The sequence below is a fragment of the Psittacula echo genome (assembly GCF_963264785.1).
Source record: "Psittacula echo genome assembly, chromosome: 7".
NCBI lineage: Eukaryota > Metazoa > Chordata > Aves > Psittaciformes > Psittacidae > Psittacula > Psittacula echo.
Genome location: NC_137740.1, coordinates 40,164,684 through 40,236,772, shown reverse-complemented (window position 1 = coordinate 40,236,772; position 72,089 = coordinate 40,164,684). Strand labels below are relative to the sequence as shown.

Here is a 72,089-nt window from a genome sequence, read left to right as displayed (position 1 = left end):
ATGTAAAGTTTCTTTAATTTTGTTTGATGTTCTTTGTCTAGTTTTGTATGAAAGTTGGGATTATTTAACCATTTTGTGGCTGTAACACTTGTCAGTTCATTTAAATAAGTGTCTTAGTTTCTTATTTATTATCACAAAGTTTATTAGTTTGATAGTTGTGATACTCAAATTTACAATGCCTGAAAGAAAAAGCTGCAGTGTGGAATCACCTATAACCCTTAACATCAGAGAAATCACACAGAAGGGAGAACCACAGGTGTCCAGGTTCGCAAGCACTCCTGTTTGCCTGTCTGTGTGTCTGTCTGTGTGTCAGAGATCATTGTTTTTCATATCATGACACAAATGAAAAGTAAGCCTTTTTTTGAGAAATCTCAGAAGTGACTTAGAATTGTAAGAATCTACTAAGAAGTGTGTTTGAAAATCTCAGCAGTTCTCAGGGCAATGGTGAGCAATACAAATTTTGCACAAGCAGGTGACTTGTGAAAATGGGTGTCTTGGAAAGAAAATGTAGAAGGAAATCATGCAAGGATATGGGACAGGCAGGTTCATGGGGCCATTGAGTTAGAGACTTTTACAAAGCCACCTTATTCTTTTCCTGGGCTTTCATTTAACAGACAAAGTAGCTGGAAAAATTGCTCAGAAATATTTGACCTTCTAAAAGGCCTCTAAGACACAATTACCTGATGTTCACTGAGCTGGTTCATGTGGTTCCCACTCTGAATTATTTTCTAGGTTCACCCATGTGCAAAAAGGGGTCTGATTATATGGAAGAGGGCAAATGAGAAAAGAAACTTCAGGAAGGAGAGAAATATGCCAGGGAATTCTACTGATAGTGTTTACTTCGTGGGAAGGAAAGGGCAGGTAAGTGTAGCCAACTCAAAGTAGCTTTTTGGCTTTGAGCTTCCAAAGGTAGTAACATAGGAGAGATCTGAGGTATCAACAGCCCTAGATGTAAGCTGTTTTGTGGAGCTGGGTAGGAATTGTAGAATACATCATACTCTGCTTTCTTACCCAGGTGGGAAATTCTTTTTTTCCCCACAAGTACAAAAAAATACAACAAAACCTCACCTTATTTTCCCCCAGTGCCTTTCTTTCCTTCTGCCCTTGGTTGTCCTTACACGAGGTCACTTGGCTGCCAGTGTTCACCCAGGGTCCAGCCATGCCCTCTCTGCAGAGTTTCAGCTCTTTCCACTGCATGCTTCTGACACTGGAAAAAAAGCGAGTGAGTTATCTAGGGCTGCAATCTCTATTAGGCTTTAGGGAAAATACTTTTTTTTTTTTAAGGAAATAAATTCTATGTTTGGCACAAAAGTGCCTCTGCCATGCACTCTTTTCAGTGGAAGATATAACCAGGTGCACATAAAAGTATGACTTCAATAGTTTAGTATTGGCAGAGGCACAAAGCAGCATTTTAAATGCTGCCCCTCTGCTATGAACTGCCAGCAGAATTGCATGGCTGTGCAGGGAGACAGGCCTTTGTGCAATGTGAAAACAGCAACTCCTGAAAATGGGAAGACTTCATGAACCTGGGGAACTGGATTTCCATCTTTGATGAGAGATTATAGTGTGCAATAAGTGCATTTGTATGGAAGAAAATTATTTTAAATAATCGGGACCTATAGACTTTCATGAATAAAAGCAAGCAGTCAGTACCCCTCCTGTCTGCATTACCTAACAAAAGGAACAAATTCTCTGAGGCAGGGTAGAAAGACAAGAGCACCAACATGATGATAATTGTGCCACTGAAGCAGTCTTTCATTATTTGATCAAATATCTTTATGTAAATAGAATATTCAGATTTCACATTTGGAATAGTGGCTTGAAAATTGAAACTCTACATGCAGACAGGTAGCAAAAAAAGGTTTTGAACACTGCAGTCTTTCAACCTTGTGTTACAAAAGAGCAGTAACCTCCAGTATCCATGGGGCATCGTAGCCTGTTCTGCCTGAGAAGTCCTTTGAAGACAGGTTTTGACTGTGTCCCACTATGTGCCGCAGTGTGTATCTGATGGTTGAATTTTTCTCTTGGGGATTTTAACCATGGTTCACTAAGGGCAAGTGGGCTCATACTCCAAGGCATGGCACTGGCACTTGGAACTGCAGATAGGCGTGAAGTTGCCCTGTGAGCATAGCACCTGCCAGCATGGCTCCTGCAGCAGCCAGCACAGGCCGTGATGTGCCCTGAGTTGCCCAGCCCTGTTCCTATTGGGACTCATGCTCCTGGCTCTTATCTGTGTCTCTCTGCTGGGGTGAGACAGCCTGGTGCTGCAGACCTGCAGCAGTAGGGTGATGCTGTGGTTTGTTAACCTGGTACTTGCAGTGCTCAGCTGGAACACAGGAAAACCTGGGATCTCATTTCTCCTGTGGCTTGGAGAGCCAAGGACTTCTGGGCACGGCTGGTTTACACTCCCCAGAGAAGGAATCAGTCACCACAGCAGACACTGTTTGCTTTGCACAGCTACTGAAGCTGTCCACAGGGCTTGGAGGCAGCAGCAAGACCCTTGGTGCTGCCTCAGGGCTACTGGTGGCTTTGCCTGGAACTTCCACACCCGGTGGCAGTGGTGCTCCCAGCGATGCTGTGGTGCGAGGTGGAGCACCCACAGCCAGAAGGCTGTGTGCTGCACAGCTTCTTGCCTTAGTACTGAGGCATGACTGGAGTGAGCAAGGTGTGGGACACAAGGCCCTCCAGGCACAGTCTTAATTAGATCCCTAATCTAATCTGATTAGATAGATGAGCTCTATCTAACCTGTGGTCACTGGGCAAGAGGATGTTGTTTGTAGGCTGAGGCACCCACGTCCAGGAGGCAGTTCATGGCTGTGAGTGATGCCTCTATGGGAAGCAGAAGTCGGTGGTGGCAGGTGAGCAGAGACACAGTGAACTGTGGAGCGGCCGTCTGAGCACAACTATTGAAAAACGCTGGAACTATCACACCTTTCTTGTTGACATGAGATGATTCCACTTGGCACTATGTGGGGTCGACATGCTAAGTTTAATTTTGGATTCCAACCATTAGAGTAGTGTTTCCACAGAATTTTGAGACTTTGGGAATGTTCTGTTGTTTTACAGCACAAGCTTATGGAATAAAATCGTTCTTCAGGGACAAAACAAAACAGATGAAATATAAGTGCTCATGTGAGGTCTGCAGGTTGAGGTGGTCTCAAAGTGATGGTCTTTCTGCTTGTTTTCCATCAAGTTCAGGAGCAACTCTGAGGAGGATTTGCCTCAGTTTAGGGAGGCAGAAAAAATTTGTGTGCTTTAAATAAAAGAAGAATTGCTGAATAAGAAGATTTTACAAAAAGCCATTTATTTTCCTAGGCAAGACATCCAGATCAAAATGAGTGGTGATTCAGGAAAGTGCTCAAGCACATGGTTACAACAACAGCTTCCAGACTCCCTCTGACAGCAGCTCCACTGGAAGGCCAGTTTAGTTTCAGCTCATCGTAGCATAAATACGGGCTCATGCTTCCTTCACTTGGAGGCTGAACAATGCGTGTGTGTCCATGCTCCTTAATTCATGCCTGTTCTGACAATTTGTTTGCCTGATCCTTGTGTTCAGCTTGGTCTACACCAAGTGCCCCAAGCTCTGACAAGCCTGTGGCAATTAGCAGTGCCTCAACTTACCAGAGAGACAGAGTGGAATTTTTCAGCCTTCCTGCAGTGCCCGCTCCTTGTTAACAGCTGATCCCTAAAAGCAGCTGACATAAGGGCACTGAGGAGTGTATGGCTTTACAGAAATACCCTGCGTTTCTGACTAAGGATATGTGCTGAGTAGTTAAACTATGGCAGAAACACTGAAATATTTGAGAGGTTTCTACTGGAGCTTGCTTTTAACTCTGTTTGGAAAAAGGCTGTAGGTAGTACATGCTTTTAGCTTGAATTTGCTCATCTTAGGTCGTGGAGGAAAAACGGAAGAAATGTTCTGAGAGCAAATTCCACGTACGTCTTCTGCCATCTGCTAATAGCATGTGTGAGCAGCTCTACTGCCAGAAACCGAGGAACAAAGATAACATCATTGTGGAGAAAATTGCACTGCTCAGAAAATGAGATTCTTATTCCAGATGATTTGATAGCTCAGCACGCTCTGGGGCCGAATCTGGGGCCACGTTCTGGTGACCAACACTTGTATAGGCCCAGGATAATGTTGCTCAAACTGGAGCAAGCTCTTACAGGGGCAACATTGTTCCTGCTGAGCCTAAAGAGCAAGTAAGTTATATAATCCATTTAGTATGATAGCCTTGCTGGAATCCCAGAAATGAGATTACTTAGGGCAGGAGGAAGGTTGAAAGCTGAAGAGCTTCTCCACTGAAACCACATGCAGGCAACTTGCAGAAAAAATGTGAGGAGTCCAGGCAGCAGTGAAACACTGAAAAAACTGTCAGCATTAACCTTCCATGTCTCTCTCTGTGTCAAGTCTTATTTGTGCAATGCATGTGCCAGTGCACCCTTTAAAGCTGCAGCAATGGCAATGGGGTCAGAGCCACCCCAGTCCCACCCAGGGCCACCCCGTGAACGGTAGGAGCCACACAATTGCAGCATGCCAGGCTGCCTCCCTCCTGCTGTACAGCTGGTACTGCAGGGTAGGAGATGATCTGCTACTGCAGGGTAGGGGATGATCATGATTTACAGGTTTGAATTATGGCAGAGTATAATGGCAGAGTATGGTAGGTGTGCAGCTCTTCAAAAGTAAACATCTATTTACAGCAGGATCATAAAAATCTTTGAGGCACTCAAAAGCAAGTTGCCTGTGGCTTTTCACCTATGTATCTTCAGGAGTTATTGCTCAATGAGGGAGTATGTGGTGTTTTGTGTGAATCAGGAGGTAATTGTGAACAGCTTCTTAAATAGCCCTAAATATGTTTAGAGAAGGTTGTTCCCTGAAAGCAACTAGAATCTGTGAATAAACATATTGCCACAGGTGACCACCTGATCTATGCATATGGACCTAAAAAAAGCTAGTTAGCGAAGTTTAAATACCTCAAAGTAAAGCTGAGCAGACACCAGACGCCAGTAGCAGTTCGTGGTCTGTATGCTACCAAAAGCAGCATTGTACAGGGGCTTTGTAGTGGAGGATAGTGCAGTTCAGGTCCTTGTGGCATTGCAGACAACCACATAATGTCTAGCCAGCCCATAATGCTCTCCTGAGGGGACTAGTGGGCTTAAAATATAGGCCTTTAAATACCACATGGACAAAGAAAGATGAAGAAGTAACTAGGCCCCATGAATGTGGGGATGGAGAAACCCGATGGCTTATTTTGCTTAATCCTTTCGCAAACACACTCAATGCCTGCTAAAGTCCAAGAGAGCTCTCTGGACACGGTGGGCACCCACTCCCTGCCCAGAGCTGATGGAGCTGGGTGGGCGCAGCCTTGGCCCTGAAGCTACCCCCTCCTGAGTAATGCTCAGACGCTGTAAGGCCTTGTAGGGCACCCTACCCACCCTCCTGGTGCGGCTTGGTGGTTCAAGCAGAGTTGAACCCATCCTGCTTTAGATCACCCTTGTATATACCACCAGCCTGTAGTCTGGCCATTTGAGAGAGCTGAGACCTGCTCGGCTCTGCCAAGCCCACTGCCTGGCTGGAGAGGCCAGCATTTCCTAGCATTAGTTTGCAGCACTTGGGTAGTGAGCTGGTGAGCTGGGCTCAGGCGAATGAGGCTCAGCCACAGGACCCAGCTTCCAGCTTGGCAGCAGCCCTGCACTGCCAGAATTTTTGGGAGTCTGTGACAGAGGGGGCAAACATGAAGCTGGTTAATGTCTGTGAGGGTTGAAGAGTTCATGGTGACAGCTGAGATAACTCCAGGCCTGGCTCCATGCCCCAAGCCCTCCCTGCACTGCCAACCTTCTCCTCCTCCAGAAGCAAGCGCCCAGCTGCTTCACCCCACCATTAACCATGTGTGGCTTCAGCACAACTTAAAATTAACAGCTATGCGTAAAATCGGTACATAATTATTATATATTATGACATGGAAGTACACCAGGTCTAGAAATAAACTCTGTGCCTTTTTGAATTAACCTGGTGGCCCTCTGAACAGCTGGAAAAATATTCTTAGTATCGATGGTAGTCAGTCACGTTTTGTTCTGATTAGATCAATGATTGCTTTCAGCACTCCTCATGAACAGCCACGGGAGGAGGCATGCTCAGAGCCTGTCTCCCTTTCCCAGGTCACTTGTTCCTGCTGACAGTGCAGGAGATGCCAAGGAGACGCCACCTCCACCACAGCTCCTCAGGACAGGTGATGGCAATGCCAATTGCCTCACAAGAAACTCCTAGCATTGCCTCATACAAGACAGGTTCACCTTGTGCACAGCACCTACCCATTTTGGCACCAGCCTCCTCACCATCACCTCAAGCTTACAGGAGCCCCTGCCCTGTGCCCCTGCCCAGGCAATGCCAGCTCCTGCTGCTGTTTTCTTCACTCTGGTGCTAGTGGAAGGCCTCCGTGACAAAGGTACTCCTGCCCCACCCAGCTTTTCCCCTTCTCCTTCAGCTCCCATCTCTGAACATTTGTCTGCATTGCTCCCCTCTGGTATCAAGGATGCTGGGAGGGACTGTTCATCAGGGACTGTAGTGACAGGACAAGGGGTAACGGGTTCAAACTGAAACAGGGGAAGTTTAGATTGGATCTAAGGAAGAAATTCTTTACTGTAAGGGTGGTGAGGCACTGGAATGGGTTGCCCAGGGAGGTTGTGAGTGCTCCATCCCTGGTGGTGTTCAAGGCCAGGTTGGATGAGGCCTTGGGTGGCATGGTTTAGTGTGGGGTGTCCCTGCCCATGGCAGGGGGGTTGGAACTAGATGATCTTAAGGTCCTTTCCAACCCTAACTATTCTATGATTCTATGATCATCCTAGTGGTGTTTCTGGATTTTGGCTTACCCTACATGGGAACATACCTGGGTGGCACCTCTGAAGCTTGCACAGTGTGGTAAGTTTAAAGGCATTTTCTGAGGATATCAGGGACAGCCAGTCCTGAGTAAAAGGCTCAGTAGAGGATTGCTATCAACACTTGCACTACCACAAGGATCAGCTCCCAGCAGAGGAACATCTGGATGAGGATGCTGCCTGTGGAGGGTAAAAGCTTCACTGAGCCCTTTTGGCAGATTCCTCTGATGTCTCAGGACTTCAACTAGAAACTGGCTGAGAATGGAAACCTGTAGGAAACAAGACAGGACTGCCCATTCACCCATCATTCCTGGAGCAACTGTGCCGCATCTCCCCACTGTCCCCCAGCCCCACTTCCTCCTCGCAGCACAGACAAGATGCGAGAGGCTTGGATCCTACCAAAATGAGGATGAGCTACTCTACTTGGAGAGAGAGCTGAGCTTGCCCAGCATTTAGCCTATGCCAGTCTATATTGCCTTGCACATATGAAGTGCAGAATTCAGTCAGCTTTTAGATTTTTTTAACATTTATAAAAGAAATTCTTAGGAATGCAACTTAAAATACCCCATAGACAAAACCTTTTGGTAGCAAAGAGATTTTACAGAATTGTTTTAGAGCAATTATGGAGTTACAGTTGAGGTACCTTAGGAAAGAAATATAGTTGGAAGGGGGAAAACAGTATATCTATTCAAGTAAGAATAATAAGGTGATAATGAGAATAAAGGCAAGTTTTAGAGAGATGAGTAATATGTACCAGAGAGTTGAAAGATTGTCACAAGTCCTCTGGATGATTGGTTTGTCACGGTCTTCAGTGAGGCAGCCCCTGCACCTGGAAAAGCCATAGGCTATTGCAGCAGTTTGGGGCAGTTTCGGGGAGTGCGGAGCTGTGCTGCTCTATGTTACACAGGTTACACTTCAGGCTCGAAGGCTTTCATAGCCCTGCTATCTGCTGCTTATGCTTGAAGTGACACCACTATCACTTCAGGCTACAGGGGGAAACGTCCATTGAACCACACTGCCTCTTTGCTAGACAAAACCCAGAAAGGTGACTCACACCTGAAATATGAGGGGTTTCCTGACATCTTCCAAACAATCACTTAATTTCATGCCTGAATTTCCAAGATAATATGTAAACAGAGACAATTATGAATCAAAATAGCTGGTGTTTCTTCACACACCATAGAACCTTTCAGCAGAACTTTGTGTGCATTGCACCAGGCAGGAGAACGGTCACTGTGTGACTCTTGTCATCAGCTAAAATCTGTGCCATTAGGGGACAGCTGAATCTCTAGTTATAACCTTGTGAAACTATAATGAAAACCACACAGAATTCCAGAACACAGTAACATCCAGTGAAGGTACAGACGTGAACCTGATGTGCTAAGGCAGTCACTGCTTAAATAAAGATGCTCTTCAGTGGGATGTCTTTTCTGATGCTATTCCTGAGACCAGGGACCCACAACATTAGTCAGCATATGAAAGCAGATCTGTCTCCCTGCTTGTTTACACAGACTCTCAGTACAGTGGCTTTAAATATCCACAACCAGCACCACATCCCTTTTTCAGAGAAGTGTTTTGAAACATTCTCTCAGACTTTTCAGCAAGTGACAACAATTATCAGAGGGGGAATAGCAACCCATAATTAGAAAAAAGCAAGCCACAGTGGAAGGGGTAGACTGCCTGAATCTTCAGTGCATGTCAGACATTTATCATGCTCTTAACAGAGTCTTAGCTACATTTCTGCAGGTGGAAGGCCTAGAGACTGGGTATGTTTCAATGTCTGTGTACTTAGAGGTTTAGTCCTGGGGTAGCAACTGTAGCTATCAGCAACTGCAAGGCCACGTGATGAAGAGCTGAGTGGCTCTAACATGCTTCTTCCTTCTTCATGCTACTTTGAACCCAACCCAGAGACATTTTTTTCTGCCTGAGCCTCACTGGGTCCCTGCTAGAGGTTAGTCTTGTTTTTCTTTCCTGATTTTTCTATAATTATAGAGCATGAAGCTGGTAAATGGAATACAGGATTGCTGCTGGCCAGTTCCCTGGGCTGAAGACGTGCAGGCGGAGGGAGGGCTGTTCATACTGAACTGTGAAGGACGCTATTCGGTTCCTTAGTAAATCTATCATGGTGTGGTCAGATGATGATTCATGTGCAGTGGTGGACTGAACTGCATGCCCAAAGCTCTTATGACCACAGGCTGCCTTCCGCATCACTATCTTAGAGGCTGCTGTCCCTAAAGCAAGAACAGACTAGTAGGACACACAGAAGCCTCAGAAAAAACACACTTTATAGTCTGTTGGACCAGGGCCCCTGTTAGTCCAGTGTCCTCTCCCCCAACTCAGCTGCAAGCAGACACCTACAAAACTGTAAGAAAATGGCAAACATATCTATTGTTTCTCCCTTGCTAACTTCCCAGCCTTTAATATTTTCAGTTCAAGGGATTTTATGAGCTGGTTGTGGCCTCTTTTGTCATTTCCACTGGCTCTGTTCCATGTACTTGTCCATTTTCCCCTTGAGTCCCTGACAAATTTTTGTATGTTTTTTGCACATACTCTTTGCAAAGCATTCTGCAAGGCTAGCGCTGCTGTTTGAGGAATGACCTCCTCTGATTTGCTTTAAACCTGGCTCTTATGATCCTCTGCTCTTTGTAAGCACCCTTATCCACCCTGCTTGATGGCTTCTAGAATGTCACCTTTCCCTGAATCTTTTCACACTACCTAGCACAAGGTCAAGGCCTCACTCCTGCCTGCTAATGGTCAGCTCAGTTTTTGTAGGTGAAGCTATAACTTTGTCTAGTTATGTAACTTTACAGTTATATTAGCATGAAATATAATTTGCTGTTTTATTTCCCTGTACTCATTTTTGCTAGGGTTTCACACATTTCTTAGTAGGCAACTCTTAGTATTGCAATAGATTGAAATATGTGCTAGTAATCTTTAATGCACTGAGTCAGGAGCTGCTAGAAGCCTTGTTCAGCATTTTCCCTCCAGGGTTAGCAATATCCAAGAGAGTCAAGGCAGGAAACGGGAGATGGTTACAGCATCAATCATCTCAATGTAATTTACTGTCAGATGTGAATCAATGCCTTAATCCCACTGTGATGAAAATCTTTATGAACTCTGCAGTGGATAAAGCTGTTTGGTCAGGCAAAGCAGCTAATTTTAAACCAGTCACTACAATCCCCTTTTTCACCAAAGAAGGTGATTTTGTAATCATTGTAAATACTAGATCCCACCAGGAAACCATTATTCTATAGTGTTAACTGCAACATTAAATTTACTTTGGACTTTGTTAGCATACATGGTGGAGTTGTTAGTTTGCTTCATTCTAATATCACAGACTGCACTGACATGTAACATACAAAGCTAAGTTTATGTGCACTGCTACCAAACAAAAAAGACTAGAGTAGCATCTTTTTAAAGAATGATGAGTAAGCATCTTTAGTTAGAGGAAGAAGGGAAGTATTGTGGTTAGACACCCACTTAGGACCCACAGAACTTGGCTTGTTTCCAGTACTGAACAGATTTTTTGTATTATCTTTGAGCCCCAGCTTCCCTATCCAGGAATTCTGTGAAGTTCAAGTGATTCATATTTCCTAAATTGATTTCTGTCTTCCTCCTGTAACCATTTTGGCTGACTAGGTTTGTTCTTCTCTTGCAACAATCAGATTTAAATATGAGACAACCCGGAAGAAATCAGCAGCGCAGGATGTACTGGCTTTTACCAAGAGAATAGTCCTAAGTGCCTACATTTAAAGAATTAGAGTTTAATTGTGGAGTTATGGCACTGTCCACATGAAAAGTCAACTTCAGTCTTCTCAGCTGACATAAGTCTGTTCAGCTCAGAAAAGCCAGGGGTGCAGCAGACAACGGCTGTGATGATATCCGTTTCCCTCTTGGGTAGAAATATGCAGAGCTTCTATAAAGGAATGATTAACATGCTTTTCTCCTGATGTGTTACAATAGCTTTCCAAAGATTAAACCATGCAAACAAAAGAATTCATAAGACAAATACCATGAACCTCTAGACCCCTCATTTATTCCCGGGAAACTTTATCACTGACATACATAGTCATGAGACTCTCTTTTGCATTCCTCCTGGCACATCCGCTGAAGGATATGATTCAGAGATGGCCTCTTATTGTGGACAGGATGGCATTTCTTAGCTTTCACAATAACCAGATGTTAAATCATAGATGACTATGTCAAAGCAACCCTTTTTTTTTTGAATGGCAATGATAACATTTGGCACATACCTCACGTTTCCAACAAAAAGCCCTCATTGCATCACCCCAGAACAGAGTACAGCATGTGCTTCCCCTTCCTCCTGACATGTCCATTTACTACCACACTGCTCAGAGCAGGGCAGGAGCTTACGGGTACTGCAAAGGGGGAATACATCCCCAAGAGGCTATTGGCACTGTATATTTGATCCCTCCACATTGGCAGACCTGGGTTAGTGATGAGAGACGAAAGAATAAGGCCCAATGCCAGCAGACACCCAGCGCAACCACTGATGATGTCTGCTGTCAGTAGCTGAGTCTGGCTACCTTTCTTAAGGAAACAAAAATACTGCCTGGTAGTAAATATTTTAAGTTACCAGACAGAAAAAAAAAAAAACACCAAACCCCCCAAAAATGAAACAAAACAAAACAAACAAAACCACACACAGAGACAAAAACAAAAACAAAAACCAAAAAAAAACCACACACAAAAACCACAACAAAAAAAACCCCACCTAGCCAAGTCTTTGGGATGGAAAATCTCAAAAATCTAGATGAGATGGATGCAGCATGCCTCCTGCCTGGAATAACTGGGAGTGTTTGCCAGTAGCGTGCCTGATCATGTACTGCTGGTTGGACATGGGGCCAAGACCACAGCTGCCAGCCGTGTGATCCCTGTCCCTTGTTCTGGCCGTGAGAGAAACAGGTAATGCCTGGGTGGAAGAGCTGCCAGGCATTAGGAAAGCCCACTTAGGCATTATGGTTCCTTTCCCAGGCAAGGCATGCCTGGTTCCCAGGTGTGAGGCACTGATTGCTGTCACCGTACCCACTGCTGTGTTGTGACTGTTCTCACTCATTTGCTGCAGCCCTTCACAGCAGCGTGGGACTACTGAAGCTGCCCGTGAAAGCCAATGGAGCAGTAAGGTGAATGGCACCGAACTTGTCAGGGGGGAAGCAATTTTGGTGCAGTGTTGACCACCCATACTTCAGAGTCGTACTTTGCAGCAAGGCAAACAAGGCAGCCTGCATCTCTTGCAAGCCAGGAACCTGCACCAGCTGCTGTGGTTGCAGGTCAGTCCTTCAGTTGATACCAAGGCATGGGTTGTGCTCCAGCTCTTGGACTCCTTCACCTATGTATCGCCAGGATTTCTCCAGCACAGTCATTAACAGCTCACACATACCTGCCACACCTTCCAGCACACGCCTCTGCACTCCTCGCCCTCCTCCAAGAGCTGCCTTCTTCATGGGTTTGTGCTCTCAGAGTTCCCATTCACAGTCTTATTCATGTGTGATCAACTAGTCCTATGAAGTGCTCATAAGTTTTGGTCATGACGAATTTAGCCCTGTCTTTACAAGAACAGATCAAGGACAGATTATCCTGTTGCCTCTCCAGTACTTTTTGGAAGTATTTTACAATTTGCATAAGAAAAATAAGTGCTGGGAATACCTGATCTGTAGTGACAAACTCTAGACCTTACTACACACGTAACACCAGCTAATGTCCATCGTTTTTGCCTGTTCTCTGATCTGTGGCCAGAACTCGGAAGCCTTTTCTCAGTTTATAAAGCTTTTCCTACCACTCTTATATTTACCAAGTCTCCAGTTCCCAAGTGCTGTGAATATTTCCAGCTCTCAGAGTTTCTGTGACAGAGGCAGCTCTGCCTTCCAGGGGACGCAGTACCTGGTAGCTCTGGCAGAACAGGCTGGGGGTCACAGCACCTGACCCTGGAGGGCACCTTGACCCTGGGCCTTCGCACAAGCCAGCCAAAAAGTGATGACACTTTCCCCCTCTCGTTGTTCTTACACAGCACATTAAAACCTTGAATCAGCACAACTCCTCTTGCTGCTTGATTTGCAGTCTAGGGATAAAAAGAAATCAAGCTCCCTATTTCCATACAGCAAGCAGGAACCAGCAGTGGCTGGCAACTTTCTAGCCTTAGCCAAGAGCAAAGGAAATAGTTAATCTGTCACTCCTTTGAAACAAAAATCTCTCTGCTTCTTACTGGGGCAAGGGAATGATCCTGAGTCCTTGACTAATATTAAAACACTCAACTTAGGCTGATTTCATTTCCCATTTTTCTGTTCTAGTCTGAAATTTTATGCCTTGATTTTTAGTATAATCCTTTAAGGTTCACCTGGTGTCAACTGCTTTCTCAAAACTATTCATTCTGTCCATTAATTAGACTTATGAGCTGTTAACCTAACATGTTACCTGATTATAATTAATATGGTATTCTATTCTGGGGAAAAAAAATCCAAGAAGAGATATCTCAAGAAGAGTTTGTTACATTTATACAGTGGAGAAGGTGTCCTCAGGCTCTGGGTGGGAAAGATGTCACACTGATTACCCTTGTTTTCTTCTGGTAACCTTTCTGCACATGCAGGTCCTGCCCTGACCATTAGATATGAGGGTCATGACAGATTAAGGTATATATTTTGAGAACTTGTGTATAGTAAATAAGACGTTGCTGACAGATTCACTTCAGGCCCTTTGCAAAAGAGCTTCATTCATGCAGGAGAGATGCCAGGAAAAGGGATGGAGACACACGCAGGAGTCAGAGGCTGTTTGGGCAGAGAAGCTCCCACTGTTGCCTGCAAGAAGGTTTGCAATTCTGCTGCAGGGAGGTACTCCACAAGCCTTCCTGAAGGAAGAATGACCTGATTGTGGGAAAGGACTTTTCTCTGGGACTGATCCCAACCCACGTCTGTTTGAGGCTATGGATTTCTTTTGTTGGTTTGCTGTGATACTGTTTTGATTTAGGAAACTGACACACCTTGAGATGTGGTATCACTTGTCTGATTACAGCAGAAACTCTTGTGGCCACACACCAGTGCAAGGTTCGCCTGCTTTCTCAGTTTTATTTTCTAATCTGAGCTTTGTAGTCTTACATCCATGCTATTTTGGCGTACACAAAACTGCACTTTAAAAGTGGTCAGTCTGCTTTCACTTAAAAAAAATCCCTCCTTTGTTTTTTTTGCTAGCATCAGTAGGTATTTTTTGCTAGCATCAGTACCCAGAACATGATCACTAACACAGGGAACATGTTCCCCACTGATGTGTCAGACAAAAGTTCATGGTTTTGTCTTACTGAAAATGAAGTCTTGATTATTCATGCAGTTCCCAATGAGTCACTCCACACTCTTGAATTATTTCTGACAGATGTAAAATGCCTGCTGCTGAATTCCTACTCAGAAGAGCCTTTTGCATGACTGGTAAAGTGAATGCGAGCAGACTCATGATGTGCTTCATCTTCATGGTATGTGTAATATTAGACATGATGACTGTGGAAACCAGACCCACCTACTTTTTGCCATAGGCTCACAGCCTCCAAAATCTTCCAGCAGCCGCACAAGAGGCGTTGGTGCAGGGCAGGTATGTGCACAGGAAGACTCTCTATTACCCTGTGACTCTCAACACAGCTATGCAGATGAAAGAAAATTGATCAGCTGTGGGCATATGAATTCACTTGCAGGGATGATATAGAGACTGAAGTGCTAACCTGAAGGCCTGTTTCTGTCAGTTTTCACTTTCTAGCCTCCTCTTTGCTTCCAGGAGTGTGCTTACCACTGGCTAAATACACACCTGTGATGCAGGCCATGCACGGTCACTGTCCCTGTGCACGAGCAGTGACAACCAGACGTTTCCAGTTGTGAGCTAAAGCTCAGCCGTGCTCCCTCAGCCTGCTGTGCTGGCCTCACCTCCTTTAAGCTGGAAGCGCAAGCTGGAAGTGCACTCTCTGCTGTGTTTACCCACAAACACGGTTTGTACATATCACTCAGTACACAGTCAGGAGACAGAGATGAACTTTCCCCCAGAAGTCAGGTGTTGGCTGATCCCCAAACGCTCTATGGCTTCTTCCTGAAATGAGGGATCCCCGGACTGACCTGAGGATCTTCACAGATCTGCTTTCTCCCAGAAATAGAAGCTCTTTTGGGGGCTTCAACATTGAGGGGATATTTTTCAAAGAAGAACCTTCTCCAAAGCAAGAAGGTAGCTACTGTATGGATGCCCTAAGGGGAACCAACAGCTCAGAGCTCCCCCTGTGACCTGACACTGCTCTCGGGTGCAGCTCTGCCATGCACCACTCCATTATGAAGCAGGAACATACCCATGGTAATTCAACTGCTGACTTTGAGATAACACTCATGCTGCGGGGTTTAGTCTGGTCAGATGTAATTGCTATCCTGGACATGATGCTACATGTGTCTCACAAGAAATAGCATGGTCTCTTATAGAAGGGAGCTCTGTTAAGCAGCTGAGCACTTACCGTCAGAAAAGAACATATAGAAATCCCTGTTGTCCTACCTGCAGCTAGTGAAAGGGCAGATGTGCTTTCACTGATGGCTGCAAGTATTTCGATGACATTCCCTAGCAGGCAGCCAGTTCTGGCACAGTGTGAGGTTGAAGACATTACCTCTGCAATGTGAGATTTTAGGCTGGGATTTCACGTTTTTCTCCTGTGGAAATCTCTGTCACTGTAAAAAAAAACAACAGCACCCAAAACCATGTTAAACAATTTCAAAATCTATTATTCATCTGGCTGATTAAAAAAACCCACCATGTATTAGACCTTACAGTTGTAAATTTTGTATTTTCAGTGGTGAAATTCCCCCTTCTTTTTATTCACAGATGGTCATGATGATACCTTTGGTTCAATAATTAATCATTTTTGGTCAGGTTTGACTTGTTCTAGGGAGAGGAGTGTCATGGAAATCTGTAACTGAGATACAATTCTGTGCATCTGGGCTTCTGTGAAAGACCTCAAAATTTGTGCAGTTGACTAAGTATGTGTTGTAAAACATATATTTTACTACCTTAAAGGCTTATACACATGATGTTAGAAGAGGCTGATCTGTCATCTGTCTGTCCTGTCAGTAGACCCACTGGATTCTGACATCTGAATAGATGCTATTAATTAAAACTGCCAAGTTTTGCCAGACTTTTGTCATACTCCCTAGATAATTCAGTCTTACGCAATTCAAGCAGCTTCAGAGAGAACATGACCAAACCTTTCAATTTTCCCCCTAAATTCTATGCCTGTCTTTTTAAGACAGAGGATTTACTCCCACAGGACCAGCCCTTTGCATTCTGGAGGGTCAGTGTAACTCAGTGCTGCATTACAGAGTACCCAGGTTTTTGCAGACTCCTCAGGGAGCAGCCCCAGGCACAGTCGAGTAGCAGCTGTGCAAAGGCTCTGGTGTTGACTCCCCACCCTCAGGAAAGTTACAGAGGATAATGCCACAAGTTCTGCAGGAATAAAGAGATCTTTTCTTGCTTCTCTAAGGAGGATCTATGCTAGAATAAGCAAACAAAAATTGGACCTGATTTCACATCCTTCTGCTCCCACAGCTATCCTCACTGGAGTCAGTAATCTGCTTGTGTGGACATACAATGCAGTATAGTGACTCTTAGCTATTCATTCTTAAAGGAGAATGTAACTATGTAACTATTTTAAAATTTTGCTATATATACAAACTCACTCTTTGTGGTATATCTGTGAATCCTTTGAAATTCATGTGATACAGAGCAAATGATCAGACTGTAAAGGGGTATTTAGAAAATGCCAGTTTATTTTACACGTTTAGAATTGTCTCTGGCCATATTATCATTCATGAGTTTCCATGAGTTTCCATAAGTATCTTTCAAACTAATGTTGGTTTGTCTGGATAATCAACATTGCTAAAAATCACTTAAAATGTCAAACACAAGAACAATTGTTTGTGTGTCACACTACTACAGCCTAATACAGACGTGAGCCATGAGCCATCTTGTTACAGCTTCTGAAATCTAAGTTAAGGTAGATTATTTATAGCATAGCACAAACATATCCTGTAAAGATACAGAAATATCTTTCATAAAACCATAGCATGCAAGGGGGTGGAGCTTGTAATGTTCTCTCAAAGTCATTTAAAAATAAAATTGTTTGGGTTGAGAGATTGGTTTAGGATGAGATAATAACCTGTAGTCATAATGGACAGGTCTTTTATTATGCTGCTTACTTTATAAATTATCCTCACCACAACTAGGTCATTTCCTTAAACATTTAATTATCTCTGCTTCTATCCACTCCCTAGACTTCACTAGTCAGCAAGGACTGAACTGGGTTAGGACCAGGAATGAATGCGTTCCAAAGGGAATTCATACAGCACCTTCCCTGAAGGCAGCTATGGAGTCAAGAATTGGCACCTTAGGCATTCAAGAGGATTTTCCCATAAGTAACCTGAATTCAGGTGATTGTCTTCAGAAACTCTGTTGTCCATCAGACTTTTTCTTCTCAGGTGTCCTGTGCAGTAACTAATGCGGTAGCCAGGTTTTCTGTTCTTGGTCCTTTCTTACGGGCCTGCTGAGGGAATGAGGAGCTTTGGTCCCCCTTTGGTCTACCTCACATGTCAGGGTCAGTGTACTTGAAGAGCTTGCTTTTATTCTTGGTGCAGGTGGTATCTCGTGAGACCACCTGCTGTTATTCTCTGTGTTGTGCAATTCAGTATAAGGGCTAAGTATAATGTTGAATTACAAAGTGGTGTGAATAAAAGCATCTGCCAATATCTGCACATATATGAGGTCCATGGATTTACATTCCTTCAGGTCAGAAAACAGAACAAGTGTGATCTCATACCCATGCCAGTTTCTCCACATTACAAAGTCACTGCAAGATGTGACAACACATTGTTCATGCTCTGCGAGAATGGGACTAAGGGCTTGTCTGCACTGCTTGGAAGAACAATCTGGAAGGAACAACCACACTCAATCTCATGGTAAGAATGCAGCAGAGAACAAGCACACTGGTTTTCCCACAGTATGAAACAGCCGAGCTCACAATATGTACCTCCAAAAACACTTAAATGCCTTTACTGTAATTTTACCACATTTATTCATGCTCTGTAGTAAAACTATACTGCAAGATCTTAGTGACCACATTTGCTTGGTGTTTGCTCACCTGGTGAGCAGAAGAGGTCTATCGCTTCAAAGTGATGTATATGACCCAGTGTCCAGCCCTGACGATTAGCAAGGGAGAGAAAAGTAGAATACTGGGAGGCAGCTATGCAAAATCTCCACAGAAGAATTGTATTTTCCCACTCCTCATTTGTTATTCTGTGCTAATGTATTAATTCTTTAAATAAACCCTTGTGATTATTTTCATAGTCCTTACTGATTTCACTCTTAATATTACTGTTATTCTTACAAATACACAATCCCCTTTCTGATGAAATCTTAGCCATCCAGCTAGCATGCCCTATGACTTTGAAATCAGTACTGTGAATTCATCAGCAGAATTGAAAATAAAATCAAGCTTTGGATGAAAGCTACAATATATACCCCTAAGGCTTATCAATTTGGTGTGGTCCAAGGTGTAAGTAAATGTCTTATGATGAATGTAATTCTATGAGTGTTGTATGTTTCTTAGAAGTATACATATGCATGCAAAACAAAGCTATGGTTATAAAGGCATGTTCTGGGTTAAGGTAGCAAGTGTTGTATCATACATTAAGGATGTTTACATTAAGGATGGGATTTGCTTATCGTAATTGATATGAGTAAAGCATACCTTTAAATTTTATCCACTTTGGCAGTGGATCAGACTCCGTTTGCACACCTTTGCTCTCTGTAAGCAAGCCTGCTGCAACATAATCTGTCTAGTGTGGAAAAAGCCCTGCACCTAGATCTGAGTCTTGGCCAGGGTGTATCCAGCTCTGACAGGCAGCAAACTGGGAAGCTGACATTGGCACGGAGCTTTTCCCCAGCACTGGGCTCTGCTGTGTGTGCCTGTGTGGACAGCCATGCTGTGATAGCTAATGGAGACATTTTCTCTGCTGAACACACACTGTAAGGCCACCATATACACAGGTCTGTCAGAGCCAACAGGTGAGAGGGGCTGCAACACTGGCACTTTCAACATTGAGTTCTTGTGCTTACTGGAATGCAAAGCCACTGGGCAATGTCTTGATGGATGGTCTTGATCCTAGAAATAGGAATGCATCCATTTTCCTTCAATTTAACACAAAACCACTGGATTCTCCTTAAGCATGATGTGTAAAAGTTGATGTTGATAAATGGCGGACATACATCTGACACCCATTTGGATTACATTTCCTTTCAAAATGATTGTCTTCATGGAGGCTGACACTGATTAACTGTTCAGCACCTGTTTTCCATGCTCAGAGATAAAAATTTCCTATTTCTTTTCTTCAAAAGCCACAAACATTCAATATGCTTGCTACCTTTGGGCCCAGCTCTGTAAATCATAGAATCATAGAATGGTTAGGGTTGGAAAGGACCTTAAGATCATCTAGTTCCAACCCCCTGCCATGGGCAGAGACCCCTTATGCTAGATCATGTCGCCCGAGGCTCTGTCCAGGCTGGCCTTGAACACTGCCAGGGATGGAGCATTTACCACTTCTTTGGGCAACCTCTTCCAGTGCCTCACCACCCTCACAGTAAAGAACTTCTTCCTTATATCTAAACTAAACTTCCCCTGTTTCAGTTTAAACCCATTGCGTCTTGTCCTATCACTATAGTCCTTGATGAAGAGTGCTCCTCTGGCATCCTTGTAGGCCCCCTTCAGATACTGGAAGGCTGCTGTGAGGTCTCTACGCAGCCTTTTCCTCTCCAGGCTGAACAGCCCCAATATTCATAAACATTCTCACGTAATGAGAGAAAGTTTTTATGGAACCATGTTTTGTAAGTACTAGTGGAAAGCTAAGCTAGATACTACATAGATAAGGCAGTGATGAACACATGATAATCAGGTTTCTGTATTTATGGGCAGATCCTAACACCCACAAAATGACCATATATATTGAGCAACAACCAAATGAAGGAGTCAGTCTCTGAAGATCTACTTGGATAATGCAATTACTCTTTTCAATACATAAAACTTGAATAGGTCTCTGGGTATTAGAAACATAAAAATAATGATGATAGTGATGAGTTTAAAATGCTCTCCAAACAAGAAATCGAGGACATCTTTGGAGAGGTTTTGTGGTGAACTTGATAAATCTTTCCACAGTTTTTAATTCTGAGTATTAGTTATTTCATAATCCACAGTGCTTACTTTGCAACTGCTACAGGCTATTGAATAAACTACCATGGCAGCATACAGCTTTTGCCGTAGGCCAGGATCACAAAGCTCCTTGTGTATCATTTGTCATCCTGAATCTGCCTGTGCTGTAGTTATTTTATAACTGCAGCTCTCAGGACAATTAACAATGCTAGATATTCATCAACCTTATTTTGAAAATGAAGTAACTGTGATGTAATAAGATGAAGAAATTTGCTTGACATCATTGACTGAATTAGCATCCATACAAGGATTAGAACACATTTCCGTATTCCTGGTGCCATTCGTAATCCACCGCTCAACAATGCCAAAGCCAATTCTGTTCCAACAGATTAGGGAATTGAAGGACTAGGCATTAAATCTTCACTTTTCACTTTTTCTTTTTTTTTCTTAAGAAACTGTTATGACTAAAAAGAGAACTTGAGCAGCTGCAGAGAGAAGTCCACAGTGTGCGTGTTTTTGCAATATAATTCCTCTCACAGGTCGACCTCCATTCCCTCACTTCATCCTCTTGAAAAACCATGAATACAGTGGAGCGTTAAGGACATTGTGTGAGAAGCTGTGACATTGTGTAAGAAGTTTTTACGGTTTTTGACCCTCACAGGAACACAGTACATAGCCAACACAGCCATGATACAAGGCATTTCTCTGTCTCACAGATCTATGGGTGACCACAAACTCCAGTTTGTTCTGAGTGACTTTACCACCACCACTATTGCTCTCGCCACCCCCACAGCCACCAGAGACAGAGCAATGCTTGGTATTATTTTTCATGTTTGTACCTAGGAACATAGGAAATGGGAAAAATCTGGCTGACTGCGGTGGCACAAAGTAGGGCCCTTGGTCAAGACATACTGAGAAAAAGCAATCACTGTCTGCTGACAAAAGTGATGAGAATGTAGCATGAACCTCCCCTGAGAGAGATACCACTGTTCTAGGATCACAGGTTAACAGGTTGGAAGAGACTGCAGTAGGTCTCTAATCCAAACTGTTACTCAAAGTAGGGCCGGCTGTAGAGTCAGAAAGGGCAGTCAGGGCTTCATCCAGTCTGGTCTTGAAAACCTGAAAGGGTAGTGACTGCAAATGGGCCACCCGCTCCACCGCTTGACTGTCCTCAAGCTGATGGTTTCTCCTTATGTCCGAATCGCCACTGTTTCAGCGTATGTCTGTTGTCTCCCACCTTTCCACTACACAGCACTGCAGAACCTGGTGCCATCTTTTCAATAACCTCTGTGTCTGGAGGGCTGCTGTTAGGTCCCCTTGAAACTTTCTCTTCTCCAGGCTCAGCAAGCCCTGGTCCATCAGTGCAAGTGCAAGTGCTCCAGCCCCATGACCATCTTGGTGGCCTTCTGCTGAACTCGCTCCAGTTTATTGGTGTCCTGTACTGAGTCACTGCCCTCAATCGACAGCTGTGCTGCTGCTAACACAGCTCAGGATGCTGCTGGGCTCTGCATGCTTTTTCCAGTGATAAAGATTCAGATTGTTGTTCATTACAACCAGAATCCTTCAAGCACAAAGACCATGCCTTGTTTCAAGGATGGCTTTGCTTGAGTAAGGACTGTTGTTATTTAACTTAGGCTGTCATGGCTTCTTAGGAACTTAAATTCAGATTCTTCAAAAGCTCATATAAATTCAAGACAGGATTGTATTTCTGGAGAGGTGATTTTATGTATAGAAGTGTGGGGTTTGGTAGTCTTTTTAGGCTTCAAGAAGCCACTGAGAAGAATAAAATAAGAATATATAACCATTGTATTTTTATGACATTTGCTTTCTTGGGCCTTTTTGTGTGTGTGTAATCAAATATTTGGTGGGTAGTTGGAATATAGTTAAAAAAATTGTGGTGGAAAATGTAAGTATAGGAAATAGAAGCAACCAGTTTGCAAATCCAGCAATTTTCAGAGGTATCCACTGGGTACTCTTTAGGTCCCTTTGTGTTACCAGAAGTCAATTTCTACACAGTCAGACTGTACATAATTTCTATATTACTTCCACTTGATAGTGCAGTTCTTACAGATAGATACCAGCACAATTAAGAACAAGGTTTGTCTTGCATTATATTTAGTGAATTTGGAAGCAAGCTTGACATCGAATTTCTGTGCCTCCATTGGTTTTCTTCTAAGCACCTCTTCAACGCACTATTGTGTTTTTTCTTTAAAGTCTGTTAATACCCATAAAATTTATGAAGAAAAACATAGCTGAATTACTCTTTTCTTCTTGTTTTATAATCTGTGAAAATAAACTCATAAAACTCTAACACATTTTTAACTTCTATGCCTTCCAAGATATTCTGATACTTTTTCTTTGCAACACAGCACAGAGAAGATTGCAGACAAGTGCTTTCAGGTTTACTCATTATCAGAGCTGTGATGTGGGCTTGTAATTCAGGTTCTGTCATCTGGGAAAAACTGCAGAATGCTCATCTCTGCCCCTTGCACCAACCCATATGTGGCATCATTCTGATTGCTTTAATCAGTAACACTTTATGTTATTATTTGAATTAGCATACTATCTAGATAGATTTTTTTACAGATCAGCATGTTAGTATGCTATCAGTTACACAGTTTCTTCTGCTCTGTATTTGTAGATCCCCAAATGGCTTGATTTACCGTGTGTTATTCCCTATAAACATAACACGAAAATAAAGGCAGAAAGTTGTCCTGCAGTCGTGGTCCTACCATCAGTGCTCTGCCATAAAGCTTTTCGTGTTACAGTTGAGTGGGCTGGTGCCAGTAACTACTGCAGAGAGGAATTTGTCCAGGCTGGAATGAGGGCCAGCAGGGACTGTGAGGTGTGGTTTTCCATTTCAGAATTTCAGCAAGACAAGGCTGAAAGGTATTAAGTCTAATGATTTACAAAGCAAAAACAGGGTTACAGGGTTCCTATCTACATGCAACTGTAGATGAGTCATGGAAGGAAGTAATACATGTTACACATTCTACAGGGTAGTCATACAAACTTGTCACTTGGGGTTTCTCTGTACGTAAAACAAGTCCCTGTCAGGTTCATGTTACTGACTCTTATTCACATCCCACAGCTTGTCTTTGTAAATACTGGCCAAATCAAAATCACAGATCTAACCAACTCCTTTCAGTTATGATGACATGACCTAAATGCACGTTCTCATATAAAATCTCTAGCCATCTGCTAGGAAGACAGAAGAGACTGGTCTGTACTCTTCGGAGTGCTGTGCTCAAGAGCTCTGATGACCAAGCACTAGACAACCAGCACTGGGAAGCCACTGCAGCTGCATGGAAGTCAGAAGCACTCACTCTCCGTGGAGAATCTTACACCATGAGCCCAGCAAATTTCCTTCTGCTGCCACACATGCAAAGGGGGAAGGAGGAATGTGAAGGCAAATGTCATAGGGAAAGATACAAACAGAAAATGTGGGAGGAACTGAAAGCATTTCCCTTCTTGCCCAGCTTTATCTCCAGTTTTACAAGTTTCTGCTCTGCATCACCTCTGTTAAAAGCAGAATCCTGTTTCCCTTCTTGTCAGAGAACACACAAAGAAGCATAGGCTCAAAAATCCTTTTGTGATTTAACACTTAAAATCGCTTTTGCCCCCATGTCCTATGTGTTGTCAATGCATCTGCAAAAATACAGAAGCAGAAACAACACACTAGTGCAACATGTAGTATACAATGCATATATATGCTCAAGATAGTTTACACGCTGCACTTTTTAGTTTTACATTCTGCACATTAGTAGGAAGGAGCTCAGGAAATCCTAGATTTTAATTTTACTTTGGGCACTGACTTGGTCTGCAGCTTTGAGAGAATCATTCGTAGTTTAGTTTTCAGTTTAATTACCTGAAAAGAACAATGGGACATACAAGCCTTGTAAGAAATTCCCCTAAAATCCACCTGTTAATTACATACCATTCATAGAAGTGGCACTACAGAAACAGACAGTGTGTGACACAGAAGATATGGCATATTTCTCCTAACAACTGGGTGTACGATGGTGTTGAAGGCCTGATTCTATGAAGTTCATGAGAAGAAAAGTACGTATTTTCTTTGGTGTGGAGCTACAGACTAAGAAATTTGAATACATTAGCATTCTTGAAAAGAGTACTTTCAAATAAATTATGAATTTATTTGTCATGCTAATTTAAGCAGCCTGCCTGCATGCACATTTTTACTTAAAAAAAATTCTGAAACTTCCTTTCTGCTACTTGCATGTTCATTGATACTGTTTAACTTTCATATTCTTACAGAGCTCACCAAGAACTTTCCCACATGCTAAATCTATCATACTATGTATTTACTTACCATTATAAAAGTCTTTTACCATATAAGTAAACACTGAAATATTTACACAGGCTAGCCATGATATTGGTCTACATAGAATAAAAATACAGTTCCACTGCACTGTTGTTCTGTATTTCAGCACCATACTTCCACCATCATCTCTGACTCCTCTAGTTTATTCTGCCCTATATGGACTCATAAAGACCTTGATGATACAACAATCTTCCAAACGGAGCAGACTATGACTGGACAGTCACCCCTAGGATCATCCTGGGAAGAAACTCTTTCTCTGAAGCACAGTGTAGCCATCAGACCAAGAATTAAGCCCTGAGTGTCTTTCCCTGAAGGGAGCTGCTTGCCATAGTCAGCCGTGGCCAGGGTAGAGGAGAGTAGGAGCGTGCTCACCATCTCCCTGTCATTGCTGGCAAGGTAAGCCCCCATGCTGAAGCAGGACAGGGGCCACTCACACTCTGGCAGTAACTTTTCCTCATAGTCTACATCCAGAAAACTTCCCTACATTCATTATACACCCTACATTCAGAAAACTTCCATTTATAGTTCACATCTTGCTCTCAAATTGTTTTGTATTGGTTTACATAGACCAGCATTCAATTAGCATCTCTAAATAGTAGGACCATGCAACTTGCAAACAAACTTGCCCATCAAGGTATCTGAGATCTGGAGGACCACTGCAGACCTTTCAGTATTTTGTTTGATCCCCTATATAGCATTGTGCAAACTGCAGTTCTGTAATGGAGAACAATATTGATCTCACTGTCTCTGCCTTTGTTACTGGCACCACATGAGAAGAAAAAAAATCTGCTCCAAGATAATTAGATGGAGAAATGTCCTAAAACTTAAAAAAACTCCAAGGGATCTTTGATCTAAACAGTGCCCAATTGATAATAAAATACGTAATCTTCTGAGTGCCTCACTGAGGGGAAAAGAGTAAGAAACTGAATGGCTTTTATATGGTCATCATAATGCAGACTGAAGGTGCTAATGCTGAAAGACTAGGAAATTCAGAAAAAATTTTTCCCTTCTCCTTGAACTGATCTTCTCTTTGTATGACTGTATCATCTAAAAATTGTGTGTGACTTAAGCTGAAAAAACCCCAAAACCTCCTGTACTGGAGAGACCACAATGAAACTGCTTACAGGCTGAATTAGTCATAATGTACATTACCATGTGCTATTGAAGTGACTTATCTGTGGAGTGTGAATATTGGCCAGTACAAATACTACTGTCCAAGGAGGGAAATCTACATTACTTGTGGCATTCAATAATCAAACCTTGTCCATCTGCTACTGAAGTAGAACAGTTTTGGGGTTTTGTTTGGTTGTTTTTTTGGTTTGTTTGTTTGGGGTTTTTTGTTTTTCATTTCAAACATGATATAAAAACTGGAAAAGAAAACAAATGAAAAATACGGGCCTAATTTGTGCTGACCTAGAACAGGGTTATTCAAGCAGTAGGATAACTCCAAAAGCATTTCAGAACCACTCTCAAGGGAATGCTCATGTGAGTTGAGATTGTTACTGTCTCTAAAGAGGAAGGGAGAAAAGGTGGAAAAGAAGAAAAGGTGAATAGACAAGCATAAGATTTACTAATTCAAAGAACAGTAGTCCATATATTTTCACAGAGCAAGTCTCCTTGGAGATATTGGAAAATATGTTGCATAATTATTGCCAAATATCTCATTTTATTAGGGTGGCCTATTCTCAGACGAATGCATATTATCTTTACAGGTTTGTGACCACAGTGGTGAAGTGAAAGGAAATCTAGCAGTTCACTTGGTATTCACCTCTGTATTTTCTACTATTTTTCCAAACCATGTTTCGTTTTAATATAAATGCATCTGAGACTTTTCCTAGAATTTGGAAGAGTATTAAAAGAACCAGTCATAACAATTTGATGCCTGCAACTTCAGGCAGCATTCAGAGTGATATTTCATCTCTGCATCATCTCCTGCCAAAACCAAACAATGCCACAGAATGGGAAAGGCAGCAAGAATCCATTATCCACACTGCAGTTCCAGCAACTTTTATTACATATGTAATATGGTTGTGTATTCATCTCTATTTCAGATCCAATTAAAAACTTCTTGAGAATTCCACAGGCTTTGTCACCAATTCATGTTCAAGTTAACTCATCAGGAGTGCCTGCACTTGACTAGCATTTTAATGAAAGAAAAAAACATCAGTGTGTCAAAGAGTGCAAAGCATTTAGAAACAGTTTCTTCATTCTAACAGACATTGCTAAAACTGGTGAAGTGTTTGCTCACACCTATTTCCAGACTGGATTTTCATAGAACAGAATCATAGAATCATAGAATAGTTAGGGTTGGAAAGGACCTTAAGATCATCTAGTTCCAAACCCCCTGACATGGGCAGGGACACCTCACACTAAACCATGCCACCCAACGCCTCATCCAACCTGGCCTTGAACACCGCCAAGGATGGAGCACTCACAACCTCCCTGGGCAACCCATTCCAGTGCCTCACCACCTCACAGTAAAGAATTTCTTCCTTAGATCCAATCTAAACTTCCCATGTGTAAGTTTTAACCCATTACCCCTTGTCCTATCACTACAGTCCCTGATGAAGAGTCCATTCCCAGCATCCTTGTAGGCCCCCTTCAGATACTGGAAAGCTGCTATGAGGTCTCCACACAGCTTTCTCCTCTCCAGGCTGAACAGCCCCAACTTTCTTGTCCTGTCTTCATATGGGAGGTGCTCCAGTCCCCTGATCGTCCTCATGGCCCTCCTCTGGACTTGTTCCAACAGTTCCATGTCCTTTTCATGTTGAGGACACCAGAACTGCACACAATACTCCAAGTGAGTTCTCACGAGAGCAGAGTAGAAGGGCAGGATCACCTCCTTTGACCTGCTGGTCACACTCCTTTTGATGCAGCCCAGGATACAGTTGGCTTTCTGGGCTGCAAGCTCACACTGAAGCCGGCTCATGTTCATTTTCTCATCAACCAACACCCCCAAGTCCTTCTCCGCAGGGCTGCTCTGAATCTCTTCTCTGCCCAACCTGTAGCTGTGGCTGGGATTGCTCCGATCCAGGTGTAGGACTTTGCACTTGGCATGGTTAAACTTCATGAGGTTGGCATCAGCCCACCTCACAAGCGTGTTGAGGTCCCTCTGGATGGCATCCCTTCCCTCCGGCGTATCAACCGAACCACACAGCTTGGTGTCATTGGCAAACTTGCTGAGGGCGCACTCAATCCCACTGTCCATGTCACCGACAAAGATGTTGAACAAGACCGGTCCCAACACCGATCCCTGAGGGACACCACTCGTTACCAGTCTCCAGCCGGACATTGAGCCACTGACCACAACTCTTTGCGTGCGGCCATCCAGCCAGTTCTTTATCCACCGAGTGGTCCACCCATCAAATTGATGTCTCTCCAATGTAGAGACAAGGATGTCATGCGGGACAGTGTTGAAGGCTTTGCACAAGTCCAGGTAGATGACGTCAACTGCTCTCCCCCTGTCCATCAGTTCCGTAGCCCCATCATAGAAGGCCACCAAACTGGTCAGGCAGGATTCCCCTTAGTGAAGCCATGCTGGCTGTCACCAACCACCTCCTTGTTTTTCATGTGCCTTAGCATGCCTTCCAGGAGAATCTGCTCCAAGAGTTTGCCAGGCACAGAGGTGAGACTGACTGGTCTGTAATTGCCCGGGTCATCCATTTTCCCCTTCTTGAAAATGGGGGTTATATTTCCCTTTTTCCAGTCATTGGGAACTTCACCTGACTGCCATGATTTTTCAAATATGATGGCCAGTGGCTTAGCAACTTCATTTGCCAACTCCTTCAGGACCTGCGGATGGATGTCGTCAGGTCCCATGGACTTGTGTACGTTTAGGTTTTTAAGATGGTCTTGAACCAGATCCTCTTCTACAGTGGGCCTAGGGTCTTCATTCTTACAGTCCCTGCGTTCGCCTTCCAAGACTTGGGTGGTGCGGTCAGAGACTTTGCCAGTGAAGACTGAGGCAAAGAAGTCATTAAGAACCTCAGCCTTCTCCAAATCCTGGGTAGCCAGCTCTCCCGCTATCTTCCGGAGGGGGCCTGCGTTGTCCCTAGTCTGTCTTTTACTCGCTACGTACCTATAGAATCCCTTCCTGTTATCCTTAACATCCCTAGCCAAGTTCAATTCTAACTGGGCCTTAGCCTTCCTCACCTGGTCCCTAGCTTCCCGGACAGCATTCCTGTATTCTTCCCAGGCCGCCTGTCCCTGCTTCCACCTTCTATAAGCCTCTTTTTTCCTTTGAATTTTCCTGAGCAGCTCCTTATCCATCCAAGGAGGTCTCCTGGCCCTCTTGCTGCACTTCCTTCTAGTTGGGATGCAACACTCCTGAGCTTGGAGCAGGTGATCCTTGAATAACAACCAAGAGTCTTGGGCCCCCCTGCCCTCTAGGGCTGTATCCCATGGAACCTTACTAAGCAGGCTCCTGAAGAGGCCAAAGTCTGCTCTCTTGAAGTCCAGGGCAGTGAGCTTGCTGCACGCTCTTCTCACTGTCCCGAGGATCTCGAATTCGACCATCTCGTGGTCACTGCATCCAAGGCTGCCCTGGAGTGTCGTATTTCCAACAAGCCCTTCCCTATTGGTGAGCACAAGGTCAAGCATGGCACCTCTCCTTGTCGGCTCCTCTATTACTTGCAGAAGGAAGTTGTCTTCCACACAATCGAGGAACCTCCTGGATTGCTTGTGCCGGGCCCTACCTTCACTCCAACAGATATCAGGGTGGTTGAAGTCCCCCATGAGAACACGGGCCTGTGAGCATGAGGCTGTTCCTGTCTGTCTGTAGAGTGCTTCATCCGCAAATTCCTCTTGACCAGGCGGTCTGTAACAGATCCCCACAGTAATGTCTCCCTTCGCTGTTTTGATGGGAATTCTGCTTGAACAATGATTTCAAGCTCGATTCCTGCATTCCATGTATGCCTGCTAGTATTATTTCAGTGATCCAACTCTACATTTTTTAGTAGAGAGCAATACAGCTTAAAGACTTAATTCCACATGAAATTTGCCCTATTCAGTAAATTTATCCACAAATAAGGGAGTCATAGTGTTGCTTTTAATTTTATCACTAACTAAACAACGATATAAGAACTGAAGGTTTTGATGTCACAGAACTACTTTTTTTTTGTAATATCAATAAATGCATTTGGTTTGCCTAGCCAAAGTTTATTTGGTTTTTATGGCTTTGAATGCATTGCCACATTAAATCAGCAACTTCCTCTTTTGAAAAGGAAGGACGGAAAATTATTTTCCTATGCATCAATACAGAATTGCTACTAATAAATTGGTCTAGCCCTCAAGTTTGTTTACTACAAGGCAACCACTAAGGAAAAATATACTCAGTGATGAAGACTTGGCAAGCCAGAAACCATATTTTTTTTCCCATGTTCTCAACACACATTATTATTTACTTTTTGCAACCATTAATGTAAGGTAAATTTTGTTGATATAAATAGAATAAAGAATTAACAGTTGTACCTGAGACTCAGTGCATGATTAAATAAAACCATGTTAAGCAGAAGGGGAACCAATAGTTGCTTGTTAGAGTAAACTAAGAGCAAATATCTGCCTTTTTGCAATAGAATAGCATGGTCTGACATTAACAAGCACTGAAGTTGAATCCACGCTTTTCTTGTTAGGATTACTCTTATGAGTGGGAAACATTTCTTTCTGACAAATATTTTCTCCATTCTCTCATATAATGTGCTTGCTGACCATCACAAAAGCCAGTGTAAAATGGACTCATGTGCTTCCATCTCATTGACACCAGCTACAAAAGAAGGCTGTCTGCCACTTTTTCAACTAGAACTCCACATTTAGATTTGTTTTAGAACTACTGTAAATGCTAGTAGATGGGGAAAAAGAGAGAGTACTGAATTGTGGGACTAGTCCTGCTAATGTAAAGGTGAAATACTGTTTTCTTATGGGATACTTCTTGACAATGCTTGGTCTGGTCTGGTGGAAATTGTCTCTGCCCATGGCAGTGCAGTTGGAACTAAATGATCTTTGAGGTGCCTTCCACCCTAAACCATTCTATGATTCTATGAACACTGTACCAGACAGTGCTGTTGTGCTTGCTCTTTGATTGGGTTCATGATAAAAGCCTGTTATAAGTTCTCTTTGGACCTTCCAACTGAGCTGCTGAGATCCACAACTACAACTATTTTGGGAATGGCAATAGCTAAGAGAAATAGGGGTTTTACTGCATTAAACACAAAAGGACCCACCCTAGTTACATTAACCTCACATTTCTGATACCACTGCTGTTCTGTGCCTTCTGGCCTCTGTACTGTTGTACATTACAAGGACATTTGGTCAGCTGCAGTACTAGGAGATGGGACACAGGTAAGTGACTGGGTGTGCACTGCACAGGTCAGCACCACTGACAGTACTACCATAAGATTTCTCTTGAAATAAAGCCAAAAACCCAACTCCACTGTTTCTGTATCTGATTTGTATCTACTGTGTGTATGGTGTATATCCTTCCACACTTAGTCTTGGCTGCTGTGATGTCATGACTGCAGCAAAGCCATGCTGAAACTGTGCAGCCCATCTACTAGTTCACTTCAGATTCTGACAAATTCATTCAAACATCAGTGAGAGTGTGACTGTAATTGGAAAACAAATAACAGCCACCCCTCTCTTTCTATAAGCGGAAGTCGCTAAGCCCTGACTACTCCCCACAGAGACCATAGATCCACTTCTTGGAGACCACTCTGTACCAATATCTCTTAATGATTTTCAGATGCCTTAACAGAATATAAGCCTGTAAAGAAAAATACCCTATGGTCTTAACTTAAAATATTTACAAGCTAATATTTATCCATACAAAGTGACTTATTTAGAGTGCAACTGAGAAAAACCAATCCTCCTCCAAATGACAATGCTTACTATATCACTGCTTATGCAATTATTACAAATGAGTTTCCACACTATTTAACACCTTCAGGACATTTTCACTGATCAGACTCCTAATGCAGAATTTTTAGGTGATTATTATGGAAATCCAATTAGAGATCTTTTTAAGTATTGTGATATTTTAGATTTAACCCAGAATTAAGTTTGTACCACTTCCACCAGTTTACTCCAACAAGCTTCAGAATATACACTTCCCTAAATGTTCTGTTTTCTCATTTTTCTCAGGTTCCCAGGACAGAACTCTGAAAGTGTTTTGAATTTGCACACATAGATATATACTGAGATCGCTTCTGTAGTATTAATAATGAAGGACAGCAAATTGTGCCTATTCTTTCAATCATGTGTATAATCGAAGTGTTCCATTATAAAATAATAATTGCAATACAAAATGCTGAATGTCAAACAACTATTGTTTTTATACTTCTAACACTTTTGCTGAGTAATCTCCATTTCACTGACAATTCTATTTCAGTGTATTTCAGTGGAACTACTTATATAAGTTTTAAAATTAATTTAATAGTAGAAAAAATGAGACTTATATGAACAGAATTTAGGCCTATATTCACCACATCATTTTAGTGTTTGACATCATGAGTGTTTAATAGGGGCACTGTCACAGCCTTTTATAGTATGTGCACAGTCAGATGAGAAAGCAGGAATTAGCCAAAGAAGCACCACTTTTTTGTATCTATTTTGCATACAACTTCCATTTGGAGCAGAGAATCCATAAATCCACTATCCACTACAAAAACAGTCTTTGTGCTTTTGTAGAAAAAGTTGCAGATATTGTGGAATGCAAGGTTTATGTGGCAAGTTTATGCAAGAAAGGCCAGGAATCAGTTTTGGCTAATTGGTATCCTACATGATATGGTAGCAACAGATATGTCAAATGTGACTCAGAACCTAAATATGTAGAAGTTTCCATACACCTTTATTTATCTAGGTCTAATGTTTGCTCTTGAATGCATGGTTAAGTAGGAAAAAGCAGAAGAAAAGGCATTATGCTTGTTGAAGTGAAATGTGAGGGGCATAGATATAGGTTCACTTTTGAACCTGACTCTCTCACATACCTGAACCAAACGAATGTTGCCTCAGGTAATTAGAGAGCACAGACATCACCATTCCAAATAACCAGGACTCCCTGGAAAGTCTATTTAAACAGGCTGTCCAAATAATATAATTCCAGAATTGTAATTGCTTTAATGTCTACCCCATAACTGCTCTCTCATCTTAAAAATAGACAATCTTTCTGCTCCACACTTTCTTGTATGCTTATGCTACAAATATTGCATAAGGACTTTTGGAATTCAATACTGCAAACTGATCTATAACTACAAGTCATGCCACAGTTTATTTAAAGTATCTGACTAGCTATCTGAAAGCTGAATGTGTTCATTCACTTTTTGTTTAGACAACGTCCAATGTTAATTAAAAAAAAAAAATAAATGTCCTGCCATTACTCATGCTTTTAACACTGAGAGATAATTGATGTATCTGGTAAAAGAACTGAATAATCATTTACACACAAAATAAAGTGATTGTTTACTGTTCAAAAAATTATTCAAGAAAACTAGCAAACTAAATTCCAGGAAATCCAGCAATGAATTATTGACATCTCCCATTAAAATACACTCATGTCAAACAGAAAATTTTAAGGCATACAAAGGCTATCGAAGAGATGTGGATTTTCTCCACTCTTGATTTCAGTCTTCACTCAGTACAAGTTTGAAATATGAGAGAAAATATGCTGCTGAACTCCATGTAAGATACCTGAAACAATTCACATTGGTCTTTTAACTAGGTTAAATGAAACCTGATCTGGATTCCACTTCATCATAAGACTGGAATGCTGAAAATGCTGTAATCTATTTATGCATCAAATTGAAGAATTTGTGTCTTTAAATTTCATTGCATTCCAATGTATTAACTAAATATCTACAGTTTATAAACTGCTTCATGTTCAGACTGAGAAAGAAAAGACAGATCAGCCTGACTTACATATCCTAAAGCCGTGATTTATTTCCTGGTTTTTAAACTACAGATAAAACCCAGGTTTGCTCTATGCTTTCCCTAGAAGTGTTGTTCTGGCAGCAGTAATTCATTGCTAGTGCCCACACATGGTAGTTGCCTCATAGTGGCTTCAAAATACAGACTTTATGTCAGCATCAAGAATGTACTATAATCCTAAACTGGATTTGCAGCTCAGATTTCACTTACACTTCTTCTTTCTGCCTTTAAACCACAAATGATTCAGAATTCAGCAGAGAACAAAGCTGAAAGCAACTACGTAAATGAGAACAGCCAAATCAAAGAGATGAAAACCACACTGGGGCTTATACAGCCCAGAAGCGATTGACAATAACTAGTCAATTAACAGACAACCTCAGACTCCCCTAGTGAAACAGTGCTCTTTAGGCAACTGTTCCATACAATGCTATTATTTCCTTAAATTATTTACATAATTGTTTAGGTATTCATAATGGTCTTTGGCACTTTATGGATAGAGGAAAAGTCCTGCCCCAGGCTGTTGCCAGCACAGCACCTCAGGTGCAGCACAAGACAGTATGGAAAAAGTAAAGTATGTGGCATGAAGAAGGGCTTTTTATGCTAAAGACCTGTCCATTTATCTGTACAAATGTTCATTGTAGATTTTAACATATCTCAGTTAAGTAAAACACAGCTCCCACTGATATTCAATGGGTTTTGCTATTGAATTTGAAGGGGTCAGGATCAGGCTTACAGCAACTGATGAGATTTCATAATATTTGTTTATTTCTATTTGCACTTCAAATGTGTTTTCATGTGTGTAAACAGTTTTTGTTTGTTCTCAGCTGTTGGTCATACTAATTTTTTTCATTAGTTATTGGATTTAGTGCCTATTATATTCCATATAGAAGACAATGAAAACTGCGAAGAAGAAAAAAAAGAGCAATTTTGTTAGTGTTAGGAAAGAGGAAATTTCCATGCTTCTTGTCACATGAGACTTTAAGAAGAGCCTAAAGCTAAATGCTGCAGCTACTATTCACCGGTTCTCTTGATAGTTAGTGGCCTTTATAAATGCAAAAATCTTACTTAGACATTCAAGTAACTCATTTACCCTTTTCTATGTCCTTCCTCCCTCCAGCAATATGTAACCTGGAATTCGTCTTCCAGGTCTTGCAGCCAATGTCTTGCAGCTTGAAATTCAAAAGGACTTGAAATTAAAATTACCGTTGCCTCTCAGTCCAGTCTGAGATCATTTGTGGTCATTTAGATGAGTTTTAAAAACAAGAAAAGTTTTGATAAATGTCTTACTGTTTAGCACTACTAGTTTAATAAAATGGAAAATGTGCAGCTTACAGTGAAGGAATTTCTGACATTACTGTTTATTTTTGAATTTAAGATGTTAATGCAGGATCGTGATACAAGAGTCACCTGAAAGGGAGAGCTTTCTTCAAGTGCTAAACTGTTAAACCTCAACTCACATACGTGAAAGTTTAATTTTTAGTAACTCCTAGGTTTCTGTTCAAATTATTAGAAAAGAATCTAGTGATACATGAATTGCTTATCACTTATCCATTATTGTGCCAGTATGTTACTATTTCTAAGACATTATCACATAGCCTGACCAAAACTTAGGTCTCAGTACTTAACACACAAAAACAGACAGGCAGAGACCTGAAGACTTCTCTGTATCTGCAGATAAGCTGGTAGATGGGACAGAAATAGAAAAGAGGCACAAAGAATGAAAAATAACTTGTACAAGGCTACACTGCAGATAAATACCAACTCAGGTGTAAGACTAAAATAAAAAACTAAACCTCTGAACTTATCTTGCTGACTTCCATACAAACAATTTCAGCCTGAACTCTTGATACTTGGGTGAACGCCCAATCTGCTAGATCACACTGCCTCCCCCAGCTAGTTTTTAATCTTCAACAATAATCACCTAATGCTATTAACAATCACCTAACGTAATTAATGTTATTAATATTATTATTTGACCCCATGAAATCTAAATACCAATAAACAGCCCAACTCCCTTTGATAGTTCCTACATTTTTCTTTCAGAAAATACTGTATTTTTAATGTTATCATTAGGGATTTTCAAAATTTAGAGTTTACATATATACATATCTTTATACACCTTTGAGGCTGAGAGATTTTGCGAAAGATACATGTCTTTTGCATGACTAGTGCATGATTCTTAAATGCCAAAATATGTGAATTCACCGGCAGTCCCTGAAGAAGAGAACCACAAGTGTGGAAAGCTTCTACTAGTTCTCATCTTCACTGAAACTCTGTCCAGGGATCCTGCTAGTGAAATGTCTAATGGTAGGAGGTGATGGCAGTAAACTCTCTGTCAGATGACACATGAGCACTGAAAAGGAGTCTGCTGCCCTCACCACTACCTGCTAAATCTGTCCTTTGTAGATTTTCCTCTTGAAAAAACAGGAATGCAGCCATCTACACACAGAAACCACGAGCGTCCCATACAGTGAACTCAAACAACTCAAACACGAGTCATGTGGGAATTTCTTTTAACTAGCTGTGGCAGATGTTTTTCTGGAAGGCAAAAAAGGAATACATACATGCTTGACACATAACAAAAATATCAGTATGTTTGTGCCCGGCATACTAGAATATTGTTCAGCGCTAATTCAACCTTGCAAAAATGTTATCAGTGTAATGCTGCCAAGGCCATTGTGTGGATTGTTTATGTATATCTTGGCTAACCTGGCTGTGGGCTGTAGCAATTTTTATACTTGACTTTTCAGAAACTTTTCTGGTTTGTTAGTGAATCAGTTTATCTTGTTTCTCTTATTTCTCATCCTTTCCCTATTTTACCTTTTATTAATTTCCCTTTCTCCCTTCCTAGACCACACTAAATGTCAGCCAAATAGCCCATTCCTCATTGCATTTTAGGTTATGTTAAAATATTCATATATACACAGTTCATGAACGGAGGGTTTAGTAAGTGTCTGTTTCAATTGAAATGCCCAAATGCTTTTCATTTGAAAATTAAGAAATAAAAAAAAGTCTATACACAAAAGCAATCTCAAGACTTTACTGTTTCCTGTAGCCAGCTATTCTTTGCCCTTATGAGATTTTCTCCAAAGATTAACATCATTACTTACAGCAGATCTATGTCACATAGAGTCCCAGCTGCTTCACCTCCCAACAGCTTTCATACTAACCTGGAAAAACCCAGAACTCCTGCTGACCTCACTGATATCTGTGCTATAAAAAGTAGCGCTGTATAATATAGTGTTATTATATATCTTTGGCCATATGACTTTCCCCTGCTATTTAATCCACTGTTGCTGTGACTAATTTAAAAACTCCCAGACACATCCACATGCTGCCTGGTAAAATGAAACTCAACTTGCCAAAGCAGCATTGCCCTCTCTGCTCAAATATAGAGTTCCATTCTTTTATTAAATTATACTTGGTTGACTTGCAGAACAAGGAGTAATAGTTCTTGCGCTAATAGCGGGTTCAAGGTCTAACCTCAAGTCCCATGCCAAAAGTACACTTTCTCATGGACATAAGAAATTCGTTAGATTGAAATACAAAGTTTTAACATTGCAAATTGGTATTAAGATAATACTACTCATTTTTAGAGATCTTATACTGTGTACATTAAAATTATTATATAACATTTGTATATTTGAAATCATGCAGTGAAGAGGGTGCAAGAAACACAGGATTATGTGTTGGAGGGCACTTGCTTGGGAGGAAGTTTGGGGGATTGTCTTTATTCCCTCTTCAAAATCAGGGTTTGGACAGAAAAGATGAATTCTAAGAATGCAGATTTTATCAGAGGGCTAAGAGATGAAAGTAAACGGAAGATAAAGACTATTATTTATCCTCCAGTGAGTACCTGCTAGAAGCTACTTCAGAAAGTGTTGCCTGACAGAATCATGTCATAGCAGGAGCAAAAACTCAGTATAGCAGGAGGAAATCCAAGAATTACAAATGGAGTTCAGATTGGAACTCAAAATCATTAAGGAGGAAAAAGGATGCCACATAGACAGTTAATCATCTAACATATGCAGAATGAAGAAACTCTAGAAGACAGACTTTGAAGAATATGAGGACAGGAAATAATAAGTCAGGAGCTAGTACAAAGAGAAACAGAATTGAAAAGAAGGTTCATACTAGTATAAAAAGAAGTAGGCAGAAGACAAAGTGCCAAAGAAGATGAGAAAAGCAACTCTAGGCACAGTGTATGCACACAGACATGGTATCAGGTACATTATACACATAAAGTAAATTCACAAGCTACCATAGAACAGAACGCTTTACCAAAAGCAGAACAAATGTGGTGTAGCCTGCGATCCAGGACTTGAAAGAGACTACCCAGTGTGTATGGTGACAGACAGTCCACTGCTTGGAGCACAGCCAGAAAAGCTGGGGTTTCTTTCTTGCCAGGATATAAACTGTGAGGCATTGACCTGAGTTTAGTGGAGAAAACTCCATTAGATATGTTCTATGCTTGGTCAAACAACACTACCAGATACCCACTGAATTATATCAGAGCATCTTCACCAGGCTGGTGAAAACGATGGCAATGTTCAAAGAAATGGAGACTTGGGTGACTGTCAGAATTCTTTCCTCTTTGAGAAGAAATGAGAGTGTGACAGGATAATGAAAAATGAAAGTTCAAAGATGGAGGCTCTGACCATCTGAAGTATCTGAGTAATGGAAGACACTAATAACGTGAATGATGCTAACCTCTTGCAGAACTTTTCTGGAATTTGGGCTAGCACAGTTGATAAGAACTTCAAATTAAAGTTGAAAAAAAAAAAAGGTGGAAAGACATTTGCCAAAGACTTGTGTAATCAGCACGCCTGATTGTAATGGATGAATTTATCAAGGTGGCTCATGCCAGATTAGCACAAAACTCTAGATATATGAGTTCTTACACTATTAATGTGTTAGGTTTAATCTCTGTTGAAGCTGGAGAAGAATTTGGTATGATATCATATTGGAAGATACTACTGAAAACAGACACAGAAGAGATGGATTAGCATGCCAAATTGCAAAATAAATCACAACTTGGCTGAACTGTTGCATTTATGCAACAGTCTGGGATGATATTATCTATGATGGGGCTATGGAACTGATGGACAGGGATAGATCAGTTGATGTCATCTACCTGGACTCGTGCAAAGCATTCAACATGTGGGATCATGACATCCTTGTCTCTAAATTGGAGAGACACCAATTTGACAGGTGGACCACTCGGTGGATAAAGAACTGGCTGGATGGCCGCACGCAAAGAGTTGTGGTCAATGGCTCGATGTCCGGCTGGAGATTGGTAACGAGTGGTGTCCCTCAGGGATCGGTGTTGGGACCGGTCTTGTTCAACATCTTTGTCGGTGACATGGCCAGGGGGATTGAGTGCGCCCTCAGCAAGTTTGCTGATGACACCAAGCTGTGTGGTTCGGTTGATACACTGGAGGGAAGGGATGCCATCCAGAGGGACCTCAACACGCTTGTGAGGTGGGCTGATGCCAACCTTATGAAGTTTAACCATGCCAAGTGCAAGGTCCTACACCTCAGTTGGGGCAATCCCAGCCACAGCTACAGGTTGGGCAGAGAAGAGATTCAGAGCAGCCCTGCAGAGAAGGACTTGGGGGTATTAGTTGATGAGAAAATGAACATGAGCCGGCTTCAGTGTGTGCTCGCAGCCCAGAAAGCCAACTGTATCCTAGGCTGCATCAAGAGGAGTGTGACCAGCAGGTCGAAGGAGGTGATCCTGCCCTTCTACTCTGCTCTTGTGAGACCTCACTTGGAGTATTGTGTGCAGTTCTGGTGTCCTCAACACCAGACGATCAGGGGACTGGAGCACCTCCCGTATGAAGATAGGCTGAGAAAGTTGGGGCTGTTCAGCTTGGAGAAGGGAAGGCTGCGTGGAGACCTCATAGCAGCCTTCCAGTATCTGAAGGGGGGCTGTAAGCATGCTGGGAGGGACTCTTCATTAGGGACTGTAGTGACAGGACAAGGGGTAATGGGTTAAAACTTACACATGGGAAGTTTAGACGGGATATAAGGAAGAAATTCTTTACTGTGAGGTGGTGAGGCACTGGAATGGGTTGCCCAGGGAAGTTGTGAATGCTCCATCCCTTGTGGTATTCAAAGCCAGGTTGGATGAGGCCTTGATTGACATGGTTTAGTGTGAGGTGTCCCTGCCCATGTCAGGGGGTTTGGAACTAGATGATTTTAAGGTCCTTTCCAACCTGAATCATTCTATGATTTATAGGGAAGAATTGAACTGAAGGAACAGCTGTATTGAAGGGAAGCAAGTAGTGGTGATCTTCCATATTGTAGAACTGGTCTCTAAAGCACTTTGTGACCTTTCACAAAAGCCAGGATGGGCTAATATATGGTTAGTTGCAAGGTGTGACTGTTCAAACCGGGACCAGATTATCACACACAAAAGCCCTAACGACATTGGTGGCTGGAAGAACTGAAATGGGATATAATGAAATGTTATACCATATCATAGAATCATAGATAGAATCATAGAATGGTTTGAGTTGGAAAGGACCTTAAGATCATTTAGTTCCAACCCCCCTGCCATGGGCAGAGACACCTCCCACTAGACTGGACTATCATATAATATATAAAATATATATCATATATCATACATCATACAACATATACCATCGATTTATGGGAGGTGAGCCCGTGAAGATGCCAAAGGTAGGCTTCTTATGGTTTGGGTATGAACCATCAGTACGGTGTAGCTATGAAACACAAAGAGGATCCAGCAGGAAGCAGACACAGCGGAAAATCAGTGCTGTAATGCGGTATTAGCAGCTCCCCATCGGCTAGCCTGCATGCCGCTCTGCTCGCTGCTCTGCAACAGGATCTGATTCAAAATGCAAATGATGCGAGTCGGCCTGTGAGAATGATCACCGGAATGACAAGAAATAGCTAGGAATTGGTTGTCTTTATTAATATAAAACCATGACTAGAAATGGTCTGTAAATAAATTCAGGCTGGAAAACACGATTATTTTAATAATTAGAGGAGTTTCTTAAGTAGCTTCCTATCGTACCGGAGCAACTGCCATTCACCGGGAAGGATGAAAGGCTGAGGTACCGTCACCTTCGCCTGGCAGCTTTGAGGACCGGGCTCCGGCGGCCCTGGCTTCAGGAGACCGGATTCTCCCTTTGTAGCGCGCGGACACCCGCCAGCTTCAGGCCGGCTCTGCGCGGCGGCGTTAACCACGCGCCCAACCGACTCCGGCTCGCACGCAGTCGGGAGGGACCAAGCCGGGCCGGGAAGGGGGGAGTTGGCGGCTGGTGGCATATTCCAAACGGCCACTGCACGCTCCGCTCCACCCCTCCCTGCCCCGCCTATGCTCTGGCGGGGCGTGACGTCATCACGCCGTAGCGTGGGGGGGTGTGGCCGGCGCCCTTCCCAGGGTGCAGCGCAAGAGAAGTTGAGCCCCATCTTGGGCGAGGGGAGCTGCAGTTGGAGCCCGCGCTCCCCGGGCCGCTGCAGCACAGCGGGGCCGCCGCGCCCGCCCGCGGAAGGGAAGGGCCGCCTCGCCTCTTCTTCCTCCTCCTCGCCGCAGCCGCGCCGGCCCTCTGTCCGGCGGGGCTGCCCGTGGGGCTTGCCCGCGGGCTAGTTCCGAGCAGGATGCGCCTGGCGCTGGTCTCCAGGTAGAGCGCGGAGACAGGGCGGGGGGGAGGGGGGGAGACGGGGCCGCCTGGGCCTCACCCGGCCGCCGCGGGGCCCCTCGCGCGGGGCGGGCCAGGGGCCCGCTGTTGCGCCCTCCGCGCCCGGGGCCCGCGCCGCGGCCGGCAGGAAGCCGCGGGGCGCTCGGACGGTCCCGCCGCGCTCAGAGCGGGGGCTGTGGCGGGGAGGAGGAGGAGGAGGCCCGCGTCCCGGCCGCGGGAGGAGGGCTGCGGACGGGGAGGAAGAGGAGGAGCCCCGCCGCCCCTCGCGCGGCCCGCCGCCCGCTAGCGGGAGCCCCGCGGCCCGCCCGCCTGTCGCAGGAAGCAGCCGGAGGATGTGCGGTAGTGCCGGGGGCCCGGTCGGCACTCCGTGACAGCCCGCCCCATCAACGCACTCGCCTCGCCCCGGCCGGTGGAGCCCCTACCCGCGGAGGAAATATGTCCAAGATGCCGGCCAAAAAGAAGAGCTGCTTCCAGATCACCAGCGTGACCACGGCTCAGGTGGCCAGCAGCATCACCGAGGACACAGAGAGCCTGGACGACCCGGATGAGTCCCGCACTGAGGACGTATCTTCTGAAATCTTTGATGTTTCCCGAGCCACGGACTACGGCCCTGAGGATGTGTGTGAGCGGAGCTCCTCCGAAGAGACTCTCAACAACGTGGGCGAGGCCGAAACTCCTGGCACTGTCTCTCCCAATCTCCTTTTGGATGGGCAGCTGGCTGTGGCTGCTGGTGGGGTAGCTGCGGCTGTGCCAGCTGTGGCTCCCAATGGAGGGGCTGTGCCCAAGAGCTCTGCTGCGCCCTTGTCAGCTGCCGCTCCTGGCACTGCCGTGGCAGGAGCCAGCAGTGCTCAAACTGCCTTGCCCTCCACAGGGCCTTCTGCATCAGCTGCTCCTGGGACAATGTCTCAGACAGTGGCTGCTGCATGCAGCTCGCGCTTCAGGGTGATCAAGCTGGACCATGGTACAGGGGAGCCCTACAGGCGAGGACGATGGACGTGTATGGAGTATTATGACCGGGACTCGGATGGTGGTGGTGTTCTGGGCAGGACTGGAGATTGCATTAGGCACAGCAGTACCTTTGAGCAGGCCACTCAAGAGAGGGACAGTGGCCTTGGTGCCACAGGAGGTTCTGTCGTGGTCTCAGCTATGCCAGCATCGGCCTATGGCCCAGATTGTGTAGCTGACAGTTCCTTGACTGCTGTGTCACAGCTAATCCAGACAGAGAAAATGAACCAGTCCTCTCTACAGCAACCTAATTTTGTCATTGGGCAACAACAGCAGCTGCAACAACCCATAGGTGGGGCCGTACCTCAAAATACTGCTCAGTCTATGTTTTCTGGGGCGTCAGTAACAAATCAGCAAATGATGGTGCCACAGCAGTCACAACCACAGGTAAATACACAGGGTGTTGCACAGGCTGGACCCAATGGGAAAGGCATGGCACCTCCAAATGTGACAATAGGCCAGCCAAGCATTCCTGTGGCACAGCAGCAGGTGCAGCAGGCAAGCATACCAGTGACTCAGCCTCAACAATTTGCTTACTCTCAGTCCCAGATTCCACCGGTGCGTCTACTGCCGACACAGCCTTCTGGTCAGACAGAATACATGCAGCACATGACAATTATGCAGTCTCAAGGAGCTATTCAGCAGGCTACTACAGGCTCTGTTCCAAATACTGTGGCTTCCAGCCTTCCTGTGGGGCAGGTGACTGGCCAAAACCCCTCACCTGTGGGAGCACCAGTGATGGGGGTGTCAGCACAGCCTGGCGAAGCAGTTGGACAGGGATCAGGATTAATGCAGAGTGGCCAGACACAAGCTAGTCAGCCTGCCGTTCCACAACCAGGAGGTGTGGTGCAGCAAGGCATTGGACATGCAGGAGTTGTGCAACAGAAATCTGTGACTCAGCATCAAATGGGTGGAAGCAGCCAAGTGTCCGGAATGCCTGGTTCTCCCCATGCTGTTGTCTCCGGAGTTCAGAACGTGCCTGCGGTTGTGCCTGGTACAAGTGTGCCTACTGCATCTACCACCATTTCTGTTACTATGCCAAATGTCCCTGTTACGCTAGTCCAGTCCCAGCTGACGAGCCACACTTCTGTCAGCAGAAGTACTGGTGTTGCCCAGCCGCAGCATGTTGGACACTCGTTAATGCAAGGCACACCTAATGTACCTGCAAATCTGCCACAGTCAAACCTTGGACAGTTTCAGACCCAAGCTCAGTCCTTAGTAGGCCAGATTGATGAGTCTAGAAGAAAATCGGAACCCCTACCTCAGCCACCACTTTCTCTTATAGCTGAAAATAAACCTCTTGTGAAGCCTCCCATTCCAGACACTCTAGCAAATCCTCTTCAGTTACCTGCAAGTACTCCTATGAACAGTCTTGCCAGCTCTGTGTTTGGCATATCTATTCCTGTTGATGGTGATGAAGACAGGTATGAATTATTTTATAATGCCATAAAAATAGCTTTTCTGAAGGGGGGAAAAATTGACTTTCAAGTTCCTTTCAGGTTTTTTTTTTTTTTTTTTTAAGTTCATATTTTCAGGAAGTTGTAGTGAAATTTACCTTGACTACTTTTTTTTTTTTTTTTCCCTGTAGGAGTACATAGCAAAGTGTTTAAGCAGGTGGTGGACTGTACTTGTTCTTAGTCTGTGAGTGTGATTACTTTTCTCACAAAGCAGAAAGTACCCTGAAAGCTGCTTAATGCACACGTAATGCACCTCTTCCAAATCAAAGACTGAAAACTCCTTCTGCACCCAGTTGCTCAGTATGCAAGGGAGTCTGCTCCTTTCCCCTGAGCACATTGTAAAACACTCAAATGACAGCCAGGTTAAAATGGGTTTATCGACACCACTATATTGCAGTGTTGTTAAGAATAGAAGCTTAGTGTTATCTTGGGGCCGTTGGGTGAGGAATTTTGGAAAACTTTAACAGATCTATAACATATATAACTTCAACAGCTTATAACAGATTGTTGATTTTTATCCTGCTGTTGAGTTTGCAGTTCATAGTACCAGTTAGTGAGGAAAGTAGTTGCATCTGGATGTGAATTTGTGTGCCCTTACACAGTGAAAGCTCTTCTGATAATGCGTCTTTTACACTGAAAAAAAATGTCTGCAACTTACTTGGGCAAAGATATCTGCACAGTGGAAAATACAATCTTACAATGAGTTTTCTTTATAGGAAAGTAATTTGTTACAATTAATTGTAGCAGAATCTGTAGTATGAGCAGGCTCATCAAAGGGCCTGAAAGAGGAAGCATATATGTGAATTTTATTCCTATAGACTTGTCAGACTGCTCTGAAGGGTAGTATGATGGCCAAAACTCCTCTTAATTGACTTCTTTCAGAGAAGACTTTCAGGGAAAGCAGTGTTAGAGCACTGAATTAATGTCATTAATATTTACTGTTAGGACTGCAGTAGTTTGGAGGAATGAAATACATGTGGGTTATATGTATTTGTGTTTTTAAAAGTAGGCGTAACACCATTATGGGAAAGTCCGATGAATTATCCTGAAAGTCTTCCCTCACCTTGAGAGAATACTAGTCTTTGAGATTATGGAGTCAGTGATGCTCGGAGTGCCTTTTAGTAAAGCAGCTGCATGTGTGGGGTCAGAGTGAGTAGATGGAGAAGGTATCTTCATGACAGGTTAGCATTTGGAGAGTTAAATCTGCGGTAATGCAGGCCTTGTGCTCACCAGAGCTTTTGACTAATGCTGAGTTTGAGATAGTGACTGCAAGCAAAAGCCGTGTTGTGGAGAGTTGTGCTAGATCTAGTTAAAGCAGTAAAGGACTTAAAAGAAGAAGCTAAACAGTTACAATATTTTAGCAGTTGTGCATTCCTTAAGAGGATTGCTGACCCAGCTGACAGGCTCTTCCTTGTGCGAATAAGGTTAAATTTCAAGCTGATAAAGTTTTTTCACAGTTCAGTATATTATCAGAAGATGATTTCATAGAATTACGGAATGGTTTGGGTTGGAAGGGACCTTAAAGATATTCTAGGATTTGTCTTGTGTTTAATCATTCTGATGATTAAGGAGTCAGAAAGAGGCTAATGTACTTTACGTTCCTGTTGTATATCTTCTAATACTTCATTTTTATATAAATTCCAGTAACAAATGATTAGCTGAGACAAATTAATCACTTGATATAGTAACAACGAAAAGTTTGCCCTACTTATTCAAACGTTTAGGCTGCTCACTGTGTTGCACACCAGTGAGACAGTTCTTGGTACTTTTAGCCCAAGCAAGTGATTTTTAAAGTTACTTATGTAGGTTTGTCTTTGAACTTGAGCCACCTTGCAACATTGCTTCACACGTTGTTCATTTCTAAAGAAACCTTTTCAGAAACTTGGCTCTGAGAACTGCAAGTAAGAAGTAAGAATGGACTCTAGAAGTAGAGTGCTTTTTTGGCATGCCACATTATAATAATCAGTAGAGAAACTAAACCGTGGTTATCTGGAAAGAAATGCGTATTTCTCAGTTGTTTGTTTCTGCATTGGGTGATAAAACCTGGTTGTTTGCTGAAGTGGTACATGTAACAAGGGGCTATATGGTATTTGAAACTCTCTCCTGGGTTTAAACAACTCTAGGCTTCATACAAAGTAGGAGATCCATGCAGAACTAGTAGATCTAAGTTTATTCTTTACTCCCCTGAAACAGTAGCCTGACTTTCACTGGTTTCAGACAGAGAAAGGAGAAAACAAAGACCTAGCAGCTTGTTAAGGCTGTTTTGCCTCTTTGTTTTTATTTGCTCTACTTGCTGGGAAGGCTTTACTATAAAACTGTCTCCTGCTTGTCTGCTGTTATAATCTTGCTCCTGCTTTTTTCCTCTTTCCAGCCATTTAAATTGCACTATTACTCCTGTGGGCCTATGCCCAGCTGCTTTATCTACTGAAATCCATGGTGAAATAGTTAATGAAGACCTTCAAGTGTCATTAAAAGGCTCGGAGTTGATACTCTGATAAAACTAATAGGACACAAAGGGAGTTCACACATCATGAGTCACTGTTCCAGGCTGCCTGCAGGTTCAGGAAGTTAATGCTTGGTTTTGTTCAGAGAGTTTACTTTGTGATCGTGAGAGCTGGAAATTTGTGGAAAGTGTTTTTTTCTCTTTTATCTCAATGTGTAACATACCCAGAGAGAGGGGGTCAATGTGTAGGCAGGTATCCGCATTTTTTCTGACACTTTCAATTATATTTAAATATTTGTACATACTTGAAGCTTGACAAACTTCTAGGTCATTCTTCTATAGTCATCCTCTGAAACAGTGATTCATCAAGGAATACTGTATAGCTCAAAATAGCTTAGATTTGTCTAATAAGTCATTCACTGTTTGTAATATGGAGAGGAGCTGTTCTGAAGCTAAATAATTTAGGATGGGAATCCTTTGAAAACAGAATGTGAGAAAACGAGTAAGTGAGAAAAAGCTGGTCAGTTCCCGTCTTTCCTATCATTACGGTCTGCTATTTTAAATAAAACTCTTGAGACAGAGGTGGAGGTGTAAGTTGATAAAGCCATAGTTCTATATATCTGTAGATGTACAACTGGTTGGGTTGGTTTGGTTTTGGTTTTTGTTTTGTTTTTTTTTTTTTTTCCCCCCAGTTTTGGTTTTTTTTTTTTCAAGACCTTGCTTGAAGATCTTTAATTTCCCGTTTTGTTAATCCAGTCCACTTTTACACTGGTGTAGACAAAACTGTGATTCCTTCCATTGCTGTGGAAGTTGTTAAAGATCTACAGGATAACAGTTTTATTTTATTTTCCTCTCTAAATGTGGCTACAGGTAGAATAAACTGCGACAGTATTCACGGATAGAGGACATGGTACTCTTATTGAAGCAGATGTGGATATTGCAGTCCACTTTAAATTTGGAGTCTGACAAATACTATAAAAACACGTGAAGGACTGTATCTCAGAATTGCCCTGGTTCTTTATTTGCTGGGTTTCAGCAGCAGTACTGATTGGTTTGACTGGAGTGCAGTTAGAGTACCTGAGAGGATTTTAGGAGCAGTGTATGTCGGTTTCTCTATCCACATTTATGCCCATGGATACACAAACTTGTAGTTGACAAGCATAATATTCCAACTGGCTTAATAACTTTATTTTGGCTCTTGGGGAAAAAGAAATATGTTGCCTCTGTTAAAAGAATGTTACTGAAAAAGCTTGTTCAAACCTCCTACATGTTTGGCAGACTTTCGGGGCAAAATATTAGTAGGCATGTTGGAAAAGGAACAGAGTATAGATCGTTTTCCAGAGATAGCTGACCAGCTTGAACTGTGCAGGCTGTATTCCAGGAACGCTAATGAATGGCTGCAATTGTGAACTGTCAACTACAGCAGCTTAAACTGCTGAAAACCTGATTGTGCAGACTTTTTCAGAGCATACATCTCTCCGCTCAGCTAAATCATGTATTTGTATAGTGTACTAACTGTTGATAAAACTGAGCTTTTCAGACCATGTTCATAATACAAGGACAAAACTGAGCATGAGCATTAATACAACTTTGATAAGGGTTTCCTTACATGTTGCCTTAGATGCGTGTTTTATTGTACTCGTCAAGAAAAAAGAAAGCATCCTGCAAATAACAAACCAGTAAGCAATACTTCAGTTGCATTATTACTGAATACTGTCCTTTGCTTCACTTTGCTCATAAACTTACTAGAGATTTGAGTTCTGCTGCAGCTGCAAACTTGAATGTTTTCAGTTCTCCTGAAGGATTGTGTTTTCAAGAGTTCCTAGAAGCAGGTGGAAATGAAAAGAGGATAGGCATGCTACAGTCATGAGTGCCTTCAGTTTGACAGCAAGACTGCAGCATGTGAAAAATAGTTGAGATAGAATTGCCGAGGTGAACATTACAGTTGGCAACAGGTAAATGAGGTTAATGCAGACAAAACTCCAGTTAGTTGTGTTCATTTATGGCTGTCCTTTCTGTAACAAAAATTACATAAGGTAACTCCTGATGTACCAAGAGCACCATACCAGATTCTAGATTATGGAAAGCCTGTCTTGCCATGCAGTCAGTTCTTGAGCGTTCTGAGACACCTAGGAAGAAATATGTGATTTCCCAGCGCTGTTTCCCAGTTCAAACATTAAAGCGCCTTTGTAAAAGAGGAATCAATACATACTTAAAATTAATGAGCTGTGTTTCAGATTATATAGTTACTATAAGGAGGAAAGGGGAAAAATACTTGAAATAAATTCAAAAAGCAAAACAGTGCAATTTGTTTTAGAGACAGTAGTGTACCAACTCTGACATAAATGGTTCTCTGTACCTCAAACTCCTAAGTGTTCTGCTCAGCTGCTGCGGGTTAATTTTTTTTTCTGCTTCCCTACAGAAGAGTGCAAGTGTTTCATAGTCAGCTCATTTCTGAATGCTGTCTTGTATGGTAGAAATAACAGCATATGTTTCATGGAAGGTTTTTATACTTCTTGTTAAAAGCTGAATATTAAAGTATTTAGTTCTTTTGAGCAGGCAGGGCTGTCAAACTACTGAAGAGCTGAAATTTGTCTCAGGCTGTTCCTTTTTTTATAGGAGTTACTGATAATATTTTATGACTTCAGGTGACATAGTGAAAAGTAATTGTTCCCTATTGAAATAGGTATTTCAATATTGTCCTGTTGCATGTTGAGGCCATGTATTAGTTTTTTCAGTTGTAAAGCTGGTGACTAGCAGCTTCTGTTGCTCATGGAAAGTGCAAACCTTTTTTGTGTTTTCTGTGTGTCAGCAAAGTTTCCATAAGAAACTTCTGTGAGACTTCTCCTGGTAAGGTACAACTGGTTTAGTTCTGGTAGATAAATCTAGATTGTCAGCCACATGTGTCTGCTTTTATTCCTATATTTGAGAAAGTTTAAAGATAAAAGTATTTATAGCAACTGTTAAAGCTACTGTCTTCTGAGAAGGTTCTCCAGACATAAAAGGTCACTTGAAGTGCAGTGTAAGGTTGTATCTTCATTCCTTCTCTTGAAAATTACTCCAGCTTTAAACTTCATGCCATATAAATACAGATGTGTATTGAGAGCTGGAGAATTTTTTTGCATTATAGAATAATCTATTTTTGTCATGCTGTGCAGGTGAGTTATGTAGCCAAATGGACAACTGGATGCTTGTCATATTTTATTTTGCATGATAATATTATTCCAAGAAGTTTTTTGTATATATGCTCTGATAGAAGCTAGAAGTAATGCATTTGTATCGTGACAGCTTGCTTGAATGCTTTTAACAGTGCAGAGAGAAGGTAGAAGTATTAATTAGTACCATAGAGAAGTGTCAGCTGTCTATCAATGGCAACTGTGATGTTTGTCTAGCACTCATTAAAGATTACAAACTGAAATGGGGATCTGTGTCAATAGCAGACACCAGTCAGAGTTGCATACTGGTTGAGGTTGCAAGGGACCTCTGAAGGTCATGTGGTCCAGCCCCACTGTTCAAGCAGGGTTACCTAGAGATACCTGTTCAGGACCATGTCCAGATGGCTTCTGAGTAGCATTGTATGTCAGCGCTTGGTCGCCCTCACAGTGGCAGTGTTTCCTGGTGTTCAGAGGGAACCTCCTGTGTGTCAGTTTGTGCCCATGGCCTCTAGTCCTGTCACTGGGCACTTCTGGAAAGAGTCTGGCTCCGTTTTCTTTATGCCCTCCCTTCAGGTACTTACATACATCGATGAAATCGCCCTGAGCCTTCTCTTCTCCAGGCTGAACAGTCCCAGACTTCTCAGGCTTTTTTCATAGAACACATGCTTTCTTGACTCTTCATCATCCTTATAGCCCTTTTTTGGACTCTCTCCAATATGTCCATGTGTTTCTTGTACTGGAGAGCCCAGCACTTGCCACAGTCTTCCAGGTGATGCCTCACGAGTGCTGAGTGGAGGGAAAGGATCACCTTCCTCAAACTGCTGGCCATGCTTTGCCTAATGCAGCCCCGGATGCTGTTCAACTTTGCCTTGCTTTGCAGCAAGGACACAGTCCGGATACACTGATTTCTGGGAGGGAATGAATGTAGTATGTATGTGAGGTAGCAATGCAGAAGTGTAACATAGAAAGAAAGGAGGTAATTGACCAAAACCAGTAGCTGAAGATTTTGTATCCATCTAGAGCAGGATTAACTTGTCTGGTTTATTGGAGGATGAGGTGATGAAAAATGAGGGTTAAAAAAAACCCTGCTTGCTTCTCTGTCAGGTTATTTCAGCTATTTTACTAGGGGTGTAGATGACAACTCCTGGAATTATCTCCTATGTAGAGCACTGTTCAGTGGGTGCAAAGACCATAAATTCTTTGACCATCCCTACAAATGCCTTTTTAAAAATACACTTTCTTTAAGCCAAGCAGTAAGCTCTCATACTGATGGTGCTATAGTTAGAAGGTCAGCTGAGTGCAGGCTGGCCTGAAACTTGGAGAGTCATAATGAACTTGTAAATGATGTGGAAAGGCAGGTGAATGCACTTATGCTCTGTAAGAAACCATGCCATACATGATCTAGGTTCTGATATCTTTTCTAAAAGCTAAATATGTAATTTAAAATGTTTGCTAATAGATGCTTTCTTGACCAATGTTATATAGGTAAGGACAGGTGTGGTTTGACTCAGTCTGTTTTAATCTGTTTTTTCCACTTGCTTTTTTGCTCCACAGATATTGAAATACTTTGCTTTCAAAAGCTAGGAACCACTTGTAGTTACAGATAACTGAAACATCTGAAACTTCTGTACTGCAACTTGGGAGGGGAAGGGAAAATCTAATTTTTGAGCGGATTTCTTTGAAGATGAATACTCAAGCCAGCTGTTCTACTGTTCAAGGCCACTTTCATGAATAATCATGAGCAGCTTTCCCTTTCATCAGTAGATTTGAAGAAGTCTAGCATCGTGGGCAAAGCAGGCAGTAGAAGCCTAATCCTGTACAATAACATGTTCATAGATACGAATAAATGTCTTCTTCTTTACCAGTCAAGTTGTGTAAAAGTCAATACTTTTGACATCCCTTCCAGATTTTTGTATGTATAATGCAGTATGAGCAAGTGTGGATCTTTTAAATTCAGAAATAAGGAATTTATGCTCTTTTTTTTTTACTGCCTTCTATCATGCAGCATATTAGGGTCTTCTTTTCAAATGCATTCCAAGCTTTCTCTCTTGAATGGGATAATTTGCAAAAGAGTAATATGGCGTAGTGGTATTAAGTAGTAGATGACAATGCATGCTGAAGGACTTCCCTACCTTGTGAAATTCAAGATGTTTGTTGAGACCGTGAGTTATTTTCAAGAGGTCTGTTGGTTGGTTGGTTGTTTTAAATTTGTCTCAATTCATCAGAACATGGATGATACTGATGGGCTTCTCTGTGGCTTTTCTTGAAAGCTTCTTAATACTGGCAAGAATCTCTGACTGGGTCAAGCAAAAGACTTTCTCCATTGCCATTAAGTTTATCAACTTCTAATCTATAGTTGTTTCTCTTTGAAGATGTGGTCTACTGTGTTTTGGTTTTTTCGTTGAAGCATCACGTGAACTACATTGTCTTGTATCCCCTACGTACAAGAACTGAAGGTTAGCTTTAACCAGTGAGAAGTCATTAGTATGTGAAATCTTACACTTATGTGTTTTGATTTGAGAACAGAATCACTCGGGTCAGTCCTTACACAGTCTGTAATATTATGTAATTAAAATTCAGCCTGACTGACAACCATGACAGCCTTCACAAAACAGCCTTGCTTTTATTAGCAGGTAGTATTTTAATAAGTGTGTGTGTGCTGATGCTGTTTGCGGGGTGGAAGAGAACAAGAGCATTGGTTGCCTGGTTGGAACAGAAGTACTAGTCAAGAGTGAACTAAGGGTTCACAGAGTCTGGCTTTGAAAAGTGGGAAGATGGTATGTAGAGGATGGGAAAGATCATCAGTGAGTCCTGAATGACCTTGAAGTTGTCATGATTACAGGATTGTCTACTGTACAGGACTACTGAGGTTTGGGGATGAGTTTTCTGGACCCAAGAGGATTCGACATTAGAGTTTTGAGTTACAGGTGTTGTAATCAGAAGTAAGGAGAGATTCAGAAGATAAGCACCTGCATTCTTCTTTCCATAATTAGTATCAAATACTTATATCAGAATTTACTATTTGAACTCTTCAGCAAAGCTCCTTCAGAAATACTGGGTGATTGTTACCTAACACAGCTAATTTTATTTTAATTAATTAATGAAATTATTACTGACTGATGTTATTTACATCTTAAGGCAAGGTACCACTGTTTTATCGATCCAGGGCTTTGTGAACAGGAAGCATGATATCCTACTGGCCTCGTTAATTTTTGCTAGTATACGTAAACTTAATTTCTTTATAGAAACTTGGACTTATGCTTTCAAAGAATGTAATAAAATCAAGGGAAATGTGTCATTTTTCATGTTCCTGCACTCTACTGACTTAGTGTCTCCAAGAGACTTCAAATGCAGAAACTTCAAAGTGATGTTAATGAGAAGGCTTTGAGTTACTGGTAGCAGAACTTGGTAGACTTTAGCAAATAACAGGGTGCAGCTCCACCTGAAATATGTAGGCTAGTTAGCTTCTGTAAAGCAAATCTTTATGCAACGTGTGCTGAAGAGTGTTTTGTAGTATCTGTTCTCTGGAATATATAGTGGAAGAAACTATGTTGATTTTTCAGCAAGGAACTCTATTTGCAGAAGGCTTGTTGATACCAAATTATTACCTGTTAATTTAGCTTGAATTTAATACTCTGTCAAAATACTTCTTGGGTTTTTAGACCAGATTTTAACAGTCAATAGTCAAATCCTTGGAGGTGGGGGAAGGGGAGGGAAAAGAAAGCTTGCTGCTATTTTATCAGACAATGAAAAAGTGAAGTTACATAACCTTTTCCTCTCGAATCAGTATCACTTCAAGTCTGTCATAATGGTATAACATGGCATAGTGCCTCTGATTTAACTTGGTATAAGACTGTTAAAGGCTTTGAGTATGTTTTAAAATGCAGTCAGGTATAAAAGTGTCTTCTACAACTATTCAGTGCTAGGACAAGAGAAGAAGCTGTTGGCATCTTTCCTGTATAACCGAGAAAAATGGTGATTTTCCTCAGGTGAGGGTATGTGGTGATACCAATGACTGCTCTTGGTTCAGGGTGTGCTGAAGTATTTAAGATGCTTCCAACTGTCCTTCCTTAAATACTCAGGTTAGTCACTGCATCCCTCTGGTCTGACCAATATTAATGTTGATACAGCGTGCTCTGTCCATGCTGCATTCTCATTACCAGTTTTTGTAGAAGTGGTTTTACTGTTTTTCCCTAGTGTTCATAGGGACTAAAAAAAATTATAGTGGTGTCTTTTTTTAGAGAGCCAAACCCCAGAACAGGGAAAAGCTGGTGCCAACATCTTGACGGGGCAAGCAAGTGATGAATGAAATGCCTCTGCTGGAATTCCTTACCCTGTGCACTTAAGACAGTCATCTCTTATTCACTTCTCCTTAAGAGATGTCTAGTTACTGCGTAAGATTATTTTCCAAAATCCTCTTCAGAACAAGGCTAAGAAAGTATGGGCTACTGCTCTGATCTTTGCTATGGAAAGGTGATGCAACTCGTAGCAAAATCTAGCTCTCTCTTTTCTGATACTTGAAATCTGAATGTCAGGAGTTTGAGATGCAGCTGATGTCAGACTTCCGTGCCTTGTTCCAGGTGATGTATGCTGCTTTAGTTCTCTCAGTAAAGTTACCTTAAGGTGATTTTCATTGTTTCTGTGTTGTATGTAGTTTGTTTGAAAGCAGCCTGAAACTGAACATTGGTGCTGCTCATGCTGTCTTGCTAATGATTCTGTAGTACATCTGGGTGTTCTTTCATCTCCTTCTTCCTGAATTCAATTATAAAACTACTCTTAAGTGTGTCCTAGTTTGGTGATTTTCAGCACTTAAATTTGTGTCTCTCTTGATGTTTCAAGTGGAGGTCAGATTCATGCAATATGCTCTCTCTCCAGTGTTACAATATTTTCATTTATAAATAGCCTGTGAACTTCTTTAAAGTCCAACATGGTGATTGAGAGCTGCTGTTTCAAAAACTGTCATGCAACCTGCTAAATGAGTCAGCTTTTCCCGTCCTCTGCAGCTAGAATGCACCTAAAACTGAATGTAACAGCATCTAATTCTTGCTGGGGTTTTTTTTCAGTGCATTTATTTCAAGTATAATGGCTTTAAGGAACTATGAGAACAGAATATGTAGTTCAACACAAAGCTTAAGAGCTTTAATCTTGAGACTTCTTTTTTTTTCTTTAATTCCACATTGACTTCCCCACGTTTAGTCATTGTCAAGTTTCTCCTGCAATGCTTTGTTCTCCAGTTACTCTGTTTTGAGAGTAACCTACTCTGTAGGTGGAGTCTTATGAAATAAAGCTGATTCGAAGTGCAGTTGCTTTAAATAGAAGGTGATATAAATAAAAAAGCAAAATGTCTTCTAGGAGGGATGGAAAAGGAATTCTGTTACTAATGTAAACGTATTCTTGAAATGCCATAAACTTTACTGAGAGTTTCTTGATAAGCTATGATAAAGTGATTGCAAAACCCCTTGTTCAGATCTTAAATAAACTGTGCCGAGTGTTTTAATTTGGAGGCCAACTGTAATCAGTTTCCACTGCAGGTCATAGCTCGTAACCTAGTTAAGCACAGCCCTTTATTTGTGTTCAGTAAGACACATAACTAAAAGCTACCTTGGGTTTGAAATGCTTCTGGGTACTAACACATCCAATTTTTCTTTAAACTTTATAAACTAAGGAGGGATTTATTTCTTGTCCTTTAGTGCACATCAAAATAGGCAGTTAATGCTGTATATATTTTCATTTTTAATGTCTTGATTCCTTGTTGATCACTCCAGTGGAATACATCTGCGTATGCTGATAGTTGTCTTAAGTAAGCTCAGACTGTTCATACTGTCAGGTCTCTTGACTTAAATAAAAATTCTGATGTAGCATACTTTTGTTTGCTGACTTCATGTTCAGGCTAGTTTTGACTCACATTTCTCAAACTTTAGTTCACTTCTGGCACTGTAGAAATAATGAGGATGTACAGAGTGACATACTAGCATCTTTCCTTTGATAAATGCGGCTGAAGAACACAGTTTTATTTACAGGTACACTGTCAGGCTCCTATAGCATTCTGTGGGAGGGATAGGAAGCTGGATGCTTGCTGTTCAATTCCCAATCCCAGTTCTTTACTTCTTTCTTTTCTATTTCATAGTTAGATTTAGTTCTTGTAAGAGTTGATCCTATTCAAAGGCAGACTTCTGCTTTAAAGTTCTTGCTAGGGCCTGAAATCTTTTAGAGCAATGACAGTTTATCTTCTAGAATGACAATATGGAAATCCCACCACTTCTTTAACAAGTCTTTTCTATTCCTTGCTGTTTGTGTGAAAAACAACTCTAGTGTGTAGTTTAAACTTTCTTTGCTGCAATTAAACCTCACAATGTTTGTGCTGTACTTAAACCTAACAGGAAAACAAGTTTTCTTCCCTTCACAGATACTTTGAACTGTGTAAAGTCTTTCATCTCTTTTAAATGCTTAATTCTCCTACTTAGTGATTCTGATTTTTGGAGAAAAATAATGGAACATAACATGCCTTATAGTGGTCTTACCTGGGTAGGCCCATATCCTTCTGGAGAGCTGGTATCCAAAGCCGGCCATACAATCTAAGTTAAGGACTCAGGCCAAATAAAACAAGACTTCAGTTAATATGCATACCTCTTGTGTAAGAGGAGTATTGCAAGTTTGACGTCTTAGCAAGGTTTTTATTTTTAACTTCTGTTTGTATTCTCCTCGATGGAATTGCAGTCAGCTACTCGTTCTATGTTTTGTACTTGTGCAGCTGATTATTGCTACCAGAGTGTAATACTTCATGCTTATCCTCATTGAATTGCATCCTTTTTATTTCAGACCATTGCTCCAATTGGGCAAGAGCTTCCAGAATTCTATTCCTGCTGTCCAGAGTGCTTGCAGATCATCTGCGGGTAGAAGGATAGTCTGTACTCTGCTGTCCAAGTCGTGGATTAAAGTGTCCCATAACACATTCGGAGGAGAGCCCTGGAGAGCTCTGTTTAATGCATCCTTCCACTCTTCCACTGAACCATTGGAGAGCCATGTGTACAGAGTGGTTATCCATGGTGGACCTGCTTTGTATAAGCCATGTTCTTATAAAAATGTCATGCAAGATGGCATTAAAAGCACTACTAGTTTTATGACAATCTTTATCACATCTTTTGTGTTTTTTCTATATGAGGCCCATTAATTTTTTGGAAGGAATTCCTGTCTGATGTAAGCTTCTGAAAGGCTATCCATGGTGGCTTGCTGCTGTCTAGGTAGAAACAAGCAGGTGGTTCTGCTTTGCTTTGGTTTTCCTCTGAGGCATTGAGTAGAGGTTACAGGTTGTCTGATCAGATACTTTCATGTTCTTCAAAGACAGGCACTTAGGCCTTTTCAGTCTTCTGAATCATTCCTGTTCTCAAAGTCAATGAAAATAATAGTGATATTGAGAGAGAGAGAGAACTGTCTGAGGCGGTCTAGTCTGAATTTTTTACTTTTCCACCTTGGAGTAAAAAGTGTGGTATTCTTCACAAGTTTCTCTTCTTGTTGCCCTTAATTGCTGAGGTTGATCGGTAGTTTGAAGACTGAAACGCAACTTCAGCTATATCATGAACAATGATGTTACTATTCCTCCTTCAAAGGCAGTAGATGGAAAAAAGGCAACTGTGCAGCAACTTCTTCATGCCAAGCTGATAACCCATCACATCCAAATTCAGTGTCGTTGTTTAAACTAAAAAGCGTTTATCTGTGTACTTGAAAATTTGCCAGCTTTCATGGGCATGGTTTCTAGTGAAGCAGAGCTCTCTAGAATTTGTATTTGGCATATGCTAATTAATGGCAATGGGAGGACACTCTTGAATATGAGGTGAGACTTTGGATGTGGTTTAGATTTCCCTTTTAAAGGGAAAACTTATGAAAGTGTTCTGAGAACTGAATTTAGATCAAGTTTCTGTTGCAGAAAAACTGTTGTCAGAAACCGTAACATCAGAGTGTGTTGTGAATACTGACATTTGTGAGCTTCTAAAGCGAATAAATATGGTATGAGTTGCAGGACTTCTTTAGAGGCACGGAGGCAGTTTTTACCAATCAAGATACAGTTTAAATGTGCTAAGATAGTTGCCTGTCATAATCCCTGGGACTGGAATTAAGCCTCTCTGTCCTTTGGGAATACCTGTTCTCCTCTCTTATCAGAGATGGAGGAGGGGAAGCACCTGGTATACCTCCTGTGGAACAGGAGGTGGGCTTTCACTTCCTGGCTTGGCATCCCCTTTCTGGCTGACTCTTTGCTCCCCTGTGGCAGTCTGCCATCAACTGGGACTGAAACTTGACCTCGCCATCTGCTGGGAGGGCAACAGAGGAATCTGGTTTTTTGGTCTGGACTGTCCCTACATTCAGTTTGAGCATTGTCAGAAGGACTTCTGCTGTTTCAGTCATGATGCAGCCCCAGCAGGCCATGTTATATTACTACTGTAAGCTGTTTTCTCAATTGTTCTGCAAACTGAAAGAAGTTTTTAGTAGTTCTCAAACCTTTTACTGCTTGTGGTTAAAAATAGATATCTCAACAGTTTGAAACTCAATCATAGTAGTTGAGACCTGCACATAAGGCATCATTTATGTTACCTCTATGGATCTGCTTTTCCTGTTTAGGTAGCATCCTTTCTCTTCCCCTAGTTAACATTTGTTAAAATATAGCTATCTAGTAAAAAAATGTTCTCTTAATAGTCTGAAGTAATGCAAAAGCTGTTTCAACATCAGGGAGTACAAAATGAGCAAAACTTTCATACCTTTCCAGATACTTGCGTAAGAATATCACAAGAATATATAGCATGTAGGGTATCAGTATAAAAATAGTATGAAATACATGCCATGTGGTTATAAGCCACAACTTCTTATACCTAACAATAGCAACAAGGTTTTATATGTTGCAAGTAAATTTATCTTGGAACTTGAATAACTTTCTATTTACAGACACATTCTGAGAAGGAGAATTTTACATACTACTCACAACTGAATTAGAAGAGCTTGGGCCTTGTCCTTCCCTTCCACAAAGGAACATTCTCTTGATCTGCAGATGCGAGTTGCTTTCCATATGTTAGTCCCTACATCACTCAGATGTCCTTTAGCTATTGTGTTGCTCTTCCTATAATTAGTTGTATTTAATTGTCCCTCAAGTGTACAATACTTCTAAAAGCATAAATATAAAGTATATTCATCAATTTGGTCAAACAACTTCTGTAGCAAGGTTTAAGCTAAATTCCAGACTCGCAATGATTTTTGTCTTTTTGAAGGATAGAGTGGTGAAGGTGGAAGGGGGAGTAACAAGCACTTCAAACAGATCATTCCTGATCACTGCAAATGCACAAATACTGGTACTCTTGCAAGGTTTCTGGTATACACGTGCCATGGGAATTGGATTACTTCAGACAGTGTTTTGTTATGGCTTGTGTGTTTTGTGGTGGTTTTTTTTTTTTTGTTGTTCTGTGATTTCAACTATACAGTCATTGTACTTAAATGGAAGCGTTAAATATCTTGAAGACAATTCTAAGAAGCATACTTGCCATAAACTTAGAAAGAGGAGGGGCACCTGTGCTTCTAACGTTGGCATAAACATTTAATTTTAAAACTGCATTTAAAAGGAACTTGAAATAATACTAGCTTTTCTGAAGATGTTTCAGCTAAGCTGTTGTGTCCTTCTCTAGGACTGGTATAACTGTACCAATGTAAGGATGAACTGTGGTATTCAGAAAAGGAGTTTTTAAGCTTAAGTATCATGCTCTCATACAGCCACTAGCAGTAGAGAATTTTGACTTTGAGTTTAATCCAGTATCTTGTAAATGGTAAGTGTTCAGATGAGACTTTTGAGAATTAAGTTCTTCAAATTGCACTCTTGGTATATTGCCAGCTGTGGGGCAAGTGTGTGCTGGACGAGGAAGGTCAGGCTGTCTCAGGGGTCTGGCCCTGGTGGCAGAATTTGTGCTGTGGTGCCCAGTTTGCAGAAAGATTACTGGAGCCTGTGCTGAAGGCTTGTGAGACCCGGGGTAGTAGCTAGAGTGTTCTGACTGACTGTTTGGCAAAGCGCGTCCAAACAACAGTCGCCCTGTTGCACATAAAAAAGGGGACGTGAGGATAATGGACAGCCTCTCACAGAATTAGGCATATTTCAGATTCCGCTTTTCAATTTTAACTTGATCTGGTTTTCAGTTGAAACTTAATTTGTCATAGCTTGTATGTGGCATATTTAGCTTTGACTTCTAAGTTCCCTTGGAGAAAGTGTGTGTATAAAGTAGGGTGTAAAGTTGAACAGAAATACTGAGTATTGTTTGCAGAGATTTCTTTTGTGAATTACAAAAAGTGTGAAAGGTATCTTTTGAATTTAGCATTAGAGTCGTAAACAGCTTACCTATACAAGATTGTCAGTATGACATAAGATATTTCATTAATGGCTTTACAGTTGTCTTTTTACAGTAGAAGCTTGAAATAGCATGAAAATCCATAGGGGTAGAGGATTACTTTCTCTTTTTGAATCAGGATGTCCTTAATGGAAAGCCATAGAAGCAATAAGGTCTTTAGTCATTAAACTGTTCTTCAGGCATTCTGTGAAGTCTGTAAATTTAACCTGTCTGGACAGCTAATTTGCTTTGTAATGCAGGTTGAATAAGAGAGTATTTTTATTACGTACCCATTTTCAATATGTTTGTTTGATTCTTGGATCTCATAGGAATCCGTCAACTGCATTCTACCAAGCGTTCCATTTCAACAAGTTACGCGAGTCAAAGACCTTCTGGGATAGGTATGAATACTTAACTATGGAATGCATACGTGCTGAGGTATGCATGAACAGCTTCGCTCTATGCAAGTTTCTTGTCATTTTTGTTTGCACAGAACTGCTGCTTGTGTTTAGAACTTTACACTGGGCTTCTGCAGCCTGAAGATTGAAAAGTAGTCATGGAAGCGAAGTATTCGTGCTGAACTTTAATGCTAAATAAGTCTAAAATACATGACATGACATTTTTTCCTTTCTCCTTCCATTATGCATGTATCATACATAACGTGTAAGCTGAAAGAGTTTAATGCTAGTCAGCTGCTGGCTGACCATCACTTAAATATTTACAGCTTCCTTTTCCAAAAAAAAGGGAAACTTTTTGGCATTGTGGTTTCTGAGTCCTGTATCAGAAAACAAGTTGTGTAAATGTTATATTTAAACACAATTTTGGAAGAGTTAAATATTCTTTTGATCTCAAAACCAGGAAAGGAAGCTTTCTGGCTTTCTTTCATTCTGCTTAAGTAAAGCTAGATGGGAAGCAAACATGAACTGTGACAAGATATGATGGCAAAGTAAAACTACTAAGTTAGCATTGAACTCATGGCGAGAAACTGCAGTGAAGTGCAACAAAGTCATATCTGTCACAGATATGACTTGTCAGAGATGCATTACTAATTCATCAGTAGCTGCAAACTGTTTATTTCCTGCATTTTTATGATTTTGAAGGGGTTTTTTGTCAGCATTAAGTTGAAGTCCTAGTAATTATGTGACTTCATGCCTTGATGCTCTGGCTTATCACAATACTTCTGCTTAACAACCACTGTAGAATATAAATTTTGTTTAGCAACTGAAGTATTGATAACTATTTCATCATTGTACTGGCTGTGTTTGACTTGAGAGGCTTTTCAACTTGCAAAACTTAACTGAATCCTTTAAAGTTTGCTTGGCAACAATTTGTATACTGTACAACACAGATGGTTAAAAAATGCTATTGCATCCTGCTTTTTTTCTTTAATTGCTGAAGTGATAGCATTAGTTTCAAAAGTACGTCTTCCTTTTGTGGCAGAAACTTGGACAAATTTGCATTTTTGCTTTAAGCTCTGGATGATGCCACTTTCCTGTATTTATGGGACAGAGTTGGTATTTAGGTTCCAAGGACTTCATGATTTAATTTCAGGTCTTTGAATACAACTTTGGTATGTAGACCAAAAAGCTCACTTTAAGGTCTTGCCTTCATCTGTTTCTCTATTTTCAGGTCTTAACTTAAAATATTTCTTAAGATGAGTAAGCTGATTACAAACAAACAAACCCTAAAATCAAATAATTAGTGATTAAGGCTTCACACATCCGAAGTTTATGTACAATGTCTGAAACAAGTACTGGAGACGTGGGATATAGAAAAACATTAAATTCAGGTAGAAGAGTATAAATGGCTTCCTTTAAAATAGTCTTGCCTCTTTGCTATTAGAAGAGTTTGTGGTAAAAACAAGTATTTGTAAAAACATAATCAAATTCATGAGGACTGATAGAAATTTCAAAATTCTGTTCCATCCAAAGTCTTTCATGCGGTTTAGCGGGTTTTGCATTTATACCCCAGTTACTAGATTTTCTCAAGATGATGTTAGGTAGTTTTGCTTTACTAGATGACTGAAGCTGGAAAGCTTTTAACAGTAATCTTCTAGTGAAGCCTAATGGAGGTTTATAAAGGTGCCCTCCAAGGGCACAGCCAGTAAAGCTCATTCTGGAGAGCTCCTCACAGGGTCAAGATATGGTGAACCTCAGTTGTGGAGCTCTGCCAGCAATGCATGTGTTGGCAGCAGCAGGACAGGAGACTGACGGCACCCTGGTAGCTCCAAGCTGTGTAGGCAGTGTGGCCTCTGATGCAGGTGGGGATCTGCTGTCAGACTTGAGTACTTTGATAACTATAAAATTGTTTGGGTTTTTTTTTTGTGATCCCCAGTTTTTGAAAGAGAAATCTCTGCTGTGAATATTATAAGCTCGTTTAATTTCCTCAAAATCCCTTTGTTTCCCCGTCACAAAATGTGGGGGTTAACATTCTGTGAAACATAAGGATCTTAAGTCTGCTGGCAGTAGACTCTTAATTACATTTTGCAGCTCCTTCAGAAGTAGGTTGTGAACCTCAGGGGCTTGAGTTAAGAGACTTTAGTGTAAACATAATAGAAAATCTTCCTCTGAAAGTTCACTGGTTTTTTTCTAACAAATGTGGATTATTCTCCCATGATCGGCTATCTCTTGGGACCATTTGAAGGCAGCAAAGCTAACCACACGCTATTGCAGTAGACAGTAGAAGATTGCTAAATTGCTCGAGTAAAATAGAGACTTGTTTATTTTTCACTTGTTTGGGGTTTTGGTTTTTTTTTTTTTTTTTTTTTCAGGGCTGGTAATAATCAAACCACTAAATATTAGTGAAATGCTGGTTGTTACCGATACATTTGCAAGAAGCCCGCAGATGTTTTCTGGGTAGTGTTCACATAAGTGTTGCTAAGGGCACAAGTTTCATGGGTCTGTCTTCTCATATGGCACATTACTGAGAAGATTATGAAGGGGAATAGTGGCTTCTTGGCATATTCACATGGGTCTGGGTGACTGCTCTTCTGTGCTTGGGTTGCCTTTGGATGGTAATAGCACAGTAGAAACTTTAGATGGGTTTGCCCAAAATACAGACTTTTTTGGTAAATTTGAATTTAAAGCAGTAGCTACCAAACACTTGGTTTTTAACAATATTACACCCTGTTGATGGTACTGAAACATCTTTCCAATAATATCTTGCCATACTCCTGGGATGCCATGTCTCCACAGGAAAAAACTTTACAGCAATGAAGTCAGAATTATCCCAAAGCTTTGAAGAAATGTGATTCATTATGGAAAGTGTGATTACTGTATATTGCATAACACGTACTTAGATTTAGAAGTTCTTTTCCCATTTTCTTAATCTGTATGTACATGATTGTCCAGGACACTTCTCTGTTTGTTTGAAAGACATTTGAGACAAAAAAATTACATATCTGTTCTTGAGTTGTAGGACATAGGGAAAAAATATACTTAAAATACACCATAAAGAAGTCTGAGGTGCATGCTGTAAGTGTTTGATAAAAACCACTTTGTTCCAAATGCTGCATACCTGATTGTGAGCTATAGCTAAGCCATGTTATTAGCAGTTAAAAATCTATCTTTTTTTCCTTTGGCTTTCAAAGTAAAATGTGGAAAAAAAATTATTTTTAAGCCACTAGGATTTCTTAAACAATCAAAATGAGGATTTCTCAGACTAAATTGTTTTGCCTGACTGATAAGGTAGGAAAACATAGAGTTTGCCATCCATCTCTGGAAATGGTAAACTGTGCGTGATACTCTTTGTCAGTTTTACTGACTGTAAATCTTGCCTTGTACTTAACAGGCTTCAGAGTGATCTTGGTACACCAATATAACTTCTTTTTGGTCAGAGCCTTCATTTTTGTAACCTTAACTTAGATTTCCAAGTCAGACTGAATTGTTCTCATCAATTACTGTGTGTACACATGGTAGCTGGTTGACTACAAAAGCTCAGTTTGAGGGGGGGTATGTGGGAAGTTTGCAGTTACAAAGAAAAAAAATTATATGCATAATGCATCCCTTGAAACTGCCTACCTTAATGTGGATTTTTGTTCACATATTACAGCTTTGACAATAATTGTCAGAGTTGTGTAGCTCCTGGAGCAATCAACTTTGTCTAAAAGCACAACATAGTAATTGGTCTTTTTTGTAAGAGCTAAATAGTATCTTTCCACTTCTAACTCAAGAACTTTCAAGTTGAGGCATTGGATACACAATGGATGGATCACCCACAGAATGTATCAAACTCTTTTGAGTTATGCCATCCAAAAAGACTCAGTTCACAGATAACTTCTTTTCTTCTCCTGGCCTTTTTGTAAGGACTGGATTGAATCTATACATTTCATTCTACAGCCATGGGATAAAGTATTTTTATGCAAACTGGGATTTGATATCAACAGCTAAGGATTTGAAAAAAAGACAAAAGCTTAAGATTTGGCAGCATACGTGGCCTGTACCGTAAGAACAGCTAGCACTGGAGTACTCTCCTTCTGAATGTCTCACAGGAGCTGCTTGCTGTGGGGAGCGCTATAAAATGAACGAAGAAATGACAGAATCATTTAGGAATTATGCTAGCATAAAACCTAATTCTTATACGCTTTTAGAAAGTGACATGAAATGGTTAGATGTGGTTTTATCCTGATGATGAACTGGAGGCCACTCTGTTAGGGATGAGCTTTTCCTGGGTGGGTGGTAGTCTGCATGGTCCTGGGCTCTGCCTGCTGGAGATGCAGAGTGGGGGCACGGAGGTTTGTGCAGGAAGCAGATCTGGAATCCCAACTCCGTGGGCCGGTAAGAGTGCAAGCTGCTCTGGGGGTAAGGACAATAAAAATAATGAAACAAATTAGTGTATAAACTACTTATGGCTTTTAGCACTGTCCATTAGTATCACGTAAAGTGTAAAATATTGGTGGGAGGACGACAGCTTCTCTGGCTGCATTCAGATCACACTTACAGGGAGGGGCAGTTCTTACACCCACATAGTGAACACTGTGCTCTGTTAAAAGGCAGACAAGAATTTGGAGCACAGGGTACAGCATGGGAAAGGTACTTCTGCAGTGTGCAATGCAGGCACGAGTGTTTCGGGTGATCAAGGAGAAGACTGCCTATCTTCCACTTGATAGGCGTTCTTATGGAACTGATGGAATGCCCTAAGTTTTTGTGTAGGTGAGCTTTGGTTTTTAAATCATCTAACTACAAAATAGGAATAGTAGAACAAAGCCCCTGTCTCAAACTAGAAGAATATTAACAAAAGCTGTATCATTATGCTGTAAAAATGCAGTAGATCCCACTGCTAAGTTTGCTGTTAGCTTTAATTTTCCTTCCCTTTATCTCTTCAGAGCTACCTCACCTGACTTAGGGTGGTGTTCATGAAGGGCTGGGACATGGAGCAGTCTTGGGGGTTTTGATGACTCTTGAACACAGACATTTTTGATAGTTTCAGGTAAATCTGAAACATGTTAAGGTGGAAAGGAATACTTTCTAATTAGTTACAAATAGTTTTTAATCTGAGGAGCTTTACTACAAATATGGCTTGATAAAGGCTTAGAAGACAGCAAGATACTGGAACAATTTTCTTGTCAAATGAGTGTTTAGCACTTCTGATTTAGACTGCAAGCTTTGTTCAGTTTGGAAACAGAGGCTGTTGCTTCCTCAGTTTGAAAAGCTGATTCCCTCTACTTGTAAATGCTTGATGCTAGGTACTGTCAGTTCTTGTGAGTCTTGTTAGGGTGGCTTTGTCTAAATAGTCTCTCATTCTTCTAATAATTGAGCTTTCTTTCTCTTATATAACTAATACTGCTGAACATATTGCCAGTGCTCATTTTAGAAAGCCTTAATTAGCTTTTTTTCTTAACACTTGGTTTTGGTGAATATTGCGTATTTTCAGAGAGGCAAGTTTCCAAGCATGACTGGAAGCCTTGCGTTTTTCCAGGACGTTCACTTTTTAAACATAGCTGCACACTGCTGATAGCAACTTCCATTGCTGGGGGAGCATTATCAGTAGTTATCACTGACAGGGCTGGTAAATAGCCCAGGAAGTGCCATCTTGTGTCAGACATGGCACTGTGGAGTAAAATCAGACCACTGAGACCTAGTGTGGATGGGCAGACTTGGAGCATATGGGACCTGTGTATGGATGGAGCATTCTGTGGCTGCCATGGGGGGATTCCTCTGCTGCAGTGCTGGCTGACCTGGCTGACCTCCTGGGGAGAGCTGCAGCTCCCCTCCTGATCTCCCGGAAATGAGCCTCTGCCAGAGCACAGGGACACTTCGGCCCACCCAAAGTTCCACCTTTAGAGCTCCATGTGAGCATCTGGCTTGTATTCCTGTACTGGGACTTGAAAACAGACCAAATATATTAAGGCCTGGATTTCAGTAACCTGGGATTTAAAAGTGTAGTTCAACATCTTGCTTTGCACAGTAAATATGCATTCTTACAGTGATGACTGAGATGTTTTGTTGGACTGGCCTGTATTAATATGTCTTCAGATCAAGACTGACCCTGACTGTAACCAGCAAACTGCAGTGCTTTTCTTAGAAGTGGAAAGTGATCCAGGGAGAATTCATTGAAAACAAGTCAATCTGTTCATGGAGTTCAGGGCTTTAGTCATGTCTTACTCTTCTATTAACTGCTGCCACTCGCTCAGAAGTATAGGGCTGAGCCAGGAACTTTTTAACGGGAAAGTAGTCTTCAAGTAAAGGCAGAGAACAAACATTATAACAGTTTTCTGGTTTTTTTCCCCACAATCTTTATAAGAGCAATTTAGCAGAAATAAAACTAGAGGTAAGGACCCCATGAATATCCTATGAAATCCCTGTTTTCTCCAGTGAAGAAAGCTGAATAATTAGGCAAGAAATCAAAGCAGTTACTTTACTGTTTATTCTAATGCATTTTTCTGGTTATGGGTGTCGTAAGCATAGTTTGAGGAATAATAAACTGAAGGATCAGTGTCTTTTAAGTGCTGTAACTGTACTGGGCAATACAGTGGGGGACACCCATCCAGTCCCCCCTTCAGTGTGTACTGAGTTCTTGAATCTGAAGCTTTAGCCTCCCAGTGACAGCATGTTCTAAGGAGTCCTGTGGGTGCCAGTGGGTGCGTAGTTTTAACTGAATGATACAGTAATGCTCACAAAGTTTTCTCCTTATATTTACAGTGCATCTGGTGCAAGTGTTGTTGCCATTGACAACAAAATAGAACAGGCAATGGTAAGTAAAAAATAAGTTATTTCTAATAGGATTAGTGATTCGTCGCTGAGCATAAGTTTCCAGCTGTACTGTGGTTTTGTGAGTTTGTAACATCCCTTCATTTGGATCAGACTCAAACGGAAACCATCATTTGAAAAAAAGATGTTTGGTTCAACTACGGGATGCCCATAAACCGTGATTGCCTTTACTGTTGGCCTAGAAATGTTCTTGAATTAATTTTCTTACAAATTTCTTTGAACAAGCTGATTGAACTTAAGGGTGTGTTTAAGTCTCTTCAGTGAAGTTGATTACTCATTTATCTTAATGGTCACTTAAGCTATCCCGTCTTTGACATTTTGTTCAGCTTTGGTTACATCTATTCCATATTTTGCTTCTGCTGATTTAAAGGTTTTCTTACTTCCTGCTTCTTGTACACCTCAATGCTTGGGACTGTGTAACACAGACTCCTCCTTCCAGGTCAAAGCTTCAGAGTTGATGTTTTCACTCTGAGTAGCTGGAACGTAATTCTAGTCCATGTCTTCAGCATAACCAAGGTGACTAGAACTTAATACTGAATGCTGAAAACAAAGCTTTTGATGTAAGGGCCACTTTACAGTAAATAAAAGGGCTGGGTTATTTGATCTTGAAGGCTAATTTGTTTGTATGTTAGTGACAGTGCTTTAGTTTTCTAGGCTTACGCTTACTTCAGTGACATAATAAAATAGTAAATCCTGGGGTTGGAGTAGAATGAAACTATTCTTTCACCTGGTGTAACTCTTAACTTACTCTTCACAGGATCTAGTGAAAAGCCATTTGATGTATGCTGTAAGAGAAGAGGTGGAAGTCCTGAAGGAACAAATAAAGGAATTAGTTGAAAGAAACTCTTTACTTGAACGAGAAAATGCACTGTTAAAATCTCTCTCAAACAATGATCAGTTATCCCAACTTTCAACCCAACAGGCCAATCCTAGTAGCACTTCTCAAGCGCAAACAGTGATAGCACAGCCTCCGCAGCCAACGCAACCTCCACAGCAGCCGAATGTCTCCTCAGCGTAAAGCTTTCTCGCCTCCATTGAAACACAAGCCCGAGAGCAGTCTGTCCTTGTGTGCCACTGATGTTCTTTCCACTTTATATGAAAGCGAGTAGCCATGCTTCTGTTGTGTGTTTGGCCTTTTCAGTATTAGACAATCATTCTACAAGAGCTGTCCCTCACTGGTGTGTCCTGAAGTGCAGTTGGTGTCTGTTACATCGTCAGTGCACAAGGGAAGTCGTAGAAGAAGTTACTAATTCAGAGAATGCATTTGCTTGGTGTGCAGGAGTGAGGTCTTTAAGAGCTCTGGTGGCTCTCCAAGGTTTCCATGTCCCATGGATTACTTTGAGCCTTGCTGTCTGGTAAGAAGTAACAATTCATCTTCAGAGCCACTGTTCTTTCACTATAAGTAACATTTGCCTACATTAGTTTCATTTATTTGTTTTATTTATTACAGGGCTGCTATTTTCATAATGTACATGAACAATGTCACAGAACTTTTTAATTTTTTTTTTTAATAAATGTATGTATCAATAAAATGATAGATGGGATTGCGTTTAATAGATAAAATGTTTAGGCAATAATTGAACAAAAGAATCCTGGCATATTTCTAACACTAATGGCAATTTACCTTTGGTATTTATTTACGGTAGTAAAGATCCAGCTTGAATGTAAATTTTGTATAGAGTGTAAGTATGAAGACCATAGTGCATCTGTACAGGTAGTCACCAGTTATTGTGATATAATAAATAATTGATGGGCTATTTTGATGAAGAAAACTTCGCTCATTTCTGTTTCTACTTTCTAATAGGGAGAAATTGCCATGATTCCTCTGCTTTTTGACATTTCGTATAATTTCCTTTTTCCTTTTTTGTTTTTCCTTTTTTTTTTTTCCTTTTTTTTTTTTTGGGTGGGAATAAAAAGCTGTGAAATTGTTCAATCTACTTTGTAACCAAAGAAGCAAAGCTGTGTAATTGAGTTGTTTTGTTGGTTTTCTTTTTTTTATTTTATAATGCACATTCTTTATGTATTTTTATTTAGTGTTTTCTCATTCACAACTTTCTTTGCTGTCTAGCATGATCTGCATGACCTATAATCTTTGAACCACTTTCGTACCTCATGTTTTTATCCAGCACTCTTATTGTAATATGTAATAGTCTGTGAACAATGTCAAATAAAAAAGAAAGAACAGCTGGTGTTGGTGGAGCTGAGCTAGTGTGCTACGCACTAGTTGTTAAAAAAAATAAATGAAGTGAGCCATCTTTTGTTCATTTAAAATGGTGTTTTGAATTTCGTATGCAGAAAACGTTTTGTTACATTACAGATTTTAATGTATTTAATAAATGCAACATGCAGATTAAGTGCAGTGTATACTGAGTATTTAAATTAAAAATGTACATTTCATAAATACAGTTTCAAGAGAGACCATCATTTGTGTAACTAACACAGTGTGTCAAACTGATGTATAAATATATATATATTTTAACACATTTTTCTGAAATTAAACTGCAGTTTTGTTGAATTTTTTGGCTGTAGAAGTTGTTACAGTGTAACTAAATTCACTAGTACTTTTTTCCTTAACAAAATTGAGAAAGGTAACCTCAGGGAGCCAGTAATAGAATAATGCTGAAATTGTAACTGCTTCTCTTGCAAGAGACTAATTTTCTTTTATTCCAGGAAAGGCGTAATTCCGATGCTGGCAGTGACCATGTTAGTTTTGGGCTTGCACTGAGATGTATATACACACAGATACAGAGAAAGACATTAATGTTTGGCTATGTGCTGGGGTGTTGAGAAAGTTTGGTATGTTGTTGTGTTAAAACCAAGAATTCACTTTTGAGGAACACCTGTATGAGTAAAGGACACTGTGTGCCTTCCCGGCAGGCAGCATGGGGTGCTTGGTTTCCTCCAGTCTGTACCTGTTCCGTCAGGTGGCCTGCAAAAGTTTGCTGCGATATCTTACCCTTGTATGTGTCTAACTCTTGTCAGGTTTGTGTGTTAGGTAAAACAAGAAAAACAACACTGGAAACGTCAAGGTTTGGTGTCTTGAGGAAGCATCTCCCATGTTCCAGAAACTTAGAGAGCATCACACCTTCCTGGTAAGCATCAGTTCATGGCACTCTTCAAAAAAGGCACATAACTGTGTGTATATGTATATTGTGTGTGTGTGTATATATATATGTATAGGTACTTGCTGAAGTAATATATTAGAACAATCTTCAGTTGTAGCTTGGTGCTCTTGGCCTGCTGTAAGCAAACACCTGTGCTGCTGTAAGTCCTCTAGTGAAATAAGAGCTTTGCATTAGAATTGGAAAACAACACATTTCAATAGCAAAGTGTGTTCTTCCCAGCAGTGTGATCAGTAGCTCACTGCAGCTATACTGTAAGTATAAAGTAAGTAAAAATGGCAGATCAGGGGACTTTAGGGAACAGAAGTCCTTTAGATGAATAGTTGATTAAAACTATGGAGGGAAATGACTGTCAGTTTGCTCATAATGAGTGAATTGGAAAGGAGGCATTTGAAGCATGACTGGAATTGCTACGGTCCTGCTGATGGCAGCGGCTGAGAATCAAACCGATGAGAAGATGATCCCAAGCACTTCAGTTGTTCCCATGGAGCTGGTGTCTGTACATCTCCTCTCCCTTGTGTAATGATTGTGACCTTGTGGAGTAGTCTTTGTGTGCGCTCTGCCACACAGTGACAGATCTGCTTACTCACAGGTATTCTGGAGAGGTTTTTTCTCCAAAAGAAAAAAGTATTGAGTAAATCAGCGGAAAATAGGAAATGAAACAACGATTAAAATGATACTATTAGAAATCCTTTGTTTGTTTCACTCCAGTCCTGTCAGGTTCAGTTTTTCAGGTTTTAGTTTTTTTTCTAGTGATAAGTTGTATTCAGCCCTAAATGTCAACTCAGCTTGCTGTGCGAGAGCACTACAAAATGGCAGAAGAGAGTCTCTGAATTGCTGCCGTCTCTTCCTGAGAGGTAGTCTGAGGCTGCTGCCTGGGGACAGAAAGGAATTGTAGTTTCTCAATGTGAGAAGGTCATCTTGATGTTCCTGCAGGTTTGATTTCAGACAGGGAAGAAAGGCTTGTTGACAGATGAGTATGTTCCTGTCTGGCTGTCTTGGCTGCTGCACGGCTTTGTGCACATGGTGGCAGTCAGCTTCCTGCCACTATAAAGCCTTTCTTTGTTGTCCTTACCTGTGCTGTGCTGTGTGCCGGCACCACCGATGTCAATCAACTGCCCTTCTGCATTTGTATCACGAGGCTGCCTCCTCAGGGGTCTGGCTGGTGCTGCTGCAGCTCCCTCTGCTTGGTGCCAGTTGATCGGTTTTGGGTGTTCTGTCAGGGAAATGACTGTGCTCAGGGAGCTACATGTGAGAGTGGGTTCTTAAGACGCGATTACCATCCTCTGTGGGAAGTGGTGCTGTTGCATATTCCTGTAATGCATATCTTTGAAATAATTCCATTACTTCAGCATAAAAAATAAGAGAAGTAATTCAGCTACTGGACTTGCTGTGCTTTGAAACAGAGCTGACTATGATTGTGTGTATGTGCAGTTGGGTGGGAAGGAGAGTGCAATCGTGGTGTCTGAGCAGCAGAAACACCAAGAGCAGAAGGGTCGCAAAGTGATGACAGCTTAGTGGTGGCTCTGAATTAGCCCTTGTGTTTCAGAGAGAATGTGGCAGAGCATGCAGGGAAAGGCTACAAAGACAATGGAGGATGCTTAGGGAGCCCACACAGGCTCTGACCTTGTTTTGAAGTGAGTAGGCTGTGGGAAGGCTCAGAGTCCAGAGAAGGTGGTGGGTGAGGTGGGGTGAGCACAGAACCAGATCTCACCTGCAGAGAACATGTATCTTTTCATGTAGCAGAAAGTGAACTTTGAAGCTGGTTGCCACAGGGTGTTGTGGATGCAGGTGGGATGTTCTCAATGGTGTTAGGCAAATTCTAGGCCACCAAGTTGATGAAAAGGGATGTACACTCTTACCACCCCTACACAAGGCTTCAGGGTGTGAGGAGAGGATAACGAACTGTAAAGGGTGGCTGAGCTTCCCTGTCTTCCTTCATAGCAGTTCCTGCTGCAGCTGCTTGACACAAAGTGCTGGGCTAGTTGGGGCCTGTCAGAGCTTTGCTTTTCTATTACAAGCTCATAGTGTTTTGTGGGCTGTGGTAAGATTTCAGTCGAGCAACAGTCTACCAGTCAGCCCCCTCGAGTCCGAGTTTGAGCAAAGTTCACTGTGTGTCTACTGGTACGCCCCTAATATGGTAAGTAGCCTGGGTCACTGAGGTGCCGTTCCAACGTGACTGGGGGGGGGAAGCAGCCTCTGCTTCACGAGGGCTAAGGCGAGGATTACACATTGGATGTGGAAGGAGCCTGCTGCCTTCCTGGTGCTTGTGCTTTCAGTGGGAAAAGGCTCCTCCTCGGGCCACCACCAGGGACTCG

General features: G+C 41.7%; 1 protein-coding gene across 5 annotated transcripts; it reads left to right on the top strand.

Moving 5' to 3' along the window:
- Positions 1–41,030: 41,030 nt before the first annotated feature.
- On the top strand, positions 41,031–69,003 carry TSC22D2 (TSC22 domain family member 2). Of its 5 annotated transcripts, none has more exons than XM_080623119.1 (4): positions 41,031–43,455; positions 59,771–59,842; positions 66,581–66,632; positions 67,407–69,003. In XM_080623119.1, exons 1-4 carry the CDS (start codon positions 41,462–41,464, stop codon positions 67,665–67,667), a joined length of 2,379 nt encoding a protein of 792 aa, XP_080479245.1. In that variant the 5' UTR covers positions 41,031–41,461; the 3' UTR covers positions 67,668–69,003. The 5 variants fall into 5 exon arrangements, with proteins under 5 accessions (XP_080479245.1, XP_080479248.1, XP_080479247.1 ...); XM_080623122.1 differs by having other exon boundaries at positions 59,771–59,879; positions 67,407–67,545; XM_080623121.1 differs by lacking the exon at positions 59,771–59,842.
- Positions 69,004–72,089: the final 3,086 nt, after the last annotated feature.

Excerpts from the sequence above, each read along its gene's own strand:
- TSC22D2 (XM_080623119.1), top strand. The coding sequence starts at position 41,462 with ATGTCCAAGATGCCGGCCAAAAAGAAGAGCTGCTTCCAGATCACCAGC. Across the intron at positions 43,456-59,770 it reads GTTGATGGTGATGAAGACAG|GAATCCGTCAACTGCATTCT; the intron begins GTATGAATTATT and ends TGGATCTCATAG. Across the intron at positions 59,843-66,580 it reads TCAAAGACCTTCTGGGATAG|TGCATCTGGTGCAAGTGTTG; the intron begins GTATGAATACTT and ends TTATATTTACAG.